The following is a 72,089-nucleotide window of genomic DNA, read 5'->3' as shown; positions in this document are numbered from 1 at the left end:
CCTTGGTGACAGAATAACTGGTTTCCTCAGGACAGTACTTGGCAGGCCAATCATATCCAGTTAACAATGCTGACAATGTAACTGAGGTCTATCCCATGGCAATGGTGTCGTTAGAATGGTGAGGGGTTACTGGTCTGAAACAGGTAGTGGTCTCTTCTGCAATCCCAGTTTAATGTCTGCTAGGGAATGATCTGGAGTCCTCAACTTGGGCTGACGTAAAACTCAAAACCGATGCAGCCGTGCTGGGAATCCCTGAGAAGACAGGTCACAACTAGAGCACAAATTCGAGCATGTGTTGTAAAAGAAGTGTTGAGCCTGGAATAATGGCCCAACCTTCCAAGAGGAAAGGAAAGATGACTGGGGGGCCAGCTTCTACACAGCAAACAAACCCCGCCCCCTCTTCCCAGGAAGAGGTCTCAACCACCCCAGAGGGAACTGGGCCCCTGGAGCTTGACCCTTACCAGGCAGAGCTCCTGGGCCCAGGGGGACCCTCTAGGGACCAGCTATGCCAGGGACAGAGAACCTGTCCCATTCTTGATGGCCTGAGGCAGCAAGCAGCTGCACAGGAAAAGGTAGATGTCAGTGGCTTCCACTGGATGTATTGGGAGGAAGGACTCCTATACAGTGAGGACAGAGACCCCAAACCTGGTATCACCAGGAGAGTGGCAGTGCCTCAGCAGTGCATAGAGCTCACACTCACATATATTAGCCCATGAAATCCCCTTAGCTGGGCATCTGGGCCAATCTAAAACATGGGCTAGACTTGTCAGCCATTTCTACTGGGCCGACATGCCTCAGAAGGTGAGGAGTTTTGCAGCTCCTGTGTCACCCGCCAAACCAGTGGTAAGGCAGGTGGCCATGCAAAGGCCCCCCTCACTCCACTGCCTGTGGCTGGGGTTCCCTTTGAAAAAGTTGGTGTGGGCATTGTGAGTCCACTTGAGCCACCCACAGCCTCCACAAGCCAATACTTACTGGTAGTAGTTGATCCTGCTACCAGATATCTTGAAGCAATTCCCCTTAGGTCTACTACAGCTCCTGCATTAGCAAAGACCCTCATTGGTATTTTACCAGGGTAGGGTTTCCTAAGGAGGTGGTTTCTTACAAAGGTGTCAAATGCATGTCAGCTTACCTAAAACACATGTGTAATGGGTGTTCGGTGACTACAAGTTTACCATACACAAACCAATGGGCTTGTTGAACTGTTCAATAAGACATTGAAAGGCATGATCATGGTGCTCCCTGAAAAACTCAAGCGTAGATGGGATGCACTCTTGCCAGGCTTGCTTTTCGCCTACAGAGAGGTGCCTCAGAAGTGAGTAGGGTTTTCCCTCTTTGAACTTAGATTTAACTACCCTGTTAGGGGACCACTTGTACTTGTGTAGCAGGGTTAGCAGGGACCTCTCCACGAACCCAAGCAAGATATGGTGGACCATGTACTGGACCACCGCTATAGGATGGCTATGTACATGGAAAATAAAACAAAAAAATCTTGAGGCCCGGCAACAGCTCCAGAACCAGTGGTATGAGTAAACGTCTGCACTGGTTGAATTTCAGCCATGGCAGAAAGTGTGGGTTCTGGAGCCTGTGGCTCCCAGGGCACTTCAGGACACATGGAGTGACCCTTACTCAATCCTGGAAAAGAAAAGTGAGGTCACCTGCTTGGTAAACCTGGGCACCAGCAGGACCTGGGCACCAGCAGGACCCCCTAGAGGGTGATCCATGTGAACGGCCTCAAGCTTTTCTCTGACAGGGCAGACATATCCATGCTGATGGTTACTGATGAGGAACAGGAAGCAGAGAATGAACCTCTCCTGGACCTCCTCTCACACAATCCAAAAGATGGGTCAGTGAATAGAGTTGTCTACTTAGACACCCTCACTGCCCAACAGCAGGCTGACTGTAGGCAAATCCTACAGCAGTATGCAGAGCTCTTCTCCTTAACCCTTTGACAGGTACACTTGTGTACCCCTGATGTGACACAGGAGACAGCTTGCCTGTCAAATCTAAGATCTATCGGCAGTCTGATCAAGTTAAGGACAGCATCACAGTTGAAGTCAACAAGATGCTGGATTAAGGGGTTATTGAACCCTCTGACAGTTCCCGGGCTAGCCCATTGGTCTTAGTTCCCAAGACTCATCCCCAGGGTGGAAAGAAAGAAATGATGTTTTGTGTGGACTACAGAGGTCTCAACTCTGTGACCAAGACAGATGCTCACCCTGTACCCAGGGCTGATGAGCTGATGGACAAATTAGGAGCTACAATGTTTCTCAGTACCTTTAACTTAATTGCATGATACCAGCAAATTTGCATGGCACCCGGAGCAAAAGAAAAGACTGCATTCTTTATACCTGATGGGCATTATCAATTCACTATTATGCCCTTTGGTTTGAAGAACGTCCCTGCCACCTTCCAAAGATTGGTGAACCAAGTCCTTACTGGCTTCAAGTCATTCTGTGCAGCATATCTTGATGATATTGCTGTATTTAACTCCTCCTGGCAGGATCAACTGGTCCACCTGTGGAAGGTTTTGTGGGCCCTGCAATCAGCAGGCCTTACTATCAAGACATCCAAATGCTGGATAGGGCAGGGTACTGCTGTATATTTTGGCCACCTTGTAGGTGGAGGCCAAGTGCAACCTTTGCAACCAAAGATACTGACAGTTCTGGACTGGGAAGCTCCCAAATTCAAGGATCATGTCAGGGCATTCGTTGGCTTCATTGGCTATTACAGGAGGCTTGTGGAGGGGTATGGATCCATTGTGACCACCCCGTACAAAGCTGAACTCTCAAAAAAGATATCCAAGAAAGTAAACTGAACTGTTAGTTGCCAAAATACCTTTGTCACCATGAAGGAGGCAATGTAACGAGCACCAGTTCTCAAAGCTCCAGACTGTTCTAAGCAGTTCATTGTGTAGACAGGTGCCTCTGAACATGGGATAGGAGCAGTCCTGCCCCAGACTAGTGGTGATGCCATGACAAACCTGTTGCTTTTATTAGCAGGAGGTTACTGAGTTGGAGTGCCATCGAGAGGGAAGCTTTTGCTTGTTGGTTTGGTCCCATACTTGTTTGGTACTCTCTCCATTGTTCATACTGACCACAGACCTCTCAGATGGCTAGTGCAAATGAGGGGGGGGGGCTAAACTTTTGATGTGATCCATCCCCCTACGGGGAATGGACATTACCGTGAAACTTAGACCTGGGACTTCCCATGCCAATGCAGATGGCCTTTCCAGGTTTTTCCACTTAGACAACAAAGTCTCTCTTGGCAAAGGTTAGTCTCATCCTCTTTTGTTTGAGAGGGGGTTGTGTAGGAAAGTGCTCCTTTGTCATGGGTAACCCCCCACTTTTTGCCTGGTATCGATGCTAACTTGACTGAGTGTACGCTGGGATCCTGCTAACCAGGTCCCAACACCAATGTTCTGTCCCTAAACTGTACCATTGTTTCCACAATTGGCAAACCCCTGGTACACAACTAAGTCCCTTGTAAAAGGTACCAGTGGTGCCAAGGGCTCTGTGACCAGGGAGGGCCCCTAAGGACTGTTGCATGTATTGTGCCACCCTAAGGGTCCCCTCACCAAACACATGCACGCTGCCATTGCAGATTGTGTGTGTTGGTGGGGAGACAAAGGTAAAGTCGTCATGGCACCCCTTTCAGGATGCCATGCCCACAAACCACTGCCTGTGGCATAGGTAAGTTACCCCTCTAGCAGGCCTTACAGCCCTAAGGCAGGGAGCACTATGCCATAGGCGAGGGCATAGCTGCATGAGCAATATGCCCCTACAGTGTCTAAGCCCTTTCTTGAACATTGCAGTGTAGCCATACTGAGTACATGGGCTTTGGGTTTCTCATTATAAACTCCACAGCTCCATGATTGCTCCAGTTAAGACTGGGACATTTGGCATCAAACTTCTCAGCACAATAAACCTACACTGATGCCAGTGTTCGATCTATTGTAAAATTCACACAGAGTGCATCTTAGAGATGCCCCCTGTACCTGTAAACCTTTAGTGTTAGGCTGACCTCGGGGGTCAGAAACAAAGCCTGCTCTAGGTGGATGTGCTTCACATGAACTACAACACATAGCTTGGCAGTGAGCTTTAAAGCCTTAAAGGCTCAGGCCTCCTGTTACAGTGCCCCAGAGCACTCCAGCTAGTGGAGATGCCTGCCCCTGTACCTAGTCCTACTTTTGGTGGCAGGTCCAGGGGGGGAATTAGATAAGACAGGGAGGAGTGACCACTGCAGCTAGTACCACCCCTAAGGTAACCAGAGCTGAAGTGACCCCCTTCTTGCAGAAGCCTCCATCTTGTTTTGAAGGAAAGGAACCAATAGGGTTAGGAATGTTCCTCCCTCCCCCAAAGAGAGTTGGCACAAGGAGGGTATAGCCACCCTCAGTAGCTATTGGCTACTGCCCTCTGACCCCTGTAACACCCCTATAACTAGTGTTTGGGGGCACCTCTGTACCTTACTCACCAGATTCCTGGCAACCTCAAAAAAGAATAAAAAAGAAGGACTTCTAAGCCGACCCCAGCAGAGAAGACTCCAGATGACAACTGATTTGGCCCCAGCCCTACCTGCCTGTCTGCAACTTCAAAGACTCCTGTCAAATTTTGAAATTGAAAAGTGTTACTTACTTGTAAACTGTTTTACCTTTAAAATCTAAACAAAGTACAATTGATACATATGTTTGATACTTACTTGCAACTGTACTTACCAGCAACAAGATCCTTATAGTTCTATAAATAACAAAATATATATTTCCCATATAAATACATTGGCCTGGAGGTAGTCATTGATCATGTGCCTCATTTCTTGACTGTGTGTACAACAAATGCTTTGCACTACCTTCTGATAAGCCTAACTGCTCAACCACACTAACTAGAAAGAGAGCATTCATATTATCTACTTTAGCCTCTGTTAAGCCTCTGTGGAATGCCTGGTCTCTGTACACACCATACCTCACTTTGGTATAGTGTATACAGAGCCAGCTTCCTACAGGGAAATGTCCCTTTGAAGTGTAAATAGGACACAGTACTGCTTCTCCCTAGCAATCCTGTCCGGAAAATCCACTCCCGCTGCACCCAGGCCCTTTTGTACACTGTCTGGCTCCAATACACATTTCCCAGTGGGAGAACCATCACCAGCTCAGGCAGCTGGATACTTAAAAAAATGTAGGTAGGGAAATGCCAACTTTCTAAAAGTGGCATTTGTAAAATCATAATTTTAAATCCCCCTTAACAATAAAGGTGAAATTAGATTACAATTCAGATGAGTGGAAGAATTTTATTTTAGCTGCTACCAATCAAAATTTAGCATTTAATCAAGGTAACATTGTAGCCCAATGGCTTCCTGTCGTCTCGGAATCATAGTCATGATTATTCTCTTTTTATTATTTTTAAACGTTGTCAGTCACTCTGTCTACAGCATGAGATGAAAAAAACACTTGTTAATAATTATTATTTTTAATGAATTTATATAGTATTTATTGTTAGTGCTTTATCACTAGAATACCCAGTTAGAAAGTGATGGGGTCAATTACATCACCTGCCTAGGGTATCATGCTTTCATAAATATCGATTGCAGACCAAAATCCTGAGTTTTTGTAACGGAGAATAGTATTCCGGAAAATACCTTCAAGAGGGCACAACTGGAAAGATAGATTGACCAGGACCTCTGCGTATTCAAGGCATAACCATACAACTAACCGTATTCCCATGAACACATAGACAGGAGGAACAGTGAAAGGGCCAGATATAATTCAAATTGAAACAGTACCTTAGGTCAATAGTGAGGGTCTGGCCATCATATAACCCTGCTTGGGGAAAAAAGTGCAGGATGTTTTCCTGGTGTAAAAAGGCTACTGTTTCTCCCAGACGTTTACTAGATGTTAAAGTTACCAATAAAAACCTTAAAATTTAACAATTGAGATTATCAGCTCAAATGTGGCACTCTGAGGACCCCAAAGACCTAAAACAGATCCCATGCTTGCTTTTAGTCCTTCAGGGTATTAGTCTATGGTCCTATACGAAAGTATAGGAGCATGGACTAAATGGCATCTATTCCAAAAAATAAATAATAGCTGAGACCAAAGGTGTGATCTGATGAAGACAGAAACATTAACAGATGTCCATTGGCTTCAGAAAGTGGAGGCTGATAAACCCAGTTTGTATCAATTTATATAGCAACCAATAACTTGCATAGGATCACATGACACAGCTGAAAAGGAGCACCAAACAGTAAAGCTCTTTCAATGGCAAGCATATAATTTCAAGGGACAAGGGCATCAAGACTGTTGAATGGATCTAATAACCTCCTCTGAACACCCAAGGCACTGAAGGTTCAGTCTCTCAAACTCCAGACCACCAATTACAGCTGACAGAGGGAGGCATCTGACAGTTCAGAAACTCAGAGGAGAGAGTTTGAGATTGGAACATTGAAGGCAGCTGTGCAGACATCTGAAAGGGAAGCAAAAACCAGTGTCCTAGTGGCCAAAAATAGACATATCAGAAGGATCTATGCATAGTCAGCCCTTATTTTCCTGCCTTAAAAGTGAAATGTAGGAAATGGACGTAACAGACCTCTGATTGAGGGACTGACATAGCATCTGTCAGAAATTGTGTTTCTAGTTGGCAGAGGTATGCACCCTTGTCCAAGTAAGGACCACAATCCTGGTAGGGCAAGCCACAACACAATCCAAATTATCCTGTGCTCACCCTCTGGTAGCTTGGGATAGAGCAGGCAGGCTTAACTTAGAAGGCAATGTGTAAAGCATTTGTGCAGTAACTCATACAGTAACACAGTGAAAGCACCACAAAAATACACCACACAGGTTTAGAAAAATAGATATTTATCTGAATAAAATAAGATAAAAACTACAAAAATCCAATATGCACAAGTCAAGATATCACTTTTTAACAATTTAAAAGGGCCTCAATCCTTAAGAATCGGTGGTTGTATCCTTGCAACACCCAGTACCTGGGATGCGTCAAAAATAACGAAGCAGGGGTGCTGGAAAGCAGGTGATGCATTGAAAAATAAGGTGCTGTTGCGGCACAGATGATGCGTCTTTTCTTTCCATGTTGCAAGGTGATGCATCGATTTCCAGGAGAGCAGCCTTGGTTCCTCACTGCTATGTGGGGGTATTTTGAATCCTAGGGACAATACGTTGAAAATCCTTCATGTGCTGGTAGAAGGATCAGGTGGTGCGCCGATCCGGTAGGCGACGCTGTGAATTTTCAGCTGCGAGGCAGGCGCTCCGTTGATTTCTGCTGATGTTGCATCGATTTTCTGACTCACAGGGATTTTATTCACTGGGGTGAAGTCTTTGTAGCCTGAGACTTTCAGAACAGGAGGCAAGCTCAATCCAAGACCTTGGAGAGCACTTGTGGAGAAGGGAAAGTCCTTCAAGCAGAGTCAGAGGCCAGCAGGCAGCAGAGCAACAAGCAGAGCAGCAGTCCTTCTCAACAAATCAGTCCGGATGAGTCCTCTGGGCAGTCAGGCAGTCCCTCTGACAGAGTCCAGGTGTAGATCCAGAAGTGTCTAATTTGATGGGGTCAGAGACCCGGTTTTTATACCCAAAATTGCCTTTGAAGTGGGGGAACTTCAAAGAGTGGTTTTGAATTGCACAAGTTCCCTTTTCAGGCCAGCCCTGTCTACCAGGATCCCTGCGGGGGGTTATCAGTCCTTTATGTGAGGGCAGGCCATTGGCCATTAAAATGTAGTTGCCAAAAATGCAGATGTAACTGAGCGTCCTGTGTTTATCGCTGTCTGGGTGGAATGCACAAGGAGAGCTGTCATCCAGCACAGACCAGACGTGGATTGAAAACAAGCTGAAAAAGCACAGATGGCAGTAAGTGCAGAGAAATGCCCACTCTCTAAAAGTGGCATTCTAAAATAGTAATATTAAATCCAACTTCACCAGTAAGCAGGGGTTTCTATTACCATTCTGGACAGTCTAAACATGACAAGGCTACTCCTTCCAGATCAGAATCTACCACTTAAAAGTATATGAGGGCAGTTCCAATGCTGTTCTATGGGAGATGGAGGCCTCACAGTACTGTAAAACAAATTTGTTTTTCACTACCAGGACATGTAAAACACATAAGTACGTGTCCTTCCTTTTACGTACATAGCAGCCTGCCCTATGGGTTATGTAGTGCCTACTTTAGCATGACAGAAAAAGGGGAGTTTAAGGCTTGGCAAGTAGTTTTCAATGCCAAGTCGAAGTGGCAGTGAAACTTCACACACATTCCTTGCAATGGCAGGCCTGAGGCATGGTTAAGGTGCTACTTATGTGGGTGACACAACAAGTGCTGCAGGCCCCTCTAGTAACATTTAATGTATAAGCCCTGGACATCTCTAGTGCAGTTTACTAGGGACTTATAAGTAAATTAAATATGCCAATTGGGTATGAGCCAATGTTACCTTGTATGTTTCAGGGAGAGAACCCAAGCACTTTACCACTGGTTAACAGTGGTAAAGTGGTCAGAGTCCTAAAGCCAACAAAAATGAGGTCAGAAAAAGAGGAGGAGGAATGCAAAAGGTTTGGGGTGACCCTTCAGAGAGTGCTATTTTCCAACAGCATCTATTGCCCACGTCCCCTGAGCTAAAAGAAGAGAGCAGTACTGGAGAAGTGCATTTTTCTATAGAAAGGCAAACAAGTCTAGCCAGGGAGGACTGAACATTTTCATGATGCACTGGAAGGGAAGGGGGCAAAGACACGGGGAGGTTGAGACTATCGCGGAAAAGACTGTTCCTGAAATAGCTACTACTGCTATTCTTGTGGATCTAATGTGAAACTGAGATCGGACTTTCATAATCTTCTGAGGCATGGTTGAAGAAATACAGAAGTTGTTGAATCAAGGGATGCAGTTGAAGGTGTTCCAAGGGAACCTGGAAAAGACTACCCACCATATCCCTCTACGCCTTTAGCAAGTCACAGGCTGTTGCTCGTTAGGCTGAAAGAAAAGCTTCTCTTGATGAGGTGGAACAAGTAACATCTGCTCTAGATATGTTGTGAAATGGGGTCCCTTTGAATTTTAAGTTCTGACATGGTAGTAGATAGGACTTGCCCACGTTCAAACTGAATCCTTGTGACTGGCGACAGATGAATACCTTTTTTATAAGCCTTGCTTTTCTTAAAAAAAACAAATGCACAGTTTAGCCATTTGTGAAGATAAGCTGACACAGAGAGGTTTCTTGCATGCAGAAAAGTTATCAATGTGTCAGTTCCTTAGTGAACACTGTTGAGGTTAAGGCTAAACTAAATGGAAGCACAAAGAACGTATAATAAAGTCCCATCATGCAGAACCCAAGATATTTCTCTAAATCTAAATAGAGATATGCATGTAGGAGGCTGGCCTGGCTTATAGTGGGTACCTGATGGTACTTACACCTTGTGCCAGGTCCAGTTATCGCTTATTAGTAGATTAGTAGTGTTCTAGCAGCTTAGGCTGATAGAGGTAGCTATAGCAGAGCAGCTTAGGCTGAACTAGGAGACATGCAAAGCTCCTACTATACCAGTTATACCATATAGCACTATATCATAAGAATCACAATATTCAGAGTTACTGAAAATAAAGGTACTTTATTTCAGTGACAATGTGCCAAAAATATCTCAGAGGATATACTCCCTTAGGAGGTAAGTAAAATACACAAAATATACACACATACCAAAATCAGGTAAGTAAACAGTTAGAAAAGTAGTGTAAACACAATAGAATACAATAGGATGAAATAGGACTAGGGGCAACACAAACCATATACTAAGAAAGTGGAATGCAAACCACTTAGGGACCCCCGGCCTAGTGCAGTGTGTAGAGGGTCACCGGGAGTGTAAGAAAACACTAATGGTGTTCAAGATATCCCACCCAAAGATCCTAAAAAGTAGGAGTAAAGTTACCCTACTTCCCCAGAAACACACTAAAGTCATGATAGGAGATTCTGCAAAGACCAGAACTCACTGCAAAGCACTGAAGACGGATTCCTGGACCTGAGGACCTGCAAAAGAAGGGGACCAAGTCCAAGAGTCACGAAAGTGTCCAAGGAAGGCGGGAGCCCACTAAGCCTTGGATGAAGGGGCAAAATGGTTGCCTCCGGGTGGAAGAAGCTAATGATTCTGCAACAACGGAAGATGCCAGGAACGTCTCCTTTGCACAGTAGATGTCTCACGGTGTGCTGGAGGATGCAGAGTTGTTTCCACGCAGAAAGGCCACAAACAAGCCTTGTTAGGTGCAAAGGTTGCGGTTGAAGAAAATGGGTGCTGCCCGGGCCCAGGAAGGACCAGGAGGTCGCACCTTGGAGGAGGAGACAGAGCGGGTGTTCAGCAATACAGAGAGCCCACGCAGAAGCAGGCAGCACCCACAGAAGCACTTGAACACAGGTCAAGTAAACTGAGCACAGCGGTCATCTCAACACTACAAAGGAGGGTCCCACGAAGTCGGTGGTCAACTCAGCAAGTTGAGCAATGCAGGACGGAATGCTGGGGGCTTGGGCTGTGCTGTGCACAAAGGAATCCTTGCAAAAGTGCACAGAAGCCCTAGCAGCTGCGGTTCACGCAGTACACAGGATTACTGTCTGGCATGGGGAGGCAAGTGCTTACCTCCACCAAATTTGGACAGATGGACCACTGGACTGTCGGGGTCACTTGGATCCAGCTCCTGTGTTCCAGGGACCACGCTCGTCAAGATGAGAGGGGACCCAGAGGACTGGTGAAGCAGAAGTTTGGTGCCTGAGTTAGCAGGGGGAAGATTCAGTTGACCCATGCAAGATTTCTTCTTTGCTTCCAGTGCAGGGTGAAGGCAGACAGCCCCCAGAGCATGCACCACCAGGAAACAGTCGAGAAAGCCGGCAGGATTCGGTGCTACAATGTCGCTGGTAGTCTTCTTGCTACTTTGTTGTAGTTTTGCAGGCGTCCTGGAGCAGTCAGCGGTCGATCCTTGGCAGAAGTCAAAGCGAGAGATGCAGAAGAACTCTGGTGAATTCTTGCAAGTCGTTATCTGAGGAAAAGCCCACTGGAAAGACCCTAAATAGCCCTCAGAGGAGGATTGGCCACCTAGTCAGGTAAGCACCTATCAGGAAGGGTCTCTGACATCACCTGCACGCACTGGCCACTCAGAGGCCTCCATTGTGCCCTCACAACTCTGCATTCAAGATGGCAGAGGTCTGGGACACACTGGAGGAGCTCTTGGCACCATCCCTGGGGTGGTGATGGACAGGGGAGTGGTCACTCCCCTTTCCTTTGTCCAGTTTCAGGCCAGAGCAGGGGCTGGGGGATCCCTAAACCGGTGTAGACTGGTATATGCAAGGAGGGCACCATCTGTGCTCTTCAAAGCATTTCCAGAGGCCAGGAGAGGCTACTCCACTCAGGCCCTTAACACCTATTTCCAATAGGGGGAGGGTGTAACACCCTCTCTCAGAGGAAATCCTTTGTTCTACCTTCCTGAGACTGGGCTGCCCAGATCCCAGGAGGGCAGAAGCCTGTCTGTGGGTTGGCAGCAGCGGTAGCTGCAGTGAAAACCCCAGAGAGCTGTTTTGGCAGTAACCGGGGTCCATGCTGGAGCCCCGGGAATGCACGGGATTGGCCCCCCTATACTAGATGTGGCATGGGGGGACAATTCCATGATCTTAGACATGTTACATGGCCATATTCAGAGTTACCATTGTGGAGCTACGTATAGGTATCGACCTATATGTAGTGCACGCGTGTAATGGTGTCCCCACACTCACAAAGTCCGGGGAAATTGCCCTGAACTATGTGGGGGCACCTTGGCTAGTGCCAGGGTGCCCTCACACTTAGTAACTTTGCACCTAACCTTCACCAAGTGAGGGTTAGACATATAGGTGACTTATAACTTACTTAAGTGCAGTGTAAAATGGCTGTGAAATAAAATGGACGTTATTTCACTCAGGCTGCAGTGGCAGTCCTGTTTAATATTGGTCTGAGCTCCCTATGGGTGGCAAAAGAAATGCTGAAGCCCATAGGGATCTCCTGGAACCCCAATCCACCAATACCCTGGGTACCTAAGTACCATATACTAGGGAATTATAAGGGTGTGCCAATTAGAATTGGTAAAAATGGTCACTAGCCTGCAGTGACAATTTTAAAGGCAGAGAGAGCATAAGCACTGAGGTTCTGATTAGCTGAGCCTCAGTGACACAGTTAGGCACCGCACAGGGAACACATTCAGGCCACAACTATGAGCACTGGGTAGCAGGATCCCAGTGAGACAGACAAAACAAACTGACACACAAGTAAAAATGGGGTAACATGCCAGGCAAGATGTACTTTCCTACAATGCAGGTAAGCATCTCTCCGATCTAGAGACACAAAAACAATGCCTGAAGCTACTATTGGTAGTATGGACAGTAAATATGTCATATTAAATAGTTAGAATAGCCTAAAGGATCACACGAAGATCACAAACACAATGGTATAATTGCCATGGTCTTCCACAACCTCTGGAACTGGGATGATGGTTGCCTTCATCAACAGGTTCTAAATTCCTTGAAGAAGGCCCTGATAGTTTCAAAGACAATGGGAAGTCACAGTTATTCCTAAATACTGCAGTGGTTACTCTTGAATGACAAACCGCTAGGTCACAATTTGAAGAACCCATCTGACTACAATGGAAGATTCAAAAGCTGAATCCTCAGCTGAACAGGTATAGTCAGGATTTAGGGGCATGGGGTGTGGTAGAAGTAGAGGTAGACTGCTACTGGGACTTGTCAGAGGCCACAACTACATAAAAGGTCTGAGGAGGATTCTCTCTGATTGAAGAAGGAACAAAGGCTCTTGGGAGACAAACTGAAGTCATCAGCCTTTCGTCCTCAGTCGATTTTCTTAGCGACGTCTCTGGTTTAACTCCAAAAACCTTTGTCTGAGTGGTCAGAAGATGCATACAGAGTGATTTTTGTGAAGAATCTGTTTTCAAGAGCCTAATATAATACCAGTCTCTTATCACTCTCTGCTAGAGACTTTGAGGATGACATTATGAAGCGGAAAAGTCAGGTTTGTTTCATTGATAGTGGAAGAAGAAATTGTGTTCTTCCTCCAAGGATTCAAGGAAACCCAAGTTGGTTTGAATATTATGAAGTACCTCAGTGAGCCTCTGAGCATATCAATCTATTTGTTCCAGGTCCTCTCCATCATTGTCAGGGACTTTCCAGCCACTCTGTATTTGAAGAGATTGGCGCTCTCTTGCCCTAATGCATCCTCTACCCCATGATTTATAATGGATTGAAACAGGCTGAATTGGCTAATGTTCAGGATTTTCCAGAATCTGAAAAGGACCTGCATCATCATCTCATCCTTTGTGGTGCAGCTTCACAGACTGCACCTTGCCTCCATTGTAGCAGGTTTGATGCTCAAAGCAATACTGAGAAGCACTTCCTGCTTCTCTGTTTCAAAGAGAACTAACTCTGTGCATCATGCAACCATCACAACGGTAAAGGCAGGCATGTGAGTGGCCAGGTTTGGGGTAATTAGGATCAAGATCCATGTCAGTGTGCTCAGTCTAAAAGTTATTGTGCCTCTGTTTCAACAGGAAGTGTTTTATTAGCAAACACAATTGTCCCTACACCATATCAGAGGGTGAGAGGCTGGGTTTTGCAGACTATGCAGAAGCTCAAAATACTTGCATAATAGCAGCAGCAGCTGCTGCATCTGTTAGGGGTGGGGTGGAAGACAGGGGACGATGGGGGAAGCAACCTTAAAAATAAAAAAAAAAAACACTTTGCGCAGTCAATCTTCCGCCACTGTCACCTGCTGCCTCACTCCTTTTGTGGAGTCCCAGCATTCGGATTTGTTGATAGAGCCCCCCTCCTACTATTGTTTTATTTTTCATCTGCTGGCTCAGCCAGGGGGGAACACCACTCCACCACTGCAGAGGAAACAACTTTGCGTTTACTGTAAACTATTCCCTGCACTTTGTAGTACATTTACTGCAATATAATAGGAAATAATGGGGGGATATACTTAAAATAAAACTGTTAGGAATGGGGTTTCTGGTAGGTTAGGGTATGCACCTAGGCCAGGCAGAACCCACCCACCCACTCTAGTCAGGGCAGGGGGATCGCACACCTGGGAGAACCCCTGCTCACCCCCTTGGTAGCTTGGCACGAACAGTCGGGTCTAACCCAGAGGCAATGTGTAAAGCAATTGCACAACACACACAACACACGTGACACAATAAATACACCTCAAAGGAAGAAACAACAGGTTATATAAAAAATAAACTGTACTGCATAAAACGTCATTAAACCAAACACAACATGTTTCAGTAATACCCTGCTACACAAGCAGTTGTCAGAACATTACTCAGGTACTATTACCCTGTAAAGGATAACAGTAGTTATAAAACACATAGATTACAGGTTGTCCTGCAACATTAGTAGTAGGTTGGTTGTCATGATCACCAACAATGCACTAGGCAGAATAAAACTATTATTTGGAATGCCCAAACATCATTATGAATACACACTAAATAAGACATTCCTATGTAGCCTATGGTATTGAAACATTCCCCACCCTGCAATCCTTAAAGAAATCAATCTCCCCAGCAAGGCGATCATGTGCTCCTGCCCCTCTGTTAGAGGGTATAGGGTAGCTCCTTTCCTGGATGACAGGGTAGCCGGACAGGGGCCACCAATGAGAATCCTTCCCCACCCGGATGGTAGTATTTTGGGAGAATCTGGCTCCTACTATGTTAGATGGGCCCCAGAAGTAGGAGGTGGGGCTAATTCAACCTACACATGCGCGGTTCCACCTCTCAGGGTCCCATGGCTCCAACGAAGAGCAAGGCCAAAATGGCTGCAGTCGGCTCCCCTATTAAGAGGAATACGGTTCTGGCCCACATATTCCCTTCTCCATATGAGACATTATCAGGCCTCGGCCTGCGCTCTTGTGGTGCAGCAGTGCTCCTCACCACCACCTGATCTCCTACTCAGGGAGTTCAGGTGTGGGCTCTAAGCCTCCCGGGTTTGAGGCACGAATCACGCTGTCCCGCCCGGCCGGCAGGAAGGGGGCTTTCTGGCAGCTTGGGCCTTGTCGTCCGCCTCCAGCACCTCCACAGGGTGCGGTTAGGCAGCAGCCTGGGCTGCGATGGTGAGTATTTCTGTGGAAGCTGGTCAAGGGCTGGCTCTCCTACTACCCAGGCCCAAGGGCACTTATGGAAGCACGCCTCGTTCACGCTGGAGGAGAGGTTGCCAATGGGCTCGTCTTGAGGTCTTTCATGGCAGAAGGGTGGGGGCGGCTCACACCGCTGGCATCCACAGGGCATTCCCAGGTTAACAGACACAGTGCCCCTCATAATAAGGCACTCCTTCAACACTAGTCTTTTGGCAACAGGGGGCCAAAGAGCAGGACGCAGCGCTCCCCACACACTGGGCTCCTCAGGAGGCACCAAAGGGGACATCGGGGGCAGGCAGGCCAGCTCACAATATGAGGCTCTAGTGGCGGTTCCTCCTAGCAGTCTCCTAGAACCTTTGTCAGTCAGAGTCAGGAAACAGGCTGGCAGCAGGGCAACATACCAAAAGGCAATCCAAATGAGTCCTATATGCCACCCAGCAACCACTAGGCAGTAGGCCAACAAAAGAAGAGCAGTCCAGATGAGTCCTTTGTTCAGTCAGACAGTCGCTCTGGCAGAGGTTCAGTCCCAAATCAAAGAGTGCTGTAAAAATGTGAGGGAAGCCTCCTGTACTTATACTCATTTTGCGCAGTCTCCACAAGTTCTAGGAGTGTCCCCTCTCTCCTCCAGCATAGGCTCCGGATATCAGTGGGAGATAAACAAGCCCTTTGTGTGAGGCCAGGGCACAGCCTTTACAAATGTAGGTGTGCCCCGCCTCTTCTCTCAGCCCAGGAAAATAATTCAAAAAGCAGATGCACCTCTGTGACACCTCCAACCTCCCTGTGTACAGGCTATCTGAAATGTATGCACAAAGCTGAGCTGTCACTCAGCCCCAGCCGTGGAATGGAGTCAAGCTGCAAAAAAACAGAATCATAAGCACAGAGAAATGCCCACTTTTTAGAATAGCATTTCTATAATGGTAATAAAAAATCCACCTACACCAGTAAGCAGCTTTTCTCACTACCATTACAAGCATCGCCTCATAGATCAGATAAAACCACCCAGACATAAGGTAGGGCATTTCCAGTGCAATCCTATGAGAAAGGCAGCACTCACAGCAGTGAGAAACCAAATAGGCTGTTTGTCACTACCAGGACAGGCCAAACAACAAGGCACATATCCTGCCTTTTACATACATAGCACTGTGCCCATAGATCTAGCTAGGGCCTATCTTAGATGAGACTTATATGTAGCAAGAGGGGAGTTCCAGGCCTGGCAAGTAAATTTAGATGTCCGGTCCCCATCCCGGTGGCAGTAAACTGCAATAGCAGGCCTGAGACAGGTTTGGAAGGCTACTTCTGTGGGTGGCGCAGGCAGCACTGCAGGATCATTAGTAACATTTAATTTACAGACCCTAGGTATAGAGATACCACTGCACAAGGGACTTACAGGTAAATTAAATGTCCAATCAAGTGTAAGCCAATCCTACCAAGTTTAGAAAGGAGAGCACATGCACTTTAGCACTGATCAGCAGTGGTAAGGTGCGCAGAGTCCTAACGTCAGAAAAAAAGGGTCCGAAAAAATAGGAGAAGGAAGGCAAAAAGTATGGGGATGACCCTGTAAATAGGGCCAGGTCCAACAAAAACCTATAGAAAATAATGTTAATAATTTTGAAATAAATTACCTTATTATGATTTTCACAAAATACACGTACATTATATTTAATTACATGTTATTATAAATTGTAATAAACTTTTTACAGTTCAAAAATAAATGTAACTTTTATTTTTTCAAAACAATTTGCATGAATTAAAAAGAAATCTGTATATAATGTACAATAATTGTTAATACAAAGTAAGTAAAAATTAATGTTTTACTGTATGTTTAATACATCTTTAAGTAATTAATAATACATCAATTAAAAAAACGTTATTTGTTTTTAATACTTGTAAGATAATAGTACTGTAACTTTTTTTAAATCTGTTCTAAGATTTAAAAGATTTAATGATTTTACATTAATATTCAACATCAAAATCGTTTTCCTAAACTATTTAAAGTTTAATAAACTTTTTACTTTACCCTGTACTTTGCAATATGGAGATCTCTACCCTGGAGATAAAGACTTGTCCCTACATTTGAAAAGTACTGGTGGTAATTTTAAACTTGTAAATTTGGGTTCACCTTCAACTTTCATGGGGCAGGGAAAAGTAAGTCTACACTCCAGTATTTAGTATCACATCATGAAGTGTTCCCAAAATGGTGAAAACAACATAAACTGTAGGCGAAACCTGTAGTCTTTAGGTGGACGTGGGTCAGGCAATAACAGTGTCTAACAAACTATCATTAAAAAAGATAATTAAACAGATTTAGAGTGACATACTGAATATGGCATGAGAAACTTTAAATGATCAGAAACATATGGAAACAAATATAAATATTAAAGAAGTTTATATACTGGGGTATCATAAGACATAAACAAATGTTTTACCAGTAAATTGATCAGCTCAGTGTGGAAAGTGAACACACAATGTTGGTGTTCAATATAAGACTGATCAAACAAAGTTACAGCAACAGACTGTATATACACAATAATTTCAGAGAACAGCAAGTTTGTGTGAAGTCCATGTAAATAAATTAGTTGTACTCTGTATTAAAGTCGTATCCAGAAACATCCTTGCTGCTGTGTATAATGATGGCTTCTCAAGTCTCTCATAATTTGTAGGGTTATTATCAGGACAAAAAGAATAGACTGAGCACACACAGAAGTCTATTTCCCTCATCCTCTGCTCAAACGAAATTAATACAGGAACCTAGGGAAGAGGTATGTAGTAGACCTCTTAATGGAAGGGGGAATTAAAATTATGCATATACAGGAGTACATAAGAGTGACCGGACAAGGAATCCACCAAATGAGTAACTGGAGTGATTCGAGCTGGTGGAAGGAATTGGCACGAAAATCCAGCCCTTGGCTACTAAAAACACTGCGGGAAAGTAAGGAGCCAGACAGAAAAAATGTGGTGATGGAAACACAACTGTTGATTTGATAACCACAGATCCCACCATATGAGTTGAGCTCAGATCTTCAGATTAGTATTCCATATAGTTTCTCAAAGAGTAACTTGACCAAGTCCCAACCAGTATGGACATAGGCACAGGCCGGAAATAAAACAAGGAAAAGAGTTCACAAAAATGAATCAGGTAGCAAGCACTAAGTGCAGTTTTCAGAGCATTGTTCCAGATGGGGCCTGTGTCAGTTCCAAAACCGGGTAAGTAGTAACTAGCAGGATATGCATGAGGGACAAGGAAGCAGGTGAATAAATGCTGATATGTTGTCCTGTGAGGAGACTAAGGAATTACCAGGTGGCCAAAATTAATTTGAAAGAAATAAACAGGAAAGGTCACAAGAGGGATCTAAAATGGGTGCTGGAAGATGTGTGCTGAAAACAAGGAAGATGGGGTGATTGGCTAAGATCTAATCGACCGCAGGTTTGAAGCGGCCATAGAATTTACAAACATTGGCATGACATACAATTATTTTCTATATAGTGTGTTGCTGTAATTTTGTTTAATGACATATTCAGGGTGTTACCTTGATCACCAGCACTTTTTAGGTTAAGCGCATACAGGTTTATTAGTTAAACACCCACCCATCTGTTTTTCTTTTTTTCTTTGATACTATAGTATATGAACATCTTTCATATTTCTCTTTGACTAAAGGGTCTTTCTTCAATATGATTTTGTAATCATGTAATGTTTCTTGTGACATATTGAGTATATCAATCCGAATCCTTTTAATTATCTTTTTCAGTGGTACCTTGGTGGACACTGTTGTTGCAATAATCAAAATGGCGAAAAACAGCTGAAATAATGTAGACGAAACTCAATTTTGGAAAAACAGATTAATGAGAAAATACCATTTTCACAAAAGATATTTATAAAAATATATGTCGGAACTAGGTTTTAATCTAGGAAAACAGTTTTGATTCTAAGGTCCTTGGTTTGAATCCCGAGACAGATATTACAAAAAAAAAACTGCTACAGTTCCTAATATATTAGGAATTGTAAAAAAAAATACTTTAAAAAAGAAAAAAAGATTACAGTAGTATTTTTTCTGTCTATTGTGGTCAAATACTGATGACAAAGGGAGGTGCATCAGAGAGTGAAAAGTCAGGGGAGAAAAATAAATAGTAAGGGGGGGTAACAGTAATCCCTCAGTTCAAAAGTGTAATCAATTAAAAATATAAAGGAAAGAACGGGGATAGTGTAAGAAGGTGAGGGCTTAAGAGGGAAAACCCTCTCCTTAAAAACATAAAGAAAATATAACCTGAAGACACTTTTTCACCAAGAATGGCATTCATTGGATTGGTTTCGTCAGCCTAGTGAAAACTATTCTAGGAGAAAAGAATAATTAGAACAGGTCAACAAAAATGACTGTTCAGAATAGTTTTCTTCAGGTTGCATTTTTAAGGAACAGTACATAATCATATTATTGACCACCCATTTAGTCCAGACCTTTTCTAATGTTTAGCTGTGAAATTAAAGTTAAATCTTCAACTTTGGCAAATTGCTTTGGTACATTCTGTATATAAATCATGACCTTACTATGTATTATCTAATTAAACAAAGAAAGGTATTTCATATCACTTATTCCTCTTCCTGTTGGCCCTCTTGTAGTAGTCATCATGGACAACAATACATGTGGGTGGCATGCTTTTCTTTACTTCGTATAAGAATTCTCTGCAGTTGACAATTAGATGTAGTGCACAGACCGTTTCTGTAAATGTTATAAGTCAGAATTCTTACTAATTTTATTTTAATTGCAATGTAGGCTTCTCTGACCATCATCGATTTAAAGGGCAATTTTTCATATCCCCATAATGACAGCCTATTGCCAGGATACAAAATATAAATGATATAATTTGCACACCAGTCACTTTATGGACCATTTCTAAACACCGTAGAAGGCGGTCAGGAGAACAGTCGCAATGGCAAAAAAACATAAGTTGAGGATACCCTCTTCCTTATTCTCTTATACTGTACCGGAAGGTTCAACAATTATGTTTGCATCTTCGACTTCCCCATCCTCTGCTGCCATCTTCTGGTGTATACAAAAAAATAATCAATTGAATGCTTGAATTAATCTCAGCCACTGGTAATTACTCAGTCTGCTTACAAGTCCTTTGTTTTTTTGCCCACCATGTCACCTCAGATTAGGCCCAGCAATATGCAAATCAGCCTTGGTCCTACTCCAATAAGAACAATCCAGCCTCAACTGCCAAGCTAAGTCCTTTCTCAATACAAGCAACCCAAGACCAGTTTTGGCCTATTTGTGCCTCTGCCGCCTGGGGCAGCTTAGTTCCAGTGGCACAGTGAGCACATGCTCACACCTGGGCATACCCACTGCACTTAGAATGCCACAGTGGGTGAAAAATGATGATCTGGTACGGAATGTGATCCTGAGCGATTGCCAATGCCTAAGATTATTTCAAGCATTCATCATAGCCTTAGAACTCAAGCTATACCTTACAAACGGAGCATAAGTACATCAAATTGATCAGGGGTTGCTTGAGTTCCCATCTGGAGGGGACCTGACATGGCAGTTCGGCCTGGGCTGTACCTATGGACACAAACTAATTTGCAAAAAGTGAGTCCTGTCTAGATAGGCACAGTGGGGAAAAAGAGTGGCCTAGAATGTGGCTGAGATTAATTCAAGCATTCTATCTATCTATCACCTAGTTGGTTTTTAAAGTAGACGCCTTAAAAATCAGATCAGACCTGAGTAGGTCGAAACTGGTCTGAGGTTGCTTGTGTTCCTACCTGGAAGGGACCTGGCCAGGCAGTTTATGCTGGACAGTTCCTATTGGAACAAGACCAAAACTGATAAACAACATGTGAGTCTCTGTCTAGAATGGCACAGTGGGTGAAAAACAATGCTCTGGAATACAGCTCTAGCGATGGTCAGAGGCTACGACTAATTCAAGAATTCCTTCCATCACCTTGTTGTTTCTGCAAGTAGATGCCATAAGTGTGATGGGTGTGCCCAAACGAGTGTTGTGTTCTCTGTCATAAGACTCAAGTGACACCTCACTGATGAGACCTAAGTAGCTCAAAATCAGTTGAGGTTGCTTATGTTTCCATCTTCAGGGGACCTACCTGTCAGTTTGGGCTTGACTGTCCCTATTGAAGCAGGACAAATATTGATTTCAAAAGTTGGGTCTTGGTCTAGCATGGCAGAGTGGATGCAAAACAGTGGTCTGGAATGAAGCCTAGAGCGGCTGCAAGTGGCTGAGGTTAATTCAAGCATTCCTTCCATCACAATATTGTTTTGCCTCTTTTGGTGAGGCATTATAAGTATCTCAGCATGGTAACCACACCAATGTTTCAGTTACTCTGCTGTCTCTCTTAACCTTACCTGGTGCTGCACTTGCTGTCATTTAAAGACTTTATATTGCATTTCCAAATAAAATTGTTTGCTTCCAATGAAGCTGATAAACTAAAATGGGAGATATGGTGCCATTACTGCCTCAATTAGCCGAAAGCAATACATGCTGACAGTTAAATAGGATAGCGGTTGCTCCTGTGCCAAAAGTGGGGTGACAGTTCTGCTACTGCCACATGCAAAGGTTAATAAAGAGGGTATTGCTTTGGTCATTCAGTCTTTGATCCCAGATAATCGGTGCAGGTATGCTCTAGGATGCAACCATCTCCTTCGTCAGGCTGGGATTTGCCTTCAAGTTCAAGTCTAGTGCTCATATGTGCTCATATGTCCCATTGATGATCTATGGAATTATAATTTCTGGTCCAGTTGGCCTCTCTCTACTCTCCTAATTTAGTATCTCAGCTTTTCGTAGGATAAGGGTTGCTGGAACAGCAAGTTTATTCAGTCGTCTCTGCTAGCTTTCACCAACTAAGGCTCTTGAAAAAGATCCTGGTATTCTTCCCTCCAGAAATTATTTTATCAGTGGCGCATGCTGCCATTCTACACTGGATTATGCCAATGCCTGTTATTTAGGGCTTCCTTCTAAGCTACTCACTAGACATCAGCTTTTTAGGAAAAGGTAAATAAAGATTCAGAGGCGCTTTCTTTATTTCATTAAAAATACACTTATAAACTGATTTAGAGCTTAGCAGACAGAGCATTCTGTCACAGACATGATGGAGAACTTTGTCTGACAATTTTGTGGTGGTCATTTAGGGCGCTGTAGGGTAGGGGGGTACCCTGATCCCCTTTCAGTTATGTTGGGTTCCAATGGGACAACCCCACAGGGCTAAACATATAAAATAGAAAACAAATGTCCAGCCAGCCCTGCTGTGCTCCCACCTGAAAACAATTCAAAATAAGCCTAAGCCCCTTCAGATGGCCAAGCTCCTGCTACACACATCCATCACCTTGTACAGAAGTCTTAATGGAGAGCCCACTCCCATTAGACTACCAAATCCCATTTGGCAGACCCTCCAACATTTTGTGATTTGCTAAATAATTGTGAAATCAGCTAAGGAGCGCGGTGAACGCACAATTGACCATTTTGGCCACAAATAAAGATCTTTCAACAGACAGCAAATTATTTTGACTTCTTATTGCCCTCCCGCCCCCCAGGAAATTGCGGCCTAGATTTCTGCTGGAAGACCCAATCCCACCTCGCTGCAGTGCCTTGTTTAGTGCATGAATGTGCACTATATGAATGTATAAACAATCAAGAAGCACATGAGCAGTTGTGTGTAAGGCAGTGTCTCCTGTGGGGTTCACCTTGCCATGTTTACCTTTTCTCACTTGATAATGTCTTGTCGTCTCTGTTGTCCGTCCCTGTTCTCCTAGTCGTGGGACCTGTCTCAGTTCCCACCACCAGAAAAAAGGGGTGGGAAAGGGGGACCATCTCTCCCCCTTTTTCTGCCCCCCCCAACCAGGGTTTTAACATCAAGTGACGTACTTACCTCTCGCCCAACAGCGCTTTCAGAACTTCCTTAACCTGGAGCAGGTACAATTCCATGCCCAGAAAGGACAGGTGTACTCCATCGCCCCTAAAAAAGTCCTGATCCTCATATCTAAGTTCCATGTGTTCCTAAAACGTGATCCTGTGCAACCCACAAAAGACTTTCATCTCTTCATTGATCTTCCGTAGAGCTTTCTCGATGGCCCCCGGTTTGTGAGCACAAAAGCCGTCCAGACTAAATGGCAGCTGTACCATTGCCGACATGTCCTTAAGCACATCTAAACCTGTCCGCCTGACTAAATCATTCTCACCTAAATGTATCAACAGTACATCGGGGCAAGGGCCATGCCCTTATTCCCTCTGTAAGGTCCCCAACAACTGACCCCACTTCATTCCCCCCTTTCCAACCCAGCACACTTTATATCTTTCCCTGTCCAATCCCAGGTTGTCGCCAAATGTCGTATGTCCTGCTTGCTTGTAAGCCTACTTGACAAAGGAGTGTCCGACGACCTATATGGAGAGGAACTGCGTCTCGGGCCCAACACCGAACCTGCAGCAGGAGAAAAACATGTTAATCTCTCATTCTGCGACTCCTGAACCCCCTCGCATGACATAGCGCTTGTATGCCTCAGACTTCCACCTCCCCAAATGCATTATCCGCCCGATACCCCAACCCCGCGATCCTGCCTCTGTTGCCATGCCTATGCGAAACGAATGAGTACCAAACCGAGCTGGGTTCTGTCCCACCAACCCAAGACCAGCTCGCAATACAGCTAGGAGCTGATGTGCTGATACCCCTGTTCTGCATCTATGCCGAAAAACTTATTCTCCAGGCCCTGTTCCTCTCCCTTGCAGTGCCCTGCCCAAACGAGTGGGGCAGATTTCGCTACTGGATATGCCGACATGACCACTTGTACGCCCAAACCCTGCTGATCTGACTTGGAACTATGAATCCGCAATGTTACCGTCCCATCCCTGAACTCCACGTCACCCCAATTCACCCCCTCTCTTGTTCCTTGAAAAGACGGCACTCCCCTGCATCATAACAGGCGCTCCCCAGGGCTTGCATAACCTCCTTCAGCAATCCCAACTACACAGGCTGTCTCAATGCACATCTTTTCCCTTCTTCTTTCGCCCACCCGTCTACAATCCGCTGGCCCAGCACCCCAGCAGATGGTGAATACCCCCAGAAAAACTTCCCCCAGAAAGCAATGCCCGCCAACTTGCCCGCGATGGTGATACATGACTGCCTCTTCTCCACCAACACCATAATGAAACAAACGGCGTCTTCTACCCTCCTTTTTTCATCTGGGTGCCAAATAGCCCCTGAATGTTTAAACTCCCGCCAAGCCGGGACATACATTTTACGTATAGATGGGGCCAGGGAATTAATCACGAACCGGAACATCCGTTTTCTCCCGCCATCCACAGGCTGACAGGCATCCGCATCCTGGATAATGTCTCTCCCACAACTGGCCCATGGAATCTCTCCCACTGCGAACGAGAAAACGCATTCGCAATGTCATTGTCCACCCTAGGCATGTTAATGTCCCTAAATAGATTGTCACGCCTCAAACATTGTAGTACAAGCACTCGCAGCAATTGCAGCACCTGCATGTCCCGTGCCGATTGTCTGTTAACCACCTGAACCGCCGCTAAGTTGTCAACCCTAAAGAGGATCTTTTGGTGTTCCAGCAGATGTCCCCAGATATACACTGCGACTACTAAAGGAAACAACTCCAAAAACGCAATACTCCTTCCCCCCGGTCCACGATGCAGGCCAAGTTTCAGCACAGTATATCCCTTGCCAGTATATCCCAAAGCTTGAGCCACCCTCCACGTCAGAGAAAATCTGCACATTCCATTCATATACCTTCCAGAACTGTATGGGAATCCTGTTAAATAGTTCCAAAAACACGCACCACATCCGCAAGTCCTCCTTGACTCCTACTCTCAATGATACATGATGGTGCGGTAATTTCTGACCCGCCAGCGTGAGTCCCAATCATCAACAGAAAGTCCGTCCCGCCCTCACTACCCTACAAGCAAAATTGAGATGTCCAAGCAGTACCTGAACATCCTGAACTGTGACCTTAGCTCTCCGTACCATGTCTGAATTCATGTCAATCATAGTCCTCTTTTTGTCCTGAGGCAGACGTGCTACCATCATTGCTGTGTCTAGCTCAATACCCAAAAAAGTCAAGCACGTGGAAGGCCCTACTGTCTTTTTGGAGGCCAGGGGCACACCCAGATCCCCCATGGTGCTCTGAAACTGCCGCAGGATTACCGCACAATGGTCAGATCCCGCCAGCGCCAGAAAGAAAAAGGCATCCAAGTAATGCGTCACTGCCTTGTGTCTCGTCTGGCAGGTAAAGATCCACTGCAAACAAGTGCTGAAACGCTCAAATAAAGAGCAGGAAATGGAACAGCCCATGGGCAGAGCTTTGTCAACGTACCATTGACCTTGAAATTGAATACCTAGCAACTCGAAGTCGTCAGGACAAACCGGAAGGAGGCGAAATGCAGACTTTATGTCTGTCTTCTCCATCAAAGCCCCTTCCCCGAATGCCTCAACCATGTCAATCGCTATGTCCACGGACACATACAACACTTTTGTCAATTCTTCTGGTATAAAGTCATTAACAGATGACCTTTCCGGCCATGACAAATGGTGGATGAGTGGAAACTCCCCCGGCTCTTTTTGGGGTACTACCCCAATGGGGGACACCATGAGGTTATCCAAAGGCCAGTCTGGAAATGGGCCCTCCATCCTACCCTCTGCCACCTCCCTATCGAGCTTCTGTTGAACTATGGTCTCCCATCCCTTCACAGATTTCAAATTGTCAGCCCACCACCATACGCGGGCCCCGGTACTCAAGCCGGAAACCCTCAGAAAACCCCTGCAGTAATACATGCGCTGCCCCCTGGTCAACTTACCTGTCCAGCCAAAAACGCAACTTATCCAACCTAACCGGAATATGAGCCTTTTCCCGTAAAACTCTGCCCACTTCTGTATTTTGCGCCACCCTGGGTCCCTAAACTATCCCCACCGGAAGCTTGAGTCTGTCCAGATCCTGCCATCCCTGAACTAGTTGATGCATAGCAGTGGATAACTGTGTGTCTGCCAGCACAGCGGGAGCATTCATGCCGGAACTTGCAATATTCTCGGGTGCACAAACCCTTGTAATCCCAGCATGCCCCTGACTTTACTATCCCTGTCCCACCTGATCTGGCAGAACCCTTTGTGTTTGTCCCCCGCCCCACCCAGCCCAAAAGAGCTGGTACGTAATAGGGAGCCCACTGGCTGTGAATACCGTTTTTCCGAATTTAGCAGGGCCCATGGCGTGCTGCCATAAATCAGCATCAATTTCTCCCCATAGGACTGATTCGTCCGCTGCCAAACGCGCCCGAAATTCCTCATCGTATTGAACCCAGGTGTACCCGCCGTAGTTCAACTACGCTTTCTTTATTACATCCATGTATTTCAGGAGTGCCACCGCCCTCTCTGGGAAACGCTCACAATATACACTGGCGTAAATCAAAAAGGCTGCCGTCCAATTATCAATAGTAACAGGCACCTTAGGCCTTTTGGCCAACTCATACTCTTCCTCTTTTGAGCCCTCTTTTGACCGCACCTCTCTGTACAATAGTTTCAATATCTCCACATATTCACCTCTCCATATCTTTTCTTTTGTACTCAACATCAGGTGCGACCCAAGTGGCTTTGCTGTGCCCATATAGGGACGTTTTTGACCTTTATCCCCTCCCACCGCACCTGTGTCTGCCTACTTCTCCTCCTGCTCCCGCGACCCCGTGCCTTGCTCCCCTTCCCCATCCGGGCTGACCCCTACATCTGTCACATATACCGCTTTGTGCAGGCGCTCGGTCACCGCATCAGGCTTTGCTTCCACTGACACGGCTGAGTGTGTCCTCTTACCTGGTGTCAAGGACCAGGGCCGCTCCTGAGTCACTCGCCTCCTTTGACTCAAAAACAGCATTAGACACCCCCCTCGACGCCCCACCACTCCTCCTCCATCCCCTCCCGAAGCTTCCCTTCTTCCATGCTATCCTCCTCATAGTCAAGTTCCTCCATCTGTTCTCCACAGCTCCCAGGCTGGGCACTCCCCATATCCATGTCCTGTTCCTCCCATATCATACCTCCGGGGTGCACCGCCATCTTACCCCATGAGGGCCCAGCCCTCTCCATCCTCGCCGGGTTAGGTCACCATTCCCGGGGTGCCTCCGCAGCAGGGGGTGCAACACCCACTCCACCACGTAACCCCTGCAGCCTAACCCTGGCCTTGTGCTCCTCCTCCTCCGAATCTGTCCTCGCTGCCATCCAGCTGGCCGCTCGGGCCCCGCCTTCTCAACCTCCCGGGGTACATGAGCCACCCGTGCTCGTCGCAGGTCCCGCTGTCCCGACGTTGCACCCTGCCACGAAACGGCCCAAGCACTGGTTAAACCGGAACCCACTACACCTGTCTCCCCCTGTCCTCCCTGGACCCCTGCCTCCCCACCCCCCTCCCATCCCTCCCAGGTTTACCTAGGCCCACCATACCATTCCCGTGTATATCTCTTACCTGCATACATGCCCTCCCCCCATCCATATGTCCGGCATGGGGGGCGAACTTTTAAAGTTATCCCATCATCCTCCACCTCATTCCCCCCCTCTTCCCCTTCATGGCTCCAGTCCCATATAAAATGGGAGTGAGGGTCTGGTCCTCCCAAAATGCCCCCGCCTCAACTAACCCAGGGCCCTTCCTCATGCCCCTCCATCAGGGAATCCCCCCCAACCATCCCTTGCCCTCCTTAAATAAAGCAGCCCCTTCTTCTTGGGCTACGATATTGCCCTGCCACTCTTCCTCAAAAGTCTCTGGCCTGTGTGCCCGGGGCTGCTCATTTCCCCGTGTGCTGTCTTGGAGCAAGGTCAGAGGCCCACCCCATGCGACGCCCTTCCCACTCCTCCCTCCCTCCCTCCCCCGACGCCTCGTAATTAAAGGCCCCGAGCAGTTCCCTTTGGCTCAAGGGCCTGCCTTCTTCCCCAGCCCTGACACTCTCCGCACGGGGCGGGCAGGGATTCCCCTTCCCCGCCCCCGACCAGGCCCACTGAACAGCGGCCCCTCCCCCCACGCCGCACACTCACCATCGCCTCTTTTGTCTACACGCAGGCGGGGGATAGAGCAAGCCAACACGGCCGCTGCCACCCCGCTTGCCGCTCTCCGCGCTGGATGCGGCGCACCAAGAGCCTCCTCCTTCAACATGTCCAGGCGGCCTGCTTCCTGCAACAGTCAGAGCGCCTCTTTCACCTTTCCTTCAGCTGACATGTTGACTTACAACACGGAGCAACTCCGCAGTCTCCGGTAAGTGATTACGGCGGTCAACTGCGTTATTTACTCTGAACCTTGAAAGTAAGCCTACTCTGTCCTAACTAACTCCCCTTCACTCTAAACTCCTCAGAACAAAGCCCTCTACACTACGCACTAGCCAAAATGATGCCCAACCGGTCACTGTTTCCATACAAAATGGTGACCGGTACTTAAATTAAATACCCACCTGCATAACCCAAAACATGCCCAAGCGGTGCCTGTGGGCTGCACCACTTCCCCAAACTCCCCGGGAGTGAGACCTCGAGGCTCGGCTATCCCCCCCGGAACCTCCTTCGCAATGGAAGCTCGCTGTAATTACACTAGTGCGAAAAGACAGGCAGTGTTCAGCAAGTAAAGAATATCGGTTTGCTGGCAAATACATCCCAGGTTGTCGCCAAATGTCGTATGTCCTGCTTGCTTGTAAGCCTACTTGACAAAGGAGTGTCCGACGACCTATATGGAGAGGAACTGCGTCTCGGGCCCAACACCGAACCTGCAGCAGGAGAAAAACATGTTAATCTCTCATTCTGCGACTCCTGAACCCCCTCGCATGACATAGCGCTTGTATGCCTCAGACTTCCACCTCCCCAAATGCATTATCCGCCCGATACCCCAACCCCGCGATCCTGCCTCTGTTGCCATGCCTATGCGAAACGAATGAGTACCAAACCGAGCTGGGTTCTGTCCCACCAACCCAAGACCAGCTCGCAATACAGCTAGGAGCTGATGTGCTGATACCCCTGTTCTGCATCTATGCCGAAAAACTTATTCTCCAGGCCCTGTTCCTCTCCCTTGCAGTGCCCTGCCCAAACGAGTGGGGCAGATTTTGCTACTGGATATGCCGACATGACCACTTGTACGCCCAAACCCTGCTGATCTGACTTGGAACTATGAATCCGCAATGTTACCGTCCCATCCCTGAACTCCACGTCACCCCAATTCACCCCCTCTCTTGTTCCTTGAAAAGACGGCACTCCCCTGCATCATAACAGGCGCTCCCCAGGGCTTGCATAACCTCCTTCAGCAATCCCAACTACACAGGCTGTCTCAATGCACATCTTTTCCCTTCTTCTTTCGCCCACCCGTCTACAATCCGCTGGCCCAGCACCCCAGCAGATGGTGAATACCCCCAGAAAAACTTCCCCCAGAAAGCAATGCCCGCCAACTTGCCCGCGATGGTGATACATGACTGCCTCTTCTCCACCAACACCATAATGAAACAAACGGCGTCTTCTACCCTCCTTTTTTCATCTGGGTGCCAAATAGCCCCTGAATGTTTAAACTCCCGCCAAGCCGGGACATACATTTTACGTATAGATGGGGCCAGGGAATTAATCACGAACCGGAACATCCGTTTTCTCCCGCCATCCACAGGCTGACAGGCATCCGCATCCTGGATAATGTCTCTCCCGCAACTGGCCCATGGAATCTCTCCCACTGCGAACGAGAAAACGCATTCGCAATGTCATTGTCCACCCTAGGCATGTTAATGTCCCTAAATAGATTGTCACGCCTCAAACATTGTAGTACAAGCACTCGCAGCAATTGCAGCACCTGCATGTCCCGTGCCGATTGTCTGTTAACCACCTGAACCGCCGCTAAGTTGTCAACCCTAAAGAGGATCTTTTGGTGTTCCAGCAGATGTCCCCAGATATACACTGCGACTACTAAAGGAAACAACTCCAAAAACGCAATACTCCTTCCCCCCGGTCCACGATGCAGGCCAAGTTTCAGCACAGTATATCCCTTGCCAGTATATCCCAAAGCTTGAGCCACCCTCCACGTCAGAGAAAATCTGCACATTCCATTCATATACCTTCCAGAACTGTATGGGAATCCTGTTAAATAGTTCCAAAAACACGCACCACATCCGCAAGTCCTCCTTGACTCCTACTCTCAATGATACATGATGGTGCGGTAATTTCTGACCCGCCAGCGTGAGTCCCAATCATCAACAGAAAGTCCGTCCCGCCCTCACTACCCTACAAGCAAAATTGAGATGTCCAAGCAGTACCTGAACATCCTGAACTGTGACCTTAGCTCTCCGTACCATGTCTGAATTCATGTCAATCATAGTCCTCTTTTTATCCTGAGGCAGACGTGCTACCATCATTGCTGTGTCTAGCTCAATACCCAAAAAAGTCAAGCACGTGGAAGGCCCTACTGTCTTTTTGGAGGCCAGGGGCACACCCAGATCCCCCATGGTGCTCTGAAACTGCCGCAGGATTACCGCACAATGGTCAGATCCCGCCAGCGCCAGAAAGAAAAAGGCATCCAAGTAATGCGTCACTGCCTTGTGTCTCGTCTGGCAGGTAAAGATCCACTGCAAACAAGTGCTGAAACGCTCAAATAAAGAGCAGGAAATGGAACAGCCCATGGGCAGAGCTTTGTCAACGTACCATTGACCTTGAAATTGAATACCTAGCAACTCGAAGTCGTCAGGACAAACCGGAAGGAGGCGAAATGCAGACTTTATGTCTGTCTTCTCCATCAAAGCCCCTTCCCCGAATGCCTCAACCATGTCAATCGCTATGTCCACGGACACATACAACACTTTTGTCAATTCTTCTGGTATAAAGTCATTAACAGATGACCTTTCCGGCCATGACAAATGGTGGATGAGTGGAAACTCCCCCGGCTCTTTTTTGGGTACTACCCCAATGGGGGACACCATGAGGTTATCCAAAGGCCAGTCTGGAAATGGGCCCTCCATCCTACCCTCTGCCACCTCCCTATCGAGCTTCTGTTGAACTATGGTCTCCCATCCCTTCACAGATTTCAAATTGTCAGCCCACCACCATACGCGGGCCCCGGTACTCAAGCCGGAAACCCTCAGAAAACCCCTGCAGTAATACATGCGCTGCCCCCTGGTCAACTTACCTGTCCAGCCAAAAACGCAACTTATCCAACCTAACCGGAATATGAGCCTTTTCCCGTAAAACTCTGCCCACTTCTGTATTTTGCGCCACCCTGGGTCCCTAAACTATCCCCACCGGAAGCTTGAGTCTGTCCAGATCCTGCCATCCCTGAACTAGTTGATGCATAGCAGTGGATAACTGTGTGTCTGCCAGCACAGCGGGAGCATTCATGCCGGAACTTGCAATATTCTCGGGTGCACAAACCCTTGTAATCCCAGCATGCCCCTGACTTTACTATCCCTGTCCCACCTGATCTGGCAGAACCCTTTGTGTTTGTCCCCCGCCCCACCCAGCCCAAAAGAGCTGGTACGTAATAGGGAGCCCACTGGCTGTGAATACCGTTTTTCCGAATTTAGCAGGGCCCATGGCGTGCTGCCATAAATCAGCATCAATTTCTCCCCATAGGACTGATTCGTCCGCTGCCAAACGCGCCCGAAATTCCTCATCGTATTGAACCCAGGTGTACCCGCCGTAGTTCAACTACGCTTTCTTTATTACATCCATGTATTTCAGGAGTGCCACCGCCCTCTCTGGGAAACGCTCACAATATACACTGGCGTAAATCAAAAAGGCTGCCGTCCAATTATCAATAGTAACAGGCACCTTAGGCCTTTTGGCCAACTCATACTCTTCCTCTTTTGAGCCCTCTTTTGACCGCACCTCTCTGTACAATAGTTTCAATATCTCCACATATTCACCTCTCCATATCTTTTCTTTTGTACTCAACATCAGGTGCGACCCAAGTGGCTTTGCTGTGCCCATATAGGGACGTTTTTGACCTTTATCCCCTCCCACCGCACCTGTGTCTGCCTACTTCTCCTCCTGCTCCCGCGACCCCGTGCCTTGCTCCCCTTCCCCATCCGGGCTGACCCCTACATCTGTCACATATACCGCTTTGTGCAGGCGCTCGGTCACCGCATCAGGCTTTGCTTCCACTGACACGGCTGAGTGTGTCCTCTTACCTGGTGTCAAGGACCAGGGCCGCTCCTGAGTCACTCGCCTCCTTTGACTCAAAAACAGCATTAGACACCCCCCTCGACGCCCCACCACTCCTCCTCCATCCCCTCCCGAAGCTTCCCTTCTTCCATGCTATCCTCCTCATAGTCAAGTTCCTCCATCTGTTCTCCACAGCTCCCAGGCTGGGCACTCCCCATATCCATGTCCTGTTCCTCCCATATCATACCTCCGGGGTGCACCGCCATCTTACCCCATGAGGGCCCAGCCCTCTCCATCCTCGCCGGGTTAGGTCACCATTCCCGGGGTGCCTCCGCAGCAGGGGGTGCAACACCCACTCCACCACGTAACCCCTGCAGCCTAACCCTGGCCTTGTGCTCCTCCTCCTCCGAATCTGTCCTCGCTGCCATCCAGCTGGCCGCTCGGGCCCCGCCTTCTCAACCTCCCGGGGTACATGAGCCACCCGTGCTCGTCGCAGGTCCCGCTGTCCCGACGTTGCACCCTGCCACGAAACGGCCCAAGCACTGGTTAAACCGGAACCCACTACACCTGTCTCCCCCTGTCCTCCCTGGACCCCTGCCTCCCCACCCCCCTCCCATCCCTCCCAGGTTTACCTAGGCCCACCATACCATTCCCGTGTATATCTCTTACCTGCATACATGCCCTCCCCCCATCCATATGTCCGGCATGGGGGGCGAACTTTTAAAGTTATCCCATCATCCTCCACCTCATTCCCCCCCTCTTCCCCTTCATGGCTCCAGTCCCATATAAAATGGGAGTGAGGGTCTGGTCCTCCCAAAATGCCCCCGCCTCAACTAACCCAGGGCCCTTCCTCATGCCCCTCCATCAGGGAATCCCCCCCAACCATCCCTTGCCCTCCTTAAATAAAGCAGCCCCTTTTTCTTGGGCTACGATATTGCCCTGCCACTCTTCCTCAAAAGTCTCTGGCCTGTGTGCCCGGGGCTGCTCATTTCCCCGTGTGCTGTCTTGGAGCAAGGTCAGAGGCCCACCCCATGCGACGCCCTTCCCACTCCTCCCTCCCTCCCTCCCCCGACGCCTCGTAATTAAAGGCCCCGAGCAGTTCCCTTTGGCTCAAGGGCCCGCCTTCTTCCCCAGCCCTGACACTCTCCGCACGGGGCGGGCAGGGATTCCCCTTCCCCGCCCCCGACCAGGCCCACTGAACAGCGGCCCCTCCCCCCACGCCGCACACTCACCATCGCCTCTTTTGTCTACACGCAGGCGGGGGATAGAGCAAGCCAACACGGCCGCTGCCACCCCGCTTGCCGCTCTCCGCGCTGGATGCGGCGCACCAAGAGCCTCCTCCTTCAACATGTCCAGGCGGCCTGCTTCCTGCAACAGTCAGAGCGCCTCTTTCACCTTTCCTTCAGCTGACATGTTGACTTACAACACGGAGCAACTCCGCAGTCTCCGGTAAGTGATTACGGCGGTCAACTGCGTTATTTACTCTGAACCTTGAAAGTAAGCCTACTCTGTCCTAACTAACTCCCCTTCACTCTAAACTCCTCAGAACAAAGCCCTCTACACTACGCACTAGCCAAAATGATGCCCAACCGGTCACTGTTTCCATACAAAATGGTGACCGGTACTTAAATTAAATACCCACCTGCATAACCCAAAACATGCCCAAGCGGTGCCTGTGGGCTGCACCACTTCCCCAAACTCCCCGGGAGTGAGACCTCGAGGCTCGGCTATCCCCCCCGGAACCTCCTTCGCAATGGAAGCTCGCTGTAATTACACTAGTGCGAAAAGACAGGCAGTGTTCAGCAAGTAAAGAATATCGGTTTGCTGGCAAATACATCAGCCATTTTAGATGACCATTATGCTTAACATAAATTTTTTGAGGACTGATATGTACCTATTGTTTGCAGGACTTTTATGGGGGACGTTATTCAGTGGCCCAAACTCCCTTTCAGTCCTGCCATGCGCTTACATGATTAGTCAAGCGGAAGCGGATAGCAACTCTGCTGTCCATAGAGGAACCGTCCCACAGTGGAATGAGCAGCTGACTTTAGGAGTACAGTCCAGGGATGTCTGGATACGTGCACAGCCTTGTCTTCATTTAATAAACGGTGAATGGATCTTATGGCTTTGCAACACATTTGAGCCTTCGAAAATGAAGAAATATTAAAGAGACAAACTCGCACATGAATTCCACAGCTCTCCATCAAGCTCGACTTTATTACACATAGATTTTAAATATGGCCGGATGCGTAACTGCAATGCCGGCCGTCAACCGCAGAGGTACCTTTAAATGCTGTTAAGCGACCCTTGACCCTGCTTCTGGCAGGTCACTCCCCTTCACCGCTGCCTCTGCTCCAGGTCCCGGGTTCAGGATTTAGGATTTTGTTTCTTTGTTCCATTTTTTTCCCGCTCCCTGCTGCTGCGTCCCCGCGTCCCGCCCCCCACCCTCCACCTCAGTTCTTTCTCCCACCGCTGCGTCCCTGCGTCCCCGCCCCTCTGCTCTCCCATTCACTGTTTCCCCTCCCTCCTCCCTGCTGCCACTCCCTCCCACCTCCTCTCATATGGCAGCCGCGGCATGGTAGGGAGAACGACCCTTGACCCTGCTTCAGGCAGGTCGCTCCCCTTCACCGCTGCCTCTGCTCCAGGTGCCGGGTTCTGGATTTTGAATTATGTTTCTTTGTTCCGTTTTTTTCCCACTTCCTGCCGCTGCGGCCCCACTCCCCTCCCTTCACCTCAGTTCTTTCTCCCGCCGCTGCGTCCCTGTGGCCCACCCCCCTGCTCTCCCATTCGCTGTTTTCCCTCACTCCTCCCTGCTGCCACTCCCTCCCACCTCCCCTCATATGGCAGCCACGGCGCGGATGCACCGCTGGCGCCCTGAAGGCACGCTTAAGGCAAGCCCATCTGCGCCTGCCCGCGCCCAGACCGCACCCAGCACCAGTCCCCCGCACCACCAATCACCGCTACACAGCCAATGACCTCCACGCCCTCAATCCAGGACACCCCACCATCTGCTTCCAGTCCACTTCGAAGCACACCAAAGGACCCTTCTCCTGCAGAGCCTGCAACTTCACCTGCACCCTAACCACCAAGCTCCGATACAGAGCTGCAGACAACCGCCTCAGCTGCATTCTGTTCAACACCCGCTCCGTCCACAAGCATGCAATCGAACTATAGGACCTACTCACCTCATCATCACCTGACGTCACATTTCTCACCAAAACCTGGATGAATTCGGCCTCAGAACCAGACATAGCCAAAGCCATACCTGAAGGCTACAAGATCACTAGTAGAGACCGCACCAACAAACCAGGAGGAGGAATCGCCATAGTCCACAAAAGCACCATCAGAGTCTCCACCAGCTCCCACAACATCATCAACTCCGCTGAGCACCTCCATTTCAAAATCCACGTCAACGCCAACACCACCCTCAGAGGAACACTGGTCTACAGACCGCCGGGCCCCCAACCTCACTTCTGCGACGACATTGCTGACATCATCAGCGCCCAAGCCCTCGCCTCAACTGACTACATTCTCCTCGGCGACCTGAACGTCCACCTAGAAAACAACATGACATCAACACCACCAACCTACCCGACAGCCTCGCCAATCTCGGCCTCAAGCAACCCATCACGTCGCCCACCCACACCGCAGGACACACACTCGACCCCATCTTCTCAGCCAGCAACCACGTCTCCTTCAGCCACACCACCGAACTCCACTGGACCGACCATCGCTGCATCCATTTCTCCTTCCAGAAGCCGGTCACTCACCACCTCACCACTCAACCCCTGCCACTTTTGGAACAGAATCTCGACAGAACAGCTGATCTCCACCCTCGCCCAGGCAACTCCTCCTAGGACCCGGGACCCCAACTCAGCCACCACAAACCTGCATCAATGGATAGACGACTGCGCCAACACCCTCGCGCCACTCAAACAACCCTCGGACATCCACCACAGATCCAAGGCCACCTGGTTCACCCCCGACCTACAGGCCTCCAAACGGGAATGCCGAAGAATGGAGAAGACCTAGCACCTTGTACCTACTGAATCCAACCACATCGCCCTCAAGACTGCCATCCGCAAACATCACCAGCTGATCCGCACCACCAAAAGAACCTACTACAAAAGCTGCGTAGACACCAACGCTCACAACAACAGAGAGCTTTTTGGCATCATCAAAGAACTCTCCAACCCCAGGCCCTGCTCCTACAAACCCCCGCCATCACAGGAGCTCTGCAACTCCCTTGCCACTTACTTCCGTCGAAAGATCGAAGAAATCCACAACAGCTTCAAACCCCAGACCCACCAGCCAACCACAGACAGCCACGATCCCAACACACCAAGCAACGTTAACCCTCTAAATGCCTGGACCCAAATCAACAAAGAAGACACCATCAACACCATGGCCTCCATCCACTCCTGCGCCCCCTCGGACCCCTGCCCACACCAGATCTTCAACAAAGCCAGCGACATCATCGCCCCCATCTCCGCGCCATCATCAACAGCCACTTTGAGACAGCCACCTTCCTGGAGAGCTGGAAACACGCCGACGTCAACGCCCTGTTGATGAAACCCAAGACGGACCCAGATGACCCCAAAAACTACCGGCCCACCTCCCTCTTCCCCTTCCCAGCGAAGGTCATTGAGAAAATCGTGAACAGCCAACTATCCTGTTTCCTGGAAGACATCAAAGCGCTCAATACCTCCCAATCCGGATTTCACAAGAATCACAACACTGAGACCGCATTCATTGCTGCTACAGATGACATCAGGACCATGTTCGACGAAGGGGAAACCGCAGCACTCATCCTCCTGGACCTCTCCGCAGCCTTCAACACCGTTTGTCACCACACCCTTCGAACATGCCTCCACAATACCGGGATCCACGGCAAGGCCCATGAATGGATCTATTCATTCCTCTCCGGCAGAACCCAGAGAGTCCGCCTTCCGCCTTATCTGTCCCAACCCTCCAAAAGCATCTGTGGCCTCCCCCAGGGATCCTCCCTCAGCCCAACACTTTTCAACGTCTACATGGCTCCTCTCGCCAACATCGCAAGATCCCACCACATCAACATAGTATCCTATGCAGACGACAGACAGCTGATCATCTCCCTCACGAAAGACCCTACAACAGCAAAAAACAACCTCCACAATGGACTTCACACCATCGCCAACTGGATGGAATCAAGCCACCTCAAGTTAAACACAGAAAAAACAGAGATCCTCATCTTCGGCAGCAACCCCTCCGCTTGGAACGATTCCTGGTGGCCTACCTCCCTAGGAGCCGCACCCACCACCCAAGCATGACACCTGGGAATCATCTTGGACTCAGCACTCAGCATGAATCAGCAGACTCCTCTTCCTGCTACAACACCCTTCGCATGCTCTGCAAGATTTTCAAGTGGATTCCCATTGAAACCAGAAAGACTGTCACCCACGCCCTGGTCAGCAGGCGACTGGACTACGGCAACGCACTCTATGCAGGAACCACGGCCAACTACAAACGACAATGCAACGTATCCAAAACGCCTCCGCCGACTCATCCTCGACGTCCCACGCCGCGACCACATCTCTGCCCACCTCAAAGACCTACAATAGCTACCTGTATCGAAGAGGATTACCTTCAAACTACTCACCCACGCATCCAAAGCCCTCCGCAACACAGGTCCTGCCTACCTCAACGACAAACTCACCTTCCACACTCCCGTCTGCCAGCTCCTCTCCGCCAGCCTCGCCCTTGCCTCCGTCCCCCGCATTCGCCGCACCACCGCCAGAGGAAGATCCTTCTCTCACCTCGTCGCCAAGACCTGGAACTCCGTACCGCTCCACCTACACCAGACCCAGGACCTCCTGACTTTCGGGAAACACCTCAAAACATGGCTATTTGACCAGTAGCTCCCCCCCCCCAGTGCCTTGAGACCCTAACAGGTGAGGAGCACGCTTTATAAATTACGTGATTGATTGATTGATTAAGGAGCTGGAGTCTAGATGAAGAGGGGTTGCATTGTGACTGCTGAGGGCCACAGTGTGGGATCCGATGGGCTGCAGCATGAGTGCAAAGAGGCTGCAGTTTATGTGCAGAGGGGCTGCAGTGAGGATGCAGTGTGATTGCACAGGGATTACACAGGGGTTGCCCATTGCCCCAGGGCAGTCGGTGAGCAGCACCTGCCGACCAGCACACGAGGGCATCCCGTGTACCCTCTGCTTGTAAAAGAAATCTGATCTTTGCAAAATGAAAGTAATAAATATCCCTCCAAACTCGAAGAAAAGAAAGACTCTTCTCTTCTCATCTGGTCCTTTTAAATACATATTTTACATATGCGCTTCACTGCAAACTTTACAATGTGAGTCTGACGAAAGCTGACGCCTTGAAAAGGTCCAACACAGTGCAGTAAATAACTGCTGGCATAAGGGTCATGGATCAGAGCCTGTGAACCGCCCGCTGGATCGGGGACCAGCTGAGTTTAGGGCTACACGCCTTTCGGACGAGAGGGTCAGTAAATTAGAGATTTAGGAGGCCTTTTTTCTGTCATACATGAAATATAAAGCATTATCACATCGCCTTTGAATGTGAACTCGAAAATTACCCGTACATCTAGATGGCCATATTTATGTCTTTTCATTTCAGACTTAAATGCAAACCTTCACATGAAATAAATTACCGCCAACATACCCACTGGTAAATCTCCCTCACACTGGAGGAATTTGGTTTCCTACAGCAGATGGCTATGGGACTTGGAACCACTAGCCCCAAGTCAGAACAATGTCACAGAAAACAGGATGACTAGCAAGTTGAAACCCTGTGCTAATGTGGTTGGTTTAACCTTTGCTCTAGAATGTTACAACAAGGAGAATGTTAGACCTGACAGCTTTAGATTGGTCATTCCCCAACTTTTTGCCTGCCTTCCTCCACTTTTCTGACACTATTTGTGCTGGTTTTAGGACTCTGCACACGTTACCACTGCTAACAGGTGCTAAAGTGCATATGCTCTCTCCCTTAAACATGGTGACATTGGTTCATCCCCAATTGGGATATTCGATTTACTTATAAGTCCTTAGTAAAGTGCACTACATGTGCCCAGGGCCTGTAAATTAAATGCTACTAGTGGGCCTGCAGCGCTGATTCTGCACCCCCCACATAAGTAGCCCCTTAACCATGTCTCAGGCCTGCCATTGCAAGGCCTGTGTGTGCAGTTTCACTGCCACTTTGACTTGGCATTTAAAAGTACTTCAAAGCCTCACACTCCCCTTTTTCTACATTTAAGTCACCCCAAAGGTAGGCCCTAGGTAACCCATATGGCGGGGTGCTATGTAGGTAAAAGACAGGACATGTACATATGTGTTTTATATGTCCTGGTAGTTAAGCACTCCTAAATTTGTTTTCCACTACTGTGAGGCCTGCTCCTTTCACGGACTAGCATTAGGACTGCCCTCATATACATTTTGAGTGGTAGATTCTGATCTGAAAGGGGTAACCAGGTCATATTTAGTATGGCCTCACTGGTAATAGAAAATCCTGCCAATTGGTGAGGTTGGATTTAATATTACAATTTTAGAAATGCTGCGTTTAGAAAGTGAACATTTCTCTGCACTTAAAACCATCTGTGCCGTACAGCCTTTCTCCAATCAACATCTGGTCTGTGCTGGTGTTAGCGCGTCAGAGCCTTAATAAGTAAACTTACAAGGAGACGCGTTTAGGTTGACGAGCTTTTGGACCACGTTCGGGGACTTCCCAGTACGAAATGTCTTTTGGGCATCACAAATCAATAGATCAATAAACCAATCAATAATTTCAATAGCTGATCAACAACTAATAAATAACATTTAATAAGAATGAATAAGTCAAACACACCAAGACCCTTCAGTTATAAATAACCACACCAATCCGTTAAGTGTTAGGATATATATTTCCCCATTGGTTACAATCTAATGTCATCTATGTTAATTTCATTAGCAATAAAACTCATCAGAACTCTTCTAAATTAGCAATTAGAACACAATCCAATGCATAGAGATTATTCATTCAGTAATTAGGCACATCATTAATCTGAAGCAATTAGCAAAGTTTAGTCTGAGTACTCTAAAACCATAATACATAATTCAAGAAAGCAAGAACTCAGTCATTTGTCCTTTTGCACAATACCTCAACTAACCTCAAATTAGCGTTAGCATGTTGGGCTTCATGCAAAACATTTTAGTAAACACGAAGTTGGAAAACATCTAAACTAAGGACTCTATCAAAATAGCAGTTGGTACCTAGAAAGGAAAGGCAAACAGACAATCACAATTTTGCATCTGATAGTTACCAATCCAACAGATCAGCAAACAGCGCCAGTCTTCGTCCTCAGGATATCATTCGACTCTCCATCAGCAGAGATAGGACGGGGCAAAGCATAGCTAAAGAGTAGGACCCTTCCCTCATATGGAGGAGAAGTAAGTATCAGGCAAGAATGGGGTAGAGGATGGTTTTAGAGTACTCAGACTAAACTCAGGGAAACGTTAGAGCAATAGGACTGACAAATGGAGATGTCAAAGTGGAGGGAATTGGAGTGAAGTGAGCTCAAAGTGAAGTGAGAAAAGGACCCGTTTCTTCTTGAGTCACGCCGTTAAAACAAAACTTGTCTAATTAGCCCTTAACTCCTCATTGGATAATAATTGGTGCATCGTTATCTCTGTCCAATAATTGTTCAAGCAACTTGCCAGAATTTTCCACAAACCACAGTTCTCATGTCGCGGATTGGTCCATATTATTGACATCTTCATCAGTTGAAATGTCAGGTAGGAAAAGTTACACTTTGCGCTCCAGTCAGTGTCTCCATTGTTTTCTCCTACTACAGTTAACCTTGCACCTGTTACGAATTACACTGTTGCATTCAGCAAGAACGTCGCCTTGAGCAAGTCGGTTCTCATGAGAAAGAATTTACTACGGCTGCACACACATAACTTCTGGAAAAGTACAGCTTCGTGTCCTTCAGAAAAACAGCACATTACACATTAGAAAATGCAGTTTAATATGAGACCAGGCAGCTAGGCGCAGACCCTTGCTAAGCAAAGGCCCTCTATTTTAATAATGCAAAACTCTTATCCCATAACTCTAATCATGATATACTAATTCAAACATTACTGCATAAAAATTCAGAATTAACAAGATTTTAATTAGTTTTCGTATACATTGGTAGCCACTCCACGTGGGCACATTTCAAACGTGTTTATTATTTTCTATGTTAACACGTTTTCTATGCAGCTTCATCACACAATACATTGCAAGCTTTTCATGTTAATATTGCTTTTTAAAGACACACTCCAACACTGTTTGACAGCTCCCTTGTGCACCCAGACAACGACAAAAACAGGACACTCAGTCACATCTGCATTCATCTGCATACTGAATCGGTCTTCCTGGGCTGAAAGAGTGGAGGGCCTAACACTTACAATTCAAAAGCCAGTGGCCTGCCCTCACACAATAGACTGACCCCCCACTGGGACTCTGACAGACAGGACTGGGCTGAAAGTGGAACTTGTGCACTTCAAAAGTCTCCCCACCTTCAAAGAAATATTTGGGTATATAAACTGGGTCTCTGACCCCACCAGCTCAACCACTTTGGATCTACACCTGAGCTCTGTCAGAGGAGCTGCCTGGCTGCCAAAAGGACTCATCTGGACTGCTTTGCTGAGAAGGACTGCTGCCCTGCTGTTGCCCTGCTGCCCCGATGGCCTCTGACTTTACTGGAAGGACTCTTCCTTCCCCCAAAAGTGCTCTCCAAGGGCTTAGATTGAGCTTGCCTCCTGTTTCTGAAGTCTCAGGGCCAACAAAGACTTCACCTCTGCAAAAAATTCCTTGTGCGTCTAAACAGTGATGCAACCCCAGCCGAAATCGACGCAAAGCCTGCATTGCGGCCGAGAAATCGCTGCACAGCCGACCGGAATGATGCAGCCCGACTTTCCGATAGGAAATTCGATGCAGTGCCTACCTTGCGATGGAAAATTTGGTGCATCGCCAACCGGATCAATGCAACACCTGTGCCTTCTTCCAGCGCATCAAGGATTTTCAACACAGCATCCCTGGGTGTCAAAATATCCCCACATTGCAGTGAGAAACCAAGACTGCGCATTGCAAAACGGCACAAATCCTTCCAGCGTGGAAAGAAATGACGCATCCTCTGTGCTGCTTCGGAAACTCCGACGCAACACTTTATTTTTCCACGCGTCTCCTCTGCGATCTCCGTGGGTTGTTATTTCTGACGCATACTAGGTACTGTGTGCAACAAAGAGACAACTGGTTTTTTTCTAAGAATTGAGACTGTTTTAAACCTTTTAAAAGTGATATTTCAACTTGTGCTTTTTGGATCTTTGTCGTTTTGACCTTATTTTATTCAGATACATATTATCTGTTTTCTAAACCTGTGTGCTGTATTTTTGTGGTGTATGATTTATTGCACAAATACTTTACACTTTGCCTTCTAAGTTAAGCCTTCTCAGTGCCAAGCTTCGAGAGGGTGGGCATAGAATAATTTGGATTGTGTTGTGACTTGTCCTGACTAGGATTGTGGTCCCTACGTGGACAAGGATGTATACCTCTGCCAACCAGAGAATCATGAACAGGAGAAGAGGCACTCTATGGCAGCAGAAGCTGTCAGGCTAAAACCGCCACCACCACCAGCTGTCACGGGGCCCAACCGCCAGCTGTAGATGTGCAGTCATCAATGAGTGCAGGAGCTGCCCAGGAGCCTCCCCCAACCACCACCACCATGCAGCCATCACCGCCGGCGGACGCCGTGTAGTCCACCCACAAGGGGCTACTGTGCGGGCTGCCCCCTCCAGAAGCAGTGGGCAAGTCACCCATTTGAGAGACTGTGGCCTTGGACGCCCCAGGATAAAGCAATGGGCATGTTGCCCCCTCCAGAACCAGTGGGGAAGACACCTACTCCAGAGACTGTGGGCTTGCACTCCTCAGGACAAAGCAATGGACATGTTGCCCCCTACTGAACCAGTGGGCTCATTCTCACATCTGGCTGAGGTGCCACCCCTCTGAGGTGCCTGCCTATTTGCAAACTGATGCCCCTTCAGTGTTCTTTCCGGATGTGCTCAGGATTCGAGTTGGGCCTTAGACTGTGCCCTGTGACCATGTGGGCCCTTTGAACTTTGGACTGGGCAGTGTCCCTTTTTTGTACGTGTACAATCTACATGTACATATCTGTTCCATTGCTAAATCAAATAATTAATTTTGTTGTTGATCTGATTACAATCACTTTAGTCAATTCCTGATGTTCTTGCATTATTCTGCCGATTTTCGGGGACAAATTGTTTTTCTTGTGCAGCTGGTTGTATGTAATGTGTGTGTGTGTCAGGTGTGTGTGGTGCGTGTGTGTGTGTCACTGTCGCTTTCCTCCCTCCCTCTCTTGTGTGCTAGGCGGCTGTACTCACCGTTGTCGTCTTTGTTGGCGTTGGTGTTCCAGGTGGAGCATAACTAGAAGATCATTGGGAAGACTTGCAGTTCCGGTTCCCTGGCGGCGTGGTTCTTCCCTGTGTCTCCAAAGGTGAGTCGTTTCACTTTTGAGCTCTGTTTCCCCGAGGCTTTTGTTGGCGTTGGTACTGCCCCGGAAAAGGTGGCGGTTTCCTGTGTCAAAATATGGTGGGTGGTACTTTGTCTTCTGCCTGGCTGTTGGCGGCTACCGCTGCGGTGGCTGTTGTGTCTGCCCTGGCGGATGCTGTGGTCCATTGGCTGTCTATTTGGGGTGTCACCGCCATAGTCATAATTTAGCGGTAATTACCGCCAGCCTGTTGGCGGTATTACCGCCACTTTATTACCCACCGCCAGGGTCGTAATGAGGGCCATAGCAAAAAATAGCTGCATGTTTGTGAAAAACAATATAATCATTTACATATCGATATGAAATGAAGACATTTAACACATTGTTCTAATTTTATTTGTTTTCCAACTTTACTTATTGCATATTTCTAAATGTTTAAACATATATTTCAACTTAGAAATAAACGTATATGTATAAATAAATCATTTTTTCTACATTTTGTTATAAAAAAAATTAAATCCTACTTAAATAGTATTGTATGTTGTAATTTTATATACATATTGTCAACATAATTTTAAAATAAGTTTTGTTCAGTATATATTCAATAGGTGCATATATGATATACTATTATTTAATTCATACTTTACAATTTTTTAACATTTTTTACAACCTTTTGTGACATGTTTTACATGCTTAATAATTTTATACATTTTTTAATGCATTTATTGAACACTTGTAAATTATTTCCTGTTCATTTCTATAGGGAGATGGTCTTTTTTCAGTTTCAGTTAACTGATATTTTATACCACTGCCTTCTTTTTTTGTAATCTTTTTGTGTCTTTTTTAGTCTATTTACTGGGATCCAGATTACGGTAAGGTGCTAGTGTTCGTTGGAGCAGGTAATCCTTTTTAAAGGTTTTCTAAGGGTTTTAAAGGTGGGGATGTAGGAGGGAGCCCTAGAGGTTAGTTTATGGGGCTCATTACGAGTTTGACAGCTGGAAAATCAGGACTGTCACTGTGCTGGCGAGTTCCCCACAGGCCCCATTATGAGTTTTCCACTGGGCTGACCGATGGGTCAACCCAGTGGAAAATGTGCAGCTGCAATAGACTCAGCCTCACATGGAGCAGAGTCCAATGCCATTGTACAGGGGGCCCATTAGCACCCTCGGAATGTGCACTGCTTATCAGACAGTACACATTCCGATGGTGCTAGGGAGGGGGACGCCTGCACTGCCCACGCAAATGTCAGGGACAGTGCAGGGGCACACATCTGTGCCCCCCGCACCTGTTCTCCACCAGCCTTTTCATGCATTTGAACCACCATAAAAAGACTGGTGGAGAACATGGTTGTAATCAGCAAAGAGATGCTGACTTCAGCACCGCCATGCCTGATTACAACCATAATATTCGCCATCCCGTCGGAGATGGTGGTCTTTTGGAAGTCCGACCACCAGGGTTGTAATATGGCCTGTAGTGTTGAGTTGTTCTTTTTTTTGTACATTTAGTTGTATTAATGGTAGTGTTTTTTACTAGTGTGTAGTTTTGGGTTTGCGTACATTGTTTTAGTAATGTTACTTATTTTATGATGATTAAAGGCCTCATTACAAGTTTGGCGGTCCGACGTGGACTGCCAAAGCCGCGAGGATGAGACCACTGTCTACTGGCTGCCTCATCCCCTGTTGTTATACGATGTTTAAACCATGTTGATCGGTGGAAACATCCTATTACAACGTTTCTGCTGACTAGCCCAGCAGAAACAGTGCCACGGCATTGGCATCCGTTTTGGGAGCTGAGGCCAGTGCTGTTGCACAACAGCACCCTCGGAATGAGCACTGTCTTCAGTGCAGACAGTGTGCATTCCAAAGATGCTGGCAAGGGGGCCCTGCACTGCCCATGCCATAGTAGATAAAATGCCATGGAAAGGCTGGCGGAAAGTAGACTTGTGATCAGTACGCCGGTGCTGCCATGAGCACCGCTGTGGCTGACCACTACTCCGACCGCCGCCTCCCCATCGGGATCTGTGATCCCAGCGGTGGTGACGGTTCCCTGAAATTCAGACTGCCAAGGTTGTAATCCTGCCGTCAGACAGGCAGGAGTGCGGCGATCCTATCACCACTGTAAGTTTTTAACGAGGCTAAAAGTGCAATTAATATGTATTTTTGAGAATGTAATATCTCTTGTGGGAGACTTTTCTTGTTTACTTTACAGTCTACAAATGTGCTCTATGAACATTGGGAGTTACCTTTTATATAAGGACACCACTTTTGGTTTGTAATAAACAAATATTTTTTATTTTGGTTTCTTTTTTTCAGGTTTCCAGGAAGATTTATTTTGTAAACAATTTTTTAGGTTTTCAATGATTCCTAGATACTTTGGATTCCTTTGAGGGATCTCTATTGGATGAATTTAATTTAGCATTTTTTTAGTTTTTTGGAAAATCTTTTTCACGTTTTTGGTGGATTATTATTTTTGACTACATGGATATAGAAGAAGATCTGCAGCTACAGAACAGTAAGTCATTTTTATTTGTTTTGGGTGGGAATTGTAATATTTTGTTGTTTGTTTAAGGTCAAAGGGCCACATTACGAGTCTGGCGGTCTTCAGACTACCCAGACTCCCAGTGGCAGTCGGACCGCCAAATTACGACTTTGGCAATTGGGCTGCCAAAGGACCGACGTCTCTGCCCGGAACATGGTTCCCAGCTGCATGACGATGGTCGGGCTTGTAATCAGCCATGGTGCTGATTACATCCCCCCTTTCCACTAGCCTTTTCATGGCTTGGACCCCGCCATGAAAAGGCTGGCAGAAAGGTAATGCAGTGTCCCCCCTGCTCAGCACCCTCGGAAGGCGCACTGTCTGCTTTGCAGGCAGTTTGCATTACGAGGGTGCTGGTCAGCCCCTCTGTGCTACGAGATAGCACTTGGCTCCTTTAAGGGACCCGAGTGCTATCTCATAACACTATTATGGATTGACTGGAATGAATGCTCTATTGTAACGTTCCCGGCAAGCAGACCGGCAGGAACATTGTAATAGGGCAGGGGGTGCCACCGCCTTTGCGGTGGCATCCTGTATGCGAGTTTGGCGCTCCTGTGGTGGGATTGCCACACCCCTAATGAGGCCCTACATTTTTTATGTCAATCATTTTTATATTATTTTACTATCCTAGTCATATTTAGCATTGAAGTTTTTTAATGTTTAGACTGATGTAATAAAATGTTATGTTTATTATCTATATAAAAGTGATTTGTGATGGTTTAGATTTAGTGAAAGTTTTTTGGGACTTTTGTAGGTTGTTCTTTATTTTATAATATTCATTTGGCTGTTATGTTTAAGTAATCTATTCCTTTGTTGTTTATAAAGATTTTGACTTTACATAGTAGCATGTTGTACATTCTTTTGGTTTGTTTGCTTAGTTTAGGTGCAGTTTGTATTACAAATTTCTCAATTCATTGTTGGTAGTTTTGCTCTTTTTATAATGCTTCTTTACTTTTATAAGGTGTAGGATGGGTTCTGCCTAGAGTGGATTGGAAAGCATTGTGCCATCCTTTCACAGCATTGTTTCATTTGGCTTTCTGTGCAAAGGTGCTGTCATAGACATTCTATCATGTTATTTGGAATTTGGCTTGGTGTCTTTGGTGTCGGAGTGATGCAGTCTCCTAACCCACTTGTCTTCTAAATAAGCCATTAGGAGGCTTAGTTTGTCTTTGTTTTGTTGGTTACTAGGGATTCCTACTGGTATATTGTAGTGGTTAGCTACCTTTCTGACATAGACATAGGCTAGTGCTATCATTTTGTTTGTTTCAAGGGCAAATAAGCTGTATGTAGCATATTCTAAACAGTGCAGATTGTTGGAGGTGCCTCCATATGCTTTAATTGCAAAGGTAGTAGTGGGGGTAAATTTTTAAAATGGTTTGAATCATGGTTTATTCAAAGTCTATGATTATTTTGTGCGGGTAGTAATTATTTGTTTTGTGGTTAATGTGGTTGAAGAGTTTGTAGTAAGTGTTGCTTTGTTTATTTGGTAGTATGGCATATATATACATATAATGGATATATGCGGTTTGATATTCGCCATGTATGATGTATATCTGAGTGGATGGTTAAGGGCACATTTTGAAGGCCCAATCCATAATCTGGCTTGGCAATGGCATAGTTTTAGTGAGTTGTCTGCTGTAGAAAATGTGAGGGTTCATTTATCATTTATCAGGTTGCCATATAACGGGAAGGGTTCCTCCTCATATGTTATTTTTAAATGTTCAAAGTTTTCTATGTCTTGATATCTAGGGTAGGAGGAGTATCGTCAGTGGGTTTTCCAGTTTCATGCAATTAAATGTGTTAAAGTGGGTTTAGGTGGTAGTTGGCTTGTGATGTGTTCGGGGACTTTAGGGACAATGGCCCTCATTCTGACCCTGGCGGTCGGTGATAAAGCGGCGGCCAAGCCGCCAACAGGCCGGCGGTCTAAAATATGCAATTCTGACCCTGGCGGGAACCACCAACACAGCCCGCCAACTTAACACTCCGACCGCCACAGCGGTACAAACAAACAGCGCGGCGGTTCCCGCAAACAGCCCGGCGGCAGACAAAGTACCGCCCACCCTATTACGACCCACCAATCTGCCACCTTTTCCGGGGCGGGAGCACCGCCGATAAGAACACGGCGGAAACAGACTACGAACGTGAAAACGCTCACCTCTACGCACTCCACGCGAGATTCCGGCAGTATGGAGCCAGAGTTGCAGGTCATCCCCGCACTCCTATTCCTCCTCATATACCAGGAGCACGCCCGGCGGCGCGGAAGACATCGGTGAGTACGGCACCTACGACACAGGGGAGGGAAAAGATTACCGGCACACACCCACCCACCCACACCCACTACAACACACACATCAATGCATTCCCACAGATCACTGTCACAACCCACAAACCACCCCCCTCCGAAATAATGCAAAGACCAAAAGAAGAGATCATAAACGGGCAGATATATTGAAATATGTACACCATTAATCCCAATAAATAAATAAACTATGTACAAAATATATACAGCTACTAAATGTAGTCCAACCACTGTCCGTGGATCACAGGGGTCCTGTGCAAAGGGGCAAGGCCCAGTCCCACGACAAGAACTCCACGGAGAGAACACTGCAGGGGCATCAGAAAGAAAATAGGACAGGCACCTCAGGGGGAAGGGAAGGGGGGGCACCTCAGCCACTTGAGTACACGACGCCAGATCCACGAGGGGACTCCATGACCACTGGCCCATCCTGGGGAGAGCAAAGCCACAGTCCAAACAGTCCATACAGTGGGTGGCCTGCCCACTGGGCCATCCTGGGGAGAGCAAAGCCACAGTCCATACAGTCCATACAGTGGGTGGCCTGCCCACTGGGCCATCCTGGGGAGAGCAAAGCCACAGTCCAAACAGTCCATACAGTGGGTGGCCTGCCCACTGGGCCATCCTGGGGAGAGCAAAGCCACAGTCCAAACAGTCCATACAGTGGGTGGCCTGCCCACTGGGCCATCCTGGGGAGAGCAAAGCCACAGTCCATACAGTCCATACAGTGGGTGGCCTGCCCACTGGGCCATCCTGGGGAGAGCAAAGCCACAGTCCAAACAGTCCATACAGTGGGTGGCCTGCCCACTGGGCCATCCTGGGGAGAGCAAAGCCACAGTCCATACAGTCCATACAGTGGGTGGCCTGCCCACTGGGCCATCCTGGGGAGAGCAAAGCCACAGTCCATACAGTCCATACAGTGGGTGGCCTGCCCACTGGGCCATCCTGGGGAGAGCAAAGCCACAGTCCATACAGTCCATAACAGACCCCACTGCCACTGGAGGAGGCAAGTTGGCCAGAGGACATCCTGCAGCCCTGCCCGAGATAGATCCTGCCCTGCCACGTCTGCCAAAGGGCCAGCGGTTCTTGCCCTGAAGGGCCCAGTTCAGCGGTTCTTGAGACGGCGGGGCCCAGTTCAGCGGTTCTTGAGACGGCGGGGCCCAGTTCAGCGCTTCTTGCCTTGAAGGGCCCAGTTCAGCGGTTCTTGAGACGGCGGGGCCCAGTTCAGCGGTTCTTGAGACGGCGGGGCCCAGTTCAGCGGTTCTTGAGACGGCGGGGCCCAGTTCAGCGCTCCTTGCCTTGAAGGGCCCAGTTCAGCGGTTCTTGAGACGGCGGGGCCCAGTTCAGCGGTTCTTGAGACGGCGGGGCCCAGTTCAGCGGTTCTTGAGACGGCGGGGCCCAGTTCAGCGGTTCTTGAGACGGCGGGGCCCAGTTCAGCGGTTCTTGAGACGGCGGGGCCCAGTTCAGCGCTTCTTGCCTTGAAGGGCCCAGTTCAGCGGTTCTTGAGACGGCGGGGCCCAGTTCAGCGCTTCTTGCCTTGAAGGGCCCAGTTCAGCGGTTCTTGAGACGGCGGGGCCCAGTTCAGCGCTTCTTGAGACGGCGGGGCCCAGTTCAGCGCTCCTTGCCTTGAAGGGCCCAGTTCAGCGGTTCTTGAGACGGCGGGGCCCAGTTCAGCGGTTCTTGAGACGGCGGGGCCCAGTTCAGCGGTTCTTGAGACGGCGGGGCCCAGTTCAGCGGTTCTTGAGACGGCGGGGCCCAGTTCAGCGCTTCTTGCCTTGAAGGGCCCAGTTCAGCGGTTCTTGAGACGGCGGACGGTCTATGGCCAACTGCTAATTGCCTGGTGGTGCCCTCCTGGGCAGCGGGGATGGTGCTCCTTCACTGCCCACCTGGGCTGTGGGTGGTGGGGCCCTCCTGGCCAGCTGGGCTGGGTCCTCCCTGGGCAGCGGCTATGGGGGTGGTGGGCTCTCCCGGGGCAGCTGTGCCGGTTCCTCCCGGGGCAGCGGCTATGGGGGTTGTGGGCTCCTCCTGGGCAGCAGGCCTGCTGCCTGACCTCTCCAACTTGCTGCCCTTGCCCTCCTTAGTCGTCGGCCTGTGGCCCTTTCCTCCCTTTGGAGCTGTGGCTGGTGACTGTCTCTGGGTGGTGTCCGGGGGGGATGTAGAAGGCGGGCTCCTGCGGCGCCCCTTCCGCCTTCTGCTCCTCTTCCCAGGGGGTGGGCTGGCTGTCCCCTTGCTGCTGGGCGAAGATCCAGACATGCGGGCTGGCGGGCTCCAATACCCCTGCACCCTTGTCAAGGGGGCTGCAGGGCTGGTGGTGGCTGAGGTGCTCTTCTTACCCCGACGAGAAGGAGGGGGGGGCTCAGGGTCAGGAAAGAAGTTAGTAGTGGCGAGGAAGAGCTTCTTGGGACAATGGAGAGTGGTAGGTACAGTGGGAATGGGAGTGGAGGGAGAGGATGTGGTTGTAGGTGAGTCACGTTTGCTGTCTTTGGGTGCAGGTGCAGGAGGGATAGGCTGTCGTGAGGTGGATGGCTGTTGGGTGGGTGGGTGGCTGCGTTTGTGTGGTGTGGAAGAGGGGGTGACAGACACAGTGGGAGAGGACACAGGGGACGTGTAAATGGCAGTGGGGGTGGTGACTGCACGTGTGCGGACTGGAGTGGAGGGTGTGCTGGTGATGGAAACACTGGCTGATGGTGAGGTGAATGGAGGTGTGAGTGTAGACGTCACAAGGAGGGAGGAGGGAGACGAGGAGGTGGGGGTCACAGAGGTGGTAGTGACTGTTGGCATGTCTGCATCGGAATGTTGCGTGTGTGAATGTCTGCGTGATCTGTGGTGCTTATGTTTGGATGAGCTTCTCTTGGGTGTTGAGGTGTGTGCAGGCTGGTCTGATGGTGTGGGTGGGACAGGCAGAGGAACAGGAGACTGGGAGGAGGGAGTTAGTAGAGGCAGGCAGGAGACAGGGACAATGGCTGCCGTCAGTGCTGAGGCCAGAGCCTGGAACGATCGCTGATGGGCAGCCTGACCCGAATGAATGCCCTCCAGGTACGCATTGCTGCGATGAACCTCCCTCTCCACCCCCTGGATGGCATTCAAAAGGGTAGTCTGCCCAACAATGAGCGTTCGGAGGAGGTCAATGACCTCCTCACTGAGGGCAGCGGGGGTAACAGGGGCAGGGCCTGAGGTGCCTGGGGCGAAGGAGATGCCCGGCTTCCTGGCAGAGCGGGCACGGGGCGAACGCGGAGGGGCTGCTGGGAGGGCGGAGATGGTGCGCTGGGTGGCGGCTGTACCTGTAATGGCGGGGGGCACGGATGGTGCCACCCCCGCAAGGGAGCCCCCTTCTGAGGACGTGTCCGTGTCGCTGCAGGCTCCAGTCGTCCCCGTCGTGGAGCTCCCCTCGCCCTCCGTCTCACTGGTCCAGTCTGACTCTGTGGCATGGCCCTCCTGGGCCATGTGAGATGCAGCTCCCTCCTGCCCCGATGCCACTTCTCCTCCGCCTGATGATGCTGATGCACACAAGCACAGAAAGACAAACAAAAAGGGGGGGGGAGAGAGAAATAAAGGGATATTGAGTACATGGATCTCCGGTACAGTTAGCGGACATGACAGACACAGATGCCCCCTGCACTAAGTTGCGCACTTGGGGTACGCTACGCATTCCGTGGAACATGGCCTACACGCCTAGAGTTGACAACTGCACCCATGGATGACACGGCCCAGGGATGGCTGTACTGACAAACTACTGAGGGTGGTGGGTGGGGACACAGGGGCTTACGGGGGTGCCCAGCCTACAGATATCGCCCTGGCCTAGGGGGACCCCCAGCCCTCCTCCCCCACCCAGACACCTCCACTGCGCGACAACAGAGTAGATAATGCTTGTACTCACTCCCTTGTGTCTGCTGTGCTGCCCTCACGCGCCCATCCAATTCAGGGTAGGCCACCGCCAGGATCCGGAACATCAGGGGGCTCAGTTGACGGCAGGCACCCCGCCTACGTTGGGAGGCCATCCCCAGCAGAGACTCGGCGGTCTTCTTGGTCCCGCGGCGGATGTCCTCCCACCTCTTGCGGCAGTGGGTGCCCCGTCGATGGTGGACCCCCAGGGCCCGGACTTCCTTGGCGATGGCACGCCAAATCCCGATCTTCTCATGGGCGCGGACCTATGTGACACGTACAGGGAGGGAGAAATACCACGTTCAAGTTTCTCAGCATTTTCCTTTCCAGTGGCCCAACGCCCCCCATCCCCGCCAGGCCCCCCGCCATGCCCCCGCCATGCCCAACATGCCCCCCATCCCCGCCAGGCCCCCCGCCATGCCCCCCGCCATGCCCAACATGCCCCCCATCCCCGCCAGGCCCCCCGCCATGCCCCCCGCCATGCCCAACATGCCCCCCATCCCCGCCAGGCCCCCCGCCAGGCCCCCCGCCAGCCCCAACATGCCCCCCATCCCCGCCAGGCCCCCAAGCCAGCCAGTGGCCCCAAATCCATATTGAATTAAACTCACTTGTTGGTCTGGACGACCGTAGAGTAGCGCATACTGGGGGAGGACCCCATCCACAAGTTTCTCCAACTCCTCTCCAGTGAAGGCAGGGGCCCTTTCCCCAGTCGCAGCAGCCATTGTCCCTTCCAGACCGAGGTCACAGCAACACTTGCAGTATAGGTCCTCTCCTGTGAAAGTTCAAGTCGCAAGTGGATAAGTAGATAGAAAATGGCGGTCACGTCCGCGGCGGTGCGTACCGCGGCGGTGCGTCCCGCCACCGCCGGCGCCCTTCGCCATTGGCTCCTGAAACCCATAGGCTTCAATGTTAACCAATGCGGCTTCGCGCCGCGGTCTTCGCCCGCCGCCCGCCGCGGTGTGCCACGCCAGCGCATTGACCTCACATCCCATTGTCACACTTCACAGGTCAGGCAGCCGCCATTTCCAGGGCCCACATGGCTCAATTTCAACTGCGTCACACAGGCCTAGGCCTTGCATAGCCACTCAGACACGCCATTCACTGTATAGAGAATCGTATACTGTGCTAGCTGTGAGTACGTACCTGTGGGTTGCCTGACTGTGTGCTCCATGTTGTCCTTCCTAGGCACCGTCCGCTGGGTTGGGCGAGGAGACGGATGAATCCTCCCGTGTACCGACCGCTGGTGGACCTGTCGACAATGGAAGAACGCCACATTATCCTGACCTACCGTCTTAACCGTGCCACTATCCATGAACTGTGTGCCCAGCTGGAGCCCGACCTGATGTCCCCCATCCGCCAACCCACAGGGATTCCCCCTCTGGTGCAGGTCATGTCAGTACTACATTTCTTGGCAAGTGGGTCATTTCAGACAACCGTGGGAATTGCTTCCGGGATGTCTCAGCCCATGTTTTCGAAGGTGTTATCCAGAGTGTTGTCTGCCCTGATGAAATCCGTGAGGAACTACATCATTTTCCCTGAGGTGGGCGAATTGGCTACAGTGAAGGGTGATTTCTACGCCCTTGGACATATTCCCAACGTAATTGGTGCCATTGATGGGACCCATGTGGCTTTGGTTCCCCCAAGAGACAGGGAGCAGGTGTACAGGAACAGAAAAAATTACCATTCAATGAACATCCAGGTGGTGTGTTTGGCTGACCAGTACATCTCGCATGTAAATGCCAAATTCCCAGGGTCAGTGCATGACGCCTACATCCTCAGGAATAGCAGCATCCCTTACGTGATGGAACAGCTACAGAGACACCGTGTATGGCTAGTGGGGGACTCTGGGTACCCCAACCTGTCGTGGCTACTGACCCCAGTAAGGAATCCCCGGACCAGGGCAGAGGAACGGTACAATGAGGCCCATGGGCGTACTAGGAGGGTGATCGAACGCACCTTTGGCCTCCTAAAGGCCAGGTTTAGGTGCCTGCATATGACCGGTGGATCCCTAATGTACTCACCTAAGAAGGTGTGTCACATCATCGTGGCCTGCTGCATGCTTCACAACCTGGCTTTGCGCCGCCAGGTGCCTTTCCTGCAGGAGGATGGTCGAGACGGTGGTGTTGTGGCAGCGGTGGAACCTGAGGAGAGTGACGAGGAGGAAGACGACGGGGCTGAAACAGACAACAGGGACAGAATCATTGAACAGTACTTCCAATAGGACACAGGTAACATTTCAAAGATAATTTAGTAAATGTTAACTACTCTGCAGCATCTCTGCTGCCTGTCTATTTGCCCCAGTGTATGATGACTGAGTTTTGGCTTTTCCCTCCCTATTTCAGATCTGGGGTCCCCACTACGAGTCCTGTGCTTCGTTTCCCCATGGACTACAGCTTTGTGGCAGCTGTTTGTTGACTTCACTATGTACAAGGACATATTTGCACTGTCATGTCAATTACAATCTATTGAAATCACAGCCAGACTCCGGATATTTTGGTGCAAAATAGGTGTTTATTGAAGTGCTCAAAATGGGATGGGTGGTTTCAAGTGGGTGGGGGCTATGGTGAAGGAATGTCCATGGCAGAGTCCAGAGTAACAGTCACACAGGTGCATTGTCCAGAGGCCTGTGGAGAGATGGAGCATGGGCAGTTCAAGGATGGACAGGGTGACAATGTGGGACAGTGGGATGACATCAGGTGGTATCCTTTGCTGGCGGGGGTCTTGACATCCTACTCTGTCTTCTTGCGAGATCTCAGGGCCCTCTTGCGGGGTGGTTCTTCTCCTGCAGGAGGTGGGGGTCTGGTGGGCTGCTGCTGTGCGGGGGCCTCCTGTCCACTAGCGCCGGCGGAGGTGGATGGCTGTTCTTGGTCCAGGCTAGTGGCAGGGGCCCTTGGGTGTTGTTCAGTGTCCGCCCTGCTGTTTACGAGGTCCTGCAGCAGCCCTACCATGGTAACCAGGGTGGTGTTGATGGCTCTGATGTCCTCCCTGTACCCCCGATAGTGTTCCTCCTGCAGCACCTGGATCTCCTGGAACCGGGCCAGTACCGTCGCCATCGTCTCCTGGGAGCGGTTGTATGCTCCCATGATGGTGGTGAGGACCTCGTGGAGAGTGGGTTCCCTGGGCCTCTCCTCCCCCCCCTGTCGCACAGCTGCCCGCCGAGTTGCCCTGTTTCCCTGGGCCTCTGCCCCCTGGCCGGTGTGCCCACTACCACTGCCCCCAGGTCCCTGTTGTTGTTGGGGTGGTGGGTTATCCTGGGTGCCCTGTAGTGGTAGACACACCGCAGATTGACGCGCCCTGGAGACAGAGGCATGGGCCCGCTGGGTGGGAGCTGTGCTGGTGTTCCCAGAGGGGTTAGGGTCTGTAGTGGCCTGTGCCTGTGTGAGGGGAACCGACTGTCCAGAGGTCCCCGATGGTCCGGGCTGGTCATCGGTGTCCAGATCGACAGAGCTGCTGTCATCGCTGACGGCCTCTTGGGTGGGGGGTGTGGATAATTCTGGCCCCTCCGCCGCGGTGTGTTGACGGTCAGGTCCTGCAGGGGTATAGAGGTATGGTTATAGTTTCAATGTGTGGCATATGGGTGTATCTGTGGGTTCCCGTGTCCCCAAGTGCTGGCATTCGTGTGTGGGGGCTTTGGTGAGGGTGGCTTGTGGGGGGGATGTGTATATGCATTGGGCATGCTTTGGTGATGGGTGTCCATGCTTAGTGGACGCATGCAGGCCTAGGTTTTGGGATGTGTGGGTTGTGATGGTGAGACATTGGCGGGGAATAGGTGTGCTGGGGGTGGGGGTGAGGATGGTGGTGGGGGTGAGGATGGTGGTGGGGGTGAGGGTGGGGGTGAGGATGGGGGTGGGGGTGAGGGTGGGGTTCGAGGATGGGGGTGAGGTTTGGGGTCTGAATTGGCATGCAGGTGGGGGGGAAGCAGTATTGAAGCTTCAACTTACCAGTATCCATTCCTCCGCCGACTCCTGTGAGGCCGTCAGGATGCAGGATGTTCAAGACTTCCTCCTCCCATGATGTGAATTGTGGGGGTTGAGGTGGGGGTCCTCCGCCAGTCTTCTGCACGGCGATGTTGTGCCTGGATACCATGGAACGCACCTTCCCCCGTAGGTCGTTCCATCGCTTCCTGATGTCTTCCCGATTTCTGGGGTGCTGTCCCACTGCGTTCACCCTGTCGACAATCCTCTGCCATAGCTCCGTCCTCCGGGCAATGCTGGTGTATTGTATCTGTGTGCCGAACAGCTGGGGCTCTACCCGAACGATTTCCTCCACCATGACCCTGAGTTCTTCGTCTGTGAAGCGGGGTTGTCTTTGGGGTGCCATGGGGTGGTGTGTATGATGTGTGGGGTGGAGTATGTGTATTTAAGTGAGTTGAGTGTGGTGGTGTGTGTTGTTTTGTGTGTGGATAGTGTGTGGGTGATGGTGTTGAGTGGCTGTGGCTGTTATGTTTTGGATGCTGGTGTCTCGCTCTTGTTTTCTTTACGAATTTTTAAGCGTAGGGGTTTGTGGGTGATGTGGGTGTGTGTTTTATATTGTATTGTGTGTGTGGGAGTGGTGTGTGTATGTGTATCAGGTGTGTGGGATTCAAATCGTCCAATGTGGCTGAGTTTTGTTCGTTTGTGTGTATTCTGACCGCGCCGGTGTGTCCCGCCAATGGAATACCGCGTTTGAATGACCGCCGCATGGATTCGTGGGTCGTAATGGGATGGGCGTATTTCTGTTGGCGTTACGGTGGAGGTTTTGTCACCTCCACCTTTCCGCCGACCGCTGTTCTGGCGGTCTGTTGTGGCGGTCGGATTTTCGGAGGTTTGCCTTCTGCGGGTCAGAATGACCGTGGCGGGTTTCCGCGACCGCGGCGGGATTATGGAGGATTTCTGACCGGCGGTAGGCGCCTTTTACCGCCGAGGTCAGAATGACCACCAATATCTTTTAGGATTTTGGTTGTGGGTTCCTGGAAGCTAGTGCTTGAAACATATCCTGGAATACCTCCACTACTTATATTTCTGTCAGACTTGTGGGTGGTTTTGTTCCTTTACATTAATTACACCATCTTGCTGCTGCCCTTCCCAGCCAAGGTTGTCGAGAGAGCAATCAACATTCAGCTCTGCCAACACATTGAGGACACCAACACCCTGGGTATCTCCCAATGAGGATTCACAACTAACCACAGCACTGAGACTGCCCTCCTCGCCTCCACAGATGACATCCGCTCCCTCCTCGACCACAGCCAAACAGCAGCCCTCAACCTACTAGAGCTTGCAGCCACCTTTGATGCAGTGTCTCACTGGACCCTTTGCCCCAAACTCCACACAGCAGGCATGCGCGGCAAGGCCCTTCTATGAATACACTCCTTCCTGACAGGCAGAACCCAGAAAGTTATGCTCCTACCATACCTGTCAGAACCAAGAGAAATCAGTTGTGGAGTGCCTCAAGGATCCTCGTTGAGCCCCACACTGTTCAACATCTAAATGACCCCGCTCACCCCAGTCATCAGGAACTATGATATGAACATCGTCTCCTATGCTGATGACACCCAGTTGATCATCTCCCTGACCAAAAACCCCTCAACAGCCAGGTAGAATTTCAAAGATGGGATGGAAGCAGTCACCACCTGGATGAAGGAGAGCTGCCGCAGGATGAACTCCGATAAGACCGAGATCCTCATCCTGGGACCTTCCTCCTCAGCCTGGGACGACACTTGGTGGCCCACAACACTCTGCAGCCCACCCACGCCCACAGGCCATGCACGAAACCTCAGTGCCATCCTCAACTCAGTGCTCACCATAACGAGACAGGTCAACTCCTTCGCATCCACCTGCTTCAACACCCTCCGACTCATACGGAAGATCTTCAGGTAGATACCAACCGACTACTGAAAGACTGTGACACATGCACTAATCATGAGCAGACTTGACTACGGTAACGCCCTTTATGCCGTAACCTCCAAGAAAAACTTGAGGAAGCTGCAACAAATCCAGACCGCCACCGCCAGACTCGTCCTTTACATCCCATGCTGAGAACACATCACAAGACACCTGAGAGACCTCCACTGGCTCAGAATCGAGATGAGGATCAACTTCAAATTCCTCGTACATGCCTACAGAGCCCTCCACAACATCGGACCCAACTACCTCAACCACTGCCTTACCTGGTACTCCCTTTCCAGACCTCTCGGCTCCTCCCAGCAGTTGCTCATCAATGTACCCCGCCTAAAGAAGTCCTCGGCTGGAGGAAGATCTACTCACATACCTAGCAGTTAAAGGGTAAGAACACCTTACCTCTCCACCTCAGACAGTCGCCATCGCTGCCTCAATTCAGAAGGACCTCAAGACCTGGCTGTTCGACTGAATCCGGAGGGCATATCCATTAGCTCCTTGAGACCCTATGGGTAAGTAACGCACTCTAGAAAAAATTGATTAATTGATTGATTGACCATCATCTTTTTGAGTGGCACTCCCATAGCAGGCATTAGATAAATATTTGGTACAGTTCCAGTTCACATTTTGTGTCAATGTACTTGCTTGTAGGTGTAGCCCATGTGACTTATTAACGGCTTTCCTTTCTGGGATATTGTAAATGTATCTCTCTCTATCTTTGTATCTGTATCACAAATTCCCCCCTAGACAAGTCTAGTGTGTGAAGAATCACTGGGAGAGTAAGAATGCAGTAAAGGTAAGTAAATTGCCCCACCCCAGAGCCCAGAAAAGCAGGAGTAAAGTACTGCAAGTTTCCTTAGGACATGCTACAAGTCGTGATTAGAGTTATTGTAAGAACCAACCATGTCTTCAAACAACAAATAGTGGATTCCTGGACCTGAAGACCTGCAAAGGAAGAAGACAAGTCCAGAGTCAAAAGAAGTTCCAGGAAGGACAAGAGCCCCTGCCAACCCAGAAGAGGGTGCAAAAGAAGAGTCCCTAGTTGGACAAAGACTGCAGAAATGCACCCTAGGAAGATGTCAGCGGATTCCTGCATGGTGCAAAGGTTGTCCCACATCGTGAAGTTGGATGCAGGCGAGTTTTGGCACTGCATTCCTCCAACAAGCCTTGGCTCTGGCAAAGGCGCATTTTGCATCAAGTAGGTGCTATCTGGACCCAGGAGGGACCTCAGGGACTCAACTCTGTGTGAGGAGGAAGAGGGGGCTCTCAGCACTACAGCGAGCCCTCAGAGCACCAGATAGCACCCACAGGAGTCCCAGGACATGGGGACACAGGAGGTGCAAAATGCGGTTGGTGCAGGACTACAAAGGAAGGTCCCACGCTGCCGGAGAACAACTCAGCGAGTTGACCGTTACAGGATATACTGCTGGGGACCCGGGCCAGGCTGTGCGTGAAGGAATTTTGCAAATAGTGCACAGAGGCCACAGGAGGTGAAGAAGACGTGGTGCACAGGTGTACTGTCGTTCTGGGAGAAGGCAAGGTGTTACCTCCTCCAAATTGTGACAGTAGGACCACAGGACAGTCTGTGTCAATGGGGTCCACCACCTGTGTTCCAAGGAGAAAGCTCATCACCAGGAGAGGAGTCCAAAAGAACTGGTCGTTGACTTAGAAGGTGCTTGATTGAGCAGGGGAGTGACTCCATCACCCCATGGGAGATTTCTTCGGTCCTTCTGGTGCAGGGTGAAGACAGGGAGTCCTCAGAGCATGCACACCGTGGAAACTGGTGCAGTTGCTGGCTGGAGCTGAAGTTGCAGAAGAAAAGTAACCCTTCTGGATACTTTGTTGCTGTAACAGCGGTTCCTGGAGCAGGCTGCGGTTGATCAGAGGTCAGAGGATGAAGTAGTATTTGCAGAGGATTCCTGCTGGAAACTTGCAAGAAGAATCTGAAGAGAACCCGCAGGAGAGACCATAAATAGCCCTGAGAGGGGGATTGGCTACCTTATCAGGTATGGACCTATCAGAGGGGGTCTCTGATGTCACCTGCTGGCACTGGCCATTCAGAGCCCTCCAGGGTACCCCCACACCTTGCAAACAAAATGGCTGAAGTCTGGGACACACTGGAGGAGGTCGGGGCACCACCCCTGTGGTGGGGGATGGATGGTTGAGTGATCACTCCCCTTTCTTTTGTCCACTTTCACGCCAGAGCAGGGGACAAGTGGTCCCTGAACCGCTGTAGATTGGTTTATGCAAGGAGGGCCCCGTCTGTGCTCTTCAAAGCATTTCCAGAGGCTGAGGGAGGCTACCTCTCCCAAGCCTGTGACAACTGTTTCCAAAGAGAGAGGGTGTAACACCCTGCTCCCCCAAAAAATGCTTTGTTCTGCCTTCCTAGGACTGAGCTGCTCAGACCCCAGGAGAGCATAACCCTGTCTGTGAGATGGCAGCAGCTGTAGCTGCATTGCAAGCCTCAGAGACCTGATTTAGCAGTACTGGGGGTCCATGGTGGAGCCCCCAGGATGCATGGAATTGGCTCCCCAATACCAGATTTGGAATGGGGGCACAATTCCATGATCTTAGACACTTTACATGGCCATATTCGGGGTTACCATTGTGAAGCTACATATAGTTATTGACCTATATGTAGTGCACACGTGTAATGGCGTCCCCACACTCACAAAGTTTGGGGAATTGGCCCTGAACTATGTGGGGGCACCTTTGCTTGTGCAAGGGTTCCCTCACACTTAGTAACTTTGCACCTAACCTTCATTATATGAAGGTTAGACATATAGGTGACTTATAAGTTACTTAAGTGCAGTGAAAATGGCTGTAAAATAATGTGTTCACTATTTCAAGCAGGGTGCACTGGCAGTCCTGTGAAAGGGTTTGTCTGAGCTCCTTATGGGTGGCAAAAGAAATGCTGCAGCCCATAAGGATCTCTTGGAACACCAATGCCTGGGTACCTAGGTACCATATACTAGGGACTTATAAGGGGGGTCCAGTGTGCCCATTGAAATTGGTAAATGAAGTCACTAGCCTATAGTGACAAATTTAAAAGCAGAGAGAGCATAAGCACTGAGGTTCTGATTAGCAGAGCCTCAGCGGCACAGTTAGGCACTATACAGACACACACACAAGGCCACAAACTATGAGCACTGAGGTCCTGGCTAGCAGGATCCCAGTGAGACAGGCAAAACACACTGAGATATAATTTTTTATCTAGGAGCACCGGGGTCCTGGCTATCAGCATCCCAGTGACACAGTAAAAACACATTGACACACACTCACAAACAGGCTAAAAGTGGGGGTAACCATGCTACAAAGGGGCTTCTTTCTCACACCTGTAAGGGGAACAAAGTTGGAGAGTGTTTTGTTAATTATTTGCAATTAATAATTTTATTTTAAGGACGTTTTAGTTTAAATGGGTTGACATTCATGGTTGTGCCATTGGGCTATATTTGCCAGAGGGTGGGTAGGGGGGTTATTTTCTGCTTTGTTAAGTTATTTAGTGAAGCAGATTCAATAGCAGGAGGGAAGGTCATGGGCAGCCAGGAGGGGAAGAAGTTGCAGCACTATTTACCCAAAACAAGATGCAGGGTGAATTCAGGGTTCTCTTCTGGAACGTACATGGCTTGGGCACATAAGTCAAAAGATACTGATTCCATTTCTTCCTTAAATGACATAAAATTGATAATGCATGCCTGCAGGAAATGCATTTGGGTGACCTTGGGGCCGCACAACTAATTAAGAAATGGAGAGGGTGTTTTTTTACTCCTCTTACCCATCTTATGCTACGGGCACACTACTAGGGAAGGACCCAGGAGTTCCTTTTTTTTCTCACACATATTTGGAGGCGGATGTAGGGGGTCAATATGTCCTGTTACAGGACACCTAGGATGGACAGGACTTGACCATATTGAATTTTTACGCCCCTAACAATGAGGATCCACTATTTTTTTCCACTATTATTTTACAACATGCAAGACTTACTGACACAAACCTTGGGCTCACCCCTGCTCTGGATGGGCAATCCTAACTGCATGCTAGATCACACTCTGAACCAATCCCCCGAGAAGAGGAACAAAACCGATTATGATAGCAGCCATGCAGGATGTAATGCCGAATGTGGGTTTGCAGGATGCTTGGAGACTAGTGCACCCTACCCAACAGATATGCACGTGCCACTTCTTAACTCATAACACTTACAGTAGGCTAGGCAGGGGGCTGAATGGCAGGTTTTCGAATCTTGAAGGCATTAAGGTCACACATTTAGTCCGCTTCTTGTCAGATCACTTGCCTGTCTGTCATTGGGGGGTATGGGAGGATGCGCAGGGTAGTAGAGCATGGAGAATATCAGTGGACATAGTGGCAGACCTGGTGGGACATGAGACATTGCCTCGCACAGTTCCTGATTATTTGGATATGAACTGGGGCTTCACGACACATACATCCACAGATTGGGGGGCCCTTAATGCAGTGCTGAGTGGAATGTGTCTGGGGATAACTTGTGTAGTGCACCGTCAGCTTCAAGCGGAGCTTCACCAAAAGGAATCCAAACTGGTAGGACTGCAGGTGGCAAATCCTGATTGTATTGATTTGACTAGTAGAGAGCATTTGTTACGTAGCCGGGTGACAGAAATCTGGGACTGTTTGGATAAATACACATTAAGACCGTAAAAGCAGAGATTACATCGGGAAGGTGACAAATCAGGTAGACTACTAGCCTGGATATTATGTATGGAGCAAGCTCTGTCAATAGTAACTCACTTGACAACCCCGAGGACCAAATGGTCACCTTCACAATGGATATACTACATACCTTCCAACGACACCTGCAGCGAGTATACATGGTGTATCCTGGTATAGAACCTCAATGCTACTGCTCCTTCTTGAATGACCTGGGACTCTCCAGGTTGGGGGCATATGTAGTGGAGGCCCTGGAAGCCCCCTTAGAATTAGAAGAACTTAGGATGGCACTAAATGCTCCCATGTCAGAAGGCACCTGGGAGTGATGGCTTCCTGCCAGAACTCTACCAATCTTTCCCACATACGCTAATGCAAAGGCTTTTGGAGGTATTTCTAGAAGCTCATGGTTCAGGAATTCTACCCCCGACTATGAGAGAAGAGGAGATATGTATGCTACTCAAGTCAAGTGGTGATGAATCTGAAACAGCTGGGTATAGGCCCCTCAAGATGATAAATTCAGATATGAAGATCCTATGTAAAGTGCTCGCTTCACGAGTGGCCATCCATATGCCTTACCTGGTTCATAAGGACCAGTGTGACTTCATACCAGACCACTGTACTGGAATGAACCTGTGGCGACTATCTGGTATTCTTTCCGAAGTACAATATCAAGAGGAGGAAATAACGCTAGTGGCCATTGACTTAGAGAAAGCCTTTGTCACAGTAGACTGGGGATATCTTCTGGAAGTCCTTCGGGTCATGGGTTTTGAGCCTTAGCATTACAGTTGGGTGCACCGTCTGTATACTGAACCCCAAACCAAGGGGTGGGTGGGCCACTCTCATTCAGAAGCATGGATGGACATTGTGTTGGGGATGTGCCAGGATTGCCTGCTTTTGCCACCTTTGTTTGCACTTGTGATGGAACTGTTGCAAATGTGGGTCCATCGGGAGATGCGGGAGTGGGGTAACCAATCAGGTGACGTGCGCCATATTGTCTCCCTGGATGCGGATGACACATTCCCATATTGTGTTAGAGGAATTTCGGTCCTACTCCGGGCTCCAGCTTAACAGGGTCAAGTCACTGATATTTCCACTTGCCTTATTGGCCACGACTCCGACTGAACTTTTACCACATATAGCCATCCACTGAGAAACAACCCGGTTTCAGTTTTATTTTGAAACACATTACCTCTTTCATTGATGGGCAAATTGGCCATTGCAAAAATGGTACTGCTCCCCAAATGCTTAAAAGTCCTCCAGAACTCATTAAGCTTGACCCCGCCATGGACATTTTGGCAATTGGACACCATTCTAATATCCTTTCTTTGGGTAGGTAAGCGCAGTAGGGTACCATTGTCGACTCTGACGACACCATGTGCTTCTGGAGGCCTTGAGGTTCCCCGACTTGACTTATATTATTTTGCAGAACAGTTGCAACACGCAGCCCGATGGGTGGATATGGCTGATAACAGTGAAAAGTGACTGCTAGTCGGTAGGGTGGCAGCAGGATGCCTGTCATAACTTCTCATGGAAGATGCATACCTCCACTGGGATGCTCCTCATATTGTTAGGCACACGGCCATGCTTTGGCATCGGTTTGCGCGGTCAGTGGTGAAACAGGCCCTGTTCCACTGAGAACTTCCAATTTGGATATTGAAGCCCACTCAGCGAATAATGGAACTTATGTCCTTTCAGCCATGAGAGTGGCTGTGAACTCTTTGGGGGCCTGTACCTTGGTGATCACTTCATTTCCTTTGAAGAGGCACGCAAAACATTTACACTCAAACTAGGTCATTTCCTACAACATGCCGTCCGGGCAGACATTGCTAAGACAGCATTGCCCTCCTATCCTCTACCCCCAAGCGCAAACACATGCTTGGCATCTTTTTGTCTTGCGGCATGGACTGTCATTTTATTACACTGTTTTATAAAGCTATGCACATGGATGCTATAGGATCTCGCCCAAGATTGCAGCTTGCTTGTGACAGTGATTTAGACACTCCACTCACAGAGGACTGAGCATGTGTAAATGACCTCACACACACAGTATCCTATAATGCTTGATTCAAGTTGGTTCACTACAACTTTCTGCATAGGACTTTTCTCACTCCCAAAGTCCTCCATTGCTTGACACCTGCTTGTCCTGACACATGTCCCAGATGCAGCAAAACAGGAGCTGACTTCACACACTTAGCCTGGCAGTGCATGGAGGTACAGAGTTTTTGGGTTCAAGTGGTAGCGGAGATATGGAAGACAAAATATGTACTCTGGGTGCTAATACCACTGTATTGCCTGTTAGGTAATGTGCCCCGGCCTAAGTGTAGGAAGATGGTGTGCAAATTCTTGCAACTGACATTAATATTAGCTAGATGCAGAGTCGTCATCACATGGATCGGACAAAGCGCACCTGACATCGAATGTTGTCGTAGATACGTTATGGAATGGACCGTGGCTGAGGAATCTCACAAGAGACTTCCCAGACAGGATGAGAGAGCAGAGCAGGACCTCACAGTGTGGGGAGACCGTTGTATAGCCTTTTTTGATCCAGAGGCTGCTACTGACACCACAAAGAGCAAAAGGCTGGACGACATGGGGAGCGAGTCGGCAAAGGCCAGTATGGATAATAACCACCACTGAGGAGGCTGGGGCACATAAGGAATATATTTGTGAGGATAGGGGGCTACAGAGTTTGCGGCTCTAGGCTGTTTTGTGGGCTGCATCATTAATTCCATATCTAAGTGGACTATCCCTGCTGAGCTGTACAATCATATACCCTGTAACTGTTGTTTCACTGTTTTACGAGTTTGGCAGTCAGGCTGCCAGACTTCCATGTTGGAGGTCTTGAAAAAAACGCCACACTGGTGGTCCCCCACACAGCCATATTACGAGTTATACAGGCAGGACCTTCGACTGCGAAGCAAAAAAGGCAGACTACTAGCGTCGTGGTGGCCTGGGTCTAGACACTCTGACCTCCAGCTTCATCTGTGCCGCAGCCAACCACCGAGCATATTGCAATCACACAGTTGCCTTGGCAGTCCTCTCGTGGCCATTAGCCAATGGTGGTCGACCACTGTAGTTTTGCGGTCAGCAAAGTAACAGACAACTGTAGATTGGATGAGTTAAAAAATGACACAGCTGACACACAGTGGCCAAGTGAACACACCTGCAAAGGACATTATAAAACACACTCCTTCACAGACCACAATCCTTTGCACTTCCACTGGAAGACAGTGAAGCCCTAGCACCTTTTTTGTAGAGTACATGATTTAGGCACTCCTTTTTTCACCATCCCATAAAACACCCTGCATACACTTTTGTCAATTCACACCCTATTATACTTCCTCTGATAAGTAAGGGCCAGATGTAGGTAAGTTAAATTTTGCGACTTGCAATTTAATTGCAACTCGCAAAAGTGCATGCAGAAAGGTGTCTCAGACACCTTCTGCGACTCGCTATGGGGTCGCAAAGACCCACCTCATGAATATTAATGAGGTGGGTCGCAATTTGCGACCCCATAGCGACTCCATGCACTCACAGGGATGGTGGCCTGCTGGAGTGAACAGACCTCCATGTCTGTGACTGCTTTTTTAATAAAGCAGTTTTTTTTTTTCTTTTTGCAGCTCGTTTTCCTTAAAGGAAAACGAGTTGCAAAAAGAAAAACTTCCGAAACCATTTGGTTTCGGTTTTTTTCAGAGTAAGCAGTGGTCCACAGGACCACTGCCTGCTCTGAAAAAAAATGTTTTTTGTCATTCACAAAGGGGAAGGGGTCCCATGGGGACCCCTTCCCTTTTGCGAATGCGTTACCACCCACTTCAAGTGGATGGTAACTGCGAGTTGGTTTGCGACTGCAGTCGCGGTCATAAAGCAACTCAGCATGGCGATGCGATCGCAAATAGGAAGGGAACACCCCTACCTATTTGCGAGTCGCAGCCTCAAATTGCGAGTCGGTACCAACTTGCAATTTGAGGTTGTGCATTGCGTTAGGCCTTTTGCACGTCGCAAACTGCGTTTTTCGCAGTTTGCGACGTGCAAAAGGCTTTCTACATCTGGCCCTAAGTTCCTGTCACTCTTTTTATTTATTTTTTCCACCATGTCACGTTCAAAAAATCCTTGTTTTTCTGAAGATGAGTTAAGATTCATAGTGGATGAAATCGTAAGACAAGAGCCACAATTGTTTGGAGCACAAGTCCAGCATACTCCTCTCAGTAGGAAAATTTAAATGTGGGCCAGAATCGTGGACAAGGTGAATGCTGTAGGAACAAACGTATGCACAAAGGAGGACATTAAGAAGAAGTGGAACAACCCCAGGGGCAAGTTCCGTTCCCTGGTCTCCAAACACCAGCTACAGGCCAATAAGACTGGAGGTGGCCCTCCCATGCCTCATTAAAACTCTTTCCCTGGGAGGAGAAGGTCTTGGCCATCCTGCATCCTGAGGGTTTGACAGGAATACCTGGGGGAGTGGAGTCTGGTAAGTTACAACACAAAAAAGTCACAAAAATGTAATGTCATGCATGCTAACAGTTCACATTTTGCCACTGTTTTGTTCATTTACCCCACCAACATTCAAAACTCAGAGTATCTGAGTTTAAACACTGTCAATGTGTATTATTGAGCCCAACATCACAATTACCGAAGCCTATCACATGCTGTATGTCCAAATAGGGCCTGGAAATCTAAAAATAACAAAAACACATTCCAGGATCCATGGTATGTTCCAAAATGAAAAGGTACAGATATGCAATACACAACATTTGTCAAGTGTTGGGGAGTAGAGAGAGTGACCTGACTACAGCTCACCGCAGACCCTGTTTCAGGTACTCCAACTACTAGTCCAGTGTTCACTTACTCATATACCCCTGTTTGTCGACTCACAAATGAAATTTACTCATCTGAGGGGGTGACATCTGTCAAGTATTGGGGATTAGAGAGAGTGACCTGACTGCAACACCCAGCAGGCCCTGTTTCTGTAACTCCAACCACCAGTCCAGTGGTCACTTGCCCCAATACATATGTAAGTGAACTCACAAATGAAGTTCACTCACATGGAGGGAGAACATTTGTCAAGTGTGTGTAGTAGAGAGAGTGGCCTTATTGCAACTCCCAGCAGGCCCTGATTCTGCAATTCCAACCACCAGCCCAGTGTTCACTTGCCCTAATACATCTGTAAGTGAACTCACAAATGAAGTTTACTCACCTGGGGGAAAGAACCTTTGTCAAGTGTTGTAGTAGAGAGAGTGACTTGACTGCACCTCCCAGCAGGCCCTGTTTCAGTAAGTCCAACCACCAGTCCAGTGTCCACTTGCCCCAATACATCTGTAAGTGAACTCACAAATGAAGTTTACTCACCTCGGGGGAGAACATATCTCAAGTGTATGTAGTAGTAGTTAAGAGAGTCACCTGACTGCAAATCCCAGCAGGCCCTGTTTCGCGAACCATCAGCCCAGTGGTCACTTGCCCAAATATGTCTGTAAGCAAACTCACAAATTGTTTACTCACCTGGGGAGAGAACATTTGTCAAGTGTGTGTAGTAAAGGAAGTGACCTGACTGCAAATCCCAGCAGGCCATGTTTAAGTAACTCCAAACACCAGCACAGTGTTCCCTTGCTTAAAAATCCCTCTTATCAACTCATAAATAAAAAGTACTCATCTGGGAGTGATAAATCACAGATCTTGCTTAAATCAGGGGCATGTCTGTCTACCTAGCTCCATCTTGACTTTCCATGCCAAGGTGAAACTATTAAGGACAGGAATGACACCTTAACCAGTATGTACAACAAATATTCCTAAGGCCTCAAGATGCTATACCAGATTGGCAGCAACAGCAGATGACTCCAGTGCACATGATGACTCTGTCACATATACAACAAAGTCCTGGGTCTGCCTGCATCCCACTCAACTAGGCTTCAAAATGGTCAAAGCCATATCTTGAATCTCCAATGTGTTGGCTGCACTGGTGGCAAGATGTCATTTTCAGGCCATCCTCCAACGTGAAATTGATCTGCTTGAGTCAAATTGGGTTGGCATGCTTCACACATGTCAAATCAAATCCCCAGTATCAGGGTTACTTGCCGCAACTGCATTAACTACAACTTAACTTTGTCCAAGGTTTCTGCTTACTGTAACACTAAACTGTTGAGGTATATGTCATAATACAACCAGTAACAATGTCCGTTTTACTTCAACAGGTGGATCTATCGCTGGGCACACAGAGGCCACAGAACAGACTGCTACTAGCCCCCTGGATGAAGCCCTCAGTGACAATGACACTCCTGGATGTCTATACATGGAGGACAGTTCTGGTCCCTCTGGGCAACCTTTTCAAACGGCTACAGTGAGTCTCACTACCCACAGCATCACCTCCCAGCCCGGTTGCTATAACATCCCTGGCAACCATTCGCCCCCCTCAATCTGTGTCCCTGGCACTGTGTCCAAATATCATGCCCCCCCCCAGTCCTGGATCCTAAGTTGCAGCACAACACTTTGGACAATGAGGGTCCAGGAATAAGTTGGAGAGGGCATCCTGTGGCAAGGGCACAGGACTGTGGGGGGAGGGTGTGTGGGAGGGATGGGGTGGACTGCACTTGGCCAGGACACCATCAGCCACATCACAGGGGTCTATCAGGAGTCCCAAGGCGTGATGGGCTAGGTGTTGATTGAACTCCAGGAAATCAAGCAGCTACAGAAGGACATGCATAGGGAGATGCAGGATCTGATTGAGGCCCACAATACCAATATGGCCTCCCTAACAGGGGCGTTGGGTGACATACACACGACCATGAGCAGGGTTTTTCAAATCCAGTCTACCCCTTTCTTTGGCTCATCAACAGCAGGCCCATCAACATCGGTGGCAGCCACTGGAAGGGAGGCCCTGCTAGAGGAACAAAAAGCCCCAGACACCCCTGCTTCTGTAGTTGGAGATCCCTCCCCCATACAAGGGGGGATGTCCAGCAAAGAGTCCAGGAGGTGCCGATGGCAAGACACCCGCCGCTGCCAATAATAACCCTCTTTCTTAAGGACCACCTTTCTGTGTTACACATTCACTCTGGACTGATCCTGAACCATTTACCATTTCAAATGGGAGGAGTACTATGGACTCTGGACTCCCAGCGGTGTGGCATCTACTCCAATGATTTCATTCACCATGACTGACCCCTTCACATTTGAATTTTACTTGAGTCATGTCACATATATTTTCTGCTAATCATAGCTGCACAATAAAATCACCCTTCATTGACTCATTGTTTGCTGATTCTGATTTCATATTTAGCCATGTAGACATGTCAGACTATGTGACTCATATGATGATGATCCAAGGTACTTGTTCAAGGTGGGATATTTTGCATGTACACAGTGTCCAGCTCAGGATTACAACCCTCCCACACAAACACATACATGCAAGTGTCTGCTCAAACTATACATTTTATTATAGTTTTCAGCATATTGGCTATCAATTAATCTGAACTGTTGGAAATCATGAATGATAGACTCATACTGAGTAAATGAACATATTGACAAGTACAGACCCCTAGACCACAAAAGGAAGGGGTTTGTCAGACACTGTCCTGTAGAATAGGCAAACATTAATGTGGTTAATGTCATCAGCTTGAGCCTATCCAATGCTCATGCATCTGGTGGTATGACACAAACATATGGCAGTGTTGTGGCACAGGCACTGTGGCCTATAGTGATGAAACACACCAACATCTACATAAGGTCATACAAAAAGAGTGTTTAACCAATGTGAAGGAAAATGAATTGTTGGTAAGCTAGGACTACACATTTTATGACCACCTGATGACCCACATGATGCATCAGGCCCACCACAGCACACAAAACATTCCCAAAGGGTGTAGGAGGCAGGCCAGGTTTGTAGTGGGTACCTATGGTACTTACACCTTATACCAGGTCCAGTTACCCCTTATTAGTGAAATGTCGGCAGTGTCTAGAAGACAGGCTCTCTAGAGGTAGCTGTAGCTGAGCAGCCAAGGCCTATTTAGGAGACATGCAAAGCTCATGCAATACCACTGTAGTCACACAGTACTCACACACATGAAAAAAAATACTCAGTGTTACAAAAATAAAGGTACTTTATTTTGGTGGCACAAATACCAAAAACACAATAGAGACTATACTCCCTTAGGAGGTAGGTAATACACAAATTATATACACTAATATGCAGAAATGTGCATAAAACAGTTAGAAAACAGGGCACTTTGTAGAAATCATAATTGTTCGAAATAGGCCTAGGGGGAACGCAAACCATATACTAAGTAAGCGAAATGCAAATGTCAGTTTCCCACCTAGGCAAGTGTAGTGTGTAGAGGGGCGCTGTGAGTATTAGAAAACACCAAAGGTAATAGAACTGACCCGAGAGCCCAGGAAAGCAGGAGTAAAACACAGAACAGACACAATCACAAGAAAGAAGATTATGCAAGAACCAGAAGAATCTGCAAGGCACCAACAGTGGATTCCTGGACCTGAAGACCTGTGGAAGAAGGAGACCAAGTCCAAGAAGCACAGAAGAGTCCAGGGAGAACAGGAGCCCTTGCTAGCCCGGATGAAGGTGCAAAATAAGAACCACCGGTGAAAAACCAGTCAGTACTGCACCCAAGAAGATGGATGCATGTTCCTGGTTGGTGCAGATGATGTCCCACGCCGGTTGAAGGATTGCAGTCTGATTTGTGTTTCTGGAATACGCCAACAAGCCTTGGCACACACAGAGGTCACGGTTAGCGGGAAATTGCGCTCATTGGGACCAGGAGGGACCTGGTGGACTCTACCCAGAAGGTGGAATCAGAGAGGGGTCTCAGCAACTCAGAGACGCCACAGAAGACCAGGCAGCATGCACAGGAGTCCAACAGAACGGGGCAAAGGAGGTGCAAAAGGAGGCCCATGCAGCACAACAACCACGCCGCCAGAGAACCACTCAGGAAGCTGTGAATCACAGGATGGAGTGCTGGAGCTGCACGGTGCACGAAGAACTTCGTAGAAGGATGCCAACAAGCCTCGGCAACTGTAAAACATGCGGTGCAAGGGGGCACTGTCTTGCGTGGGAGGCAAGCTCTTACCTCCACCAAAGT

This window comes from Pleurodeles waltl, chromosome 2_1, assembly GCF_031143425.1.
Source record: "Pleurodeles waltl isolate 20211129_DDA chromosome 2_1, aPleWal1.hap1.20221129, whole genome shotgun sequence".
NCBI classification, from domain to species: domain Eukaryota; kingdom Metazoa; phylum Chordata; class Amphibia; order Caudata; family Salamandridae; genus Pleurodeles; species Pleurodeles waltl.
The sequence above is the reverse complement of the archived record's forward strand: the minus strand, read 5'-3'. Positions refer to the sequence as shown.